Source organism: Protopterus annectens, chromosome 5.part0 (genome assembly GCF_019279795.1).
Source record: "Protopterus annectens isolate FY-2018-M chromosome 5.part0, PAN1.0, whole genome shotgun sequence".
Taxonomy (NCBI): Eukaryota; Metazoa; Chordata; order Ceratodontiformes; family Protopteridae; genus Protopterus; species Protopterus annectens.
In genome coordinates this window covers 1,369,062,540-1,369,134,628 of record NC_056735.1, presented here as the reverse complement: position 1 = coordinate 1,369,134,628, position 72,089 = coordinate 1,369,062,540, and positions in this window count along the sequence as shown.

Genomic DNA, 72,089 nt, shown 5'->3' with positions numbered 1-72,089 from the left:
CTTCTTCAGTGTGTTAAAACAGTTAAGATGAAGCACATAATATGCAAATCCAAAGACACAGCCAACCAATCCTAAACATTCATCAATTAAACTAATAAAAGGTAAAAGAACCTTTAAAGGCATATACACAAAGACTCTCAAAAACCAATGAATAAAAATCACAGCTTCATTTGCTTCACTTTTAAAACGGGTTTTATGCTCACAGCAGCATTCAAACCTGGACTTTTATCTGTGTTTAACTTTGGAATCCATTTATACTCAGCAAGTTCCAGTTTATTATTTTATCTCTTCCCGTTAGTTAAATAAACAACTTCTAATACTCTAAAAGAAAATCTATGCTCAACAGTATTTTCATAACATGTTTGCCAGAGCATTTGTTAACACATTTCTCCTAATCTCAGAAATATGTTCAGTTATTTTCTCATTTAGCCTTCCAGTACATTTCTGAAAAATTAATTTTAGTTATTGTAGGAACTATGGTGCTGCTTACTGTGATGGATTTGAAGTCTTCTAAAGACACTCAGTCTTGCTGGCTAGATTCTGCTGAAATCAAAGTCTGGTTATAGTTGCATTTACAAGTCTTGTTGCACACAGAAGCTTGCAGAATGTACACTGATAAAAGAATATACTTTGCAGCACCCAACTCAGAGCAGTAACAAATAGCTTTTTATAACAAATTACACGTACTAATGTTGCAGCTTTTAGTTATTGTTCTACATTACTTCTCAATCAGCATGGATGTTATAACATTTACCTCGGGACAAATGTGTCCCTACCAATACCCCTAACATAACTGATCTTTATATATAATTTTAGTCATGCACACACATATACATTTCCTCTTGGTATTCTATTTTGGAGAATTGCTCATCCTGTAGAAACAATACTGATTGTTGCAGATGCTGACACAAATGCTGACTTAATGATATTATTTTTAAGCTTCCTTGTTTAACAAGGTCCTGTCACATTTTCACTGAATTTATAAGAGGCCAGCTTTTTGACAGTGTGAACATCCTGTTTTTGTCTTTAGTATTCTATTTGGATCTTTGTATAAGAACATCTGTTCTTGTGCAAATGCTGATAAGTGCAGAAAAGCATGTTTTTTAAGGGTAGAAACATGCCCTGTTGTCCATTCTTTAAAAAAAAACAGATTTTACATTTTTGCTCTCACTGACAATGAAATGCATGCATCCTGTTTTTAAGTTCGTAAGGAAAGATGTCCATTCAGCAGATTCCTTATTTTGCAAGTCACAGTCATTTAGTATGGATGCTAATCACATATTGCTAAACTATATTTCTACATTTAAGCAAGCTTTATCTTATACCTTATTTATGTTGCATATTTGTAGCAAAGTTACTTTCAACTTTAGTATATTGTTGAGCACACTCTACCAATTGCCTCTTTTTTATTTTAAACCAGGGAAATAAATTCAGCATTATTTGATAATACTTTTTCATTATGACAATTAACATCAGTAACTTGACTAGCTTTTGCTAAGCAGACTTTAATACGTGTAAATAATATGTAACAAAGCACTACAATAACAATGAAAGAAAGTAAAATACAGTGATTTTTCCTGTCCATCCTGTAAATAGATTACTAAACCATTCACTCCAATCATCATTCCAGTTTTTTCTAGTATGTTGAGACACTTGTGCAATCACTTCTAAATGTGCTTTTACAGATTCTGTTTTGTCTGGAATAAATGTACAACATTGTTCTATTAAAGCACACGTACCCCCGTGGGTGCTAATATGTAATCTAATGCCATTCGGTTTTGCAAAACCATAGTTCGTATAGCTGTCATTTCAACAGTAATGTCAAGTATTGCATTGAAAGTGGCATTTGCCAATACCTCAACTAGTTTAGATAGTTTTCTCAGCTCCCAGATGGCTTTTGCAGCCCCGTACCAAGAAAAAATACCTGCGCCAGAGATTACATCATCTCCTAAATCCATATCTTTTAATTTAATATATCTAAGGCATCTACTGGATGTTCTGGACTTTCAATCACAGGTAATATATCCCTTTTCTTTTTTGCATTTCTAATTCTTCCTTTTGGTAACTTACATGATGCATTACTGGTACCACTAATCCTATATAACAGGTGCCATCCCAACCCTTTGGTAACCGTTTATAAGCATATTTACCACATGTAATATAACCCATCTGATAGAGCAACACTGCTATTTACCAGACTGCCATTTACTTGCCCCATAGTAGGAGTTTTATCATGTACAACTGTAAAGTTTTTATCATTTTACTTCGCCAACATGTAATATTGGTTTTACACTCATTTTTATCATTTTGTGAAAAATGAAATACTGCTGTGTCACTTAATATTAACTGACCCTTAATTGGTATTAAAATAGGAAAACTATGAGAAAATACTCCACGTACTGGTATGTGGTTGTGAACATTTATCATTTCAATTGCTTGAATACAAATGCTATTACCCACCGGAACAGTTCCATTTTGTTGAAAACATGTGATCCCCTGCACTATAGCAGATAACTGTACTCTTGCTTTACGTAACTGTACATTTATGACTTGATCTCCTGTTTCATTTATTAATACCCTCCAACTACTAAGAGAATTTAGTGGAATAGGTATTAGAGGCATTATCCCTGTTATTTTTGGTATTAAACTACATACCCAACAATTAGAAACATTCATGCTTTTTGCATACAAGCATTGTCTTGCCAAAAAAGTGTTAAAAGATTGTAACCAATCTTGTACATTTTTCCACATTTCTTTACTCTCTCTCTCATGTAACTTTACAGTTTGATTAACAGGTTGTAAGTATAATGTAATACTAAGTAATACAATAATAGTATGATAGCTATTATCAATTTAAAAAAAACATCCTTTCAATAGAAATTCCATTGCTGAATCATTTTGCCTTTGGTCATCCGACACTGGATTTCCAAAAGGATACACTTTAAACCATATCAATTTCATTATGGTTTTCTCTGATGGAAACCTACAAGAGAATACATTTAATCAGATTTACATTACTCACTATTTTTGATCATTCTTAGTTGATCTTTATGTACCAACATTGTTCTGTTTTTCTTTTTTCCTTTGATTTTGTACACTAATGGTCCAATTTATTCCACTACTTCAAAAGGGCCTTGCCAATTGCTAGCCTATGGTCCTTCCATTTGGAATGTTTTTACCAATACGTTGGTTCCACAGGGAAGGTTTTCTTCAGCTGGGAATATTGGCACCTTTTTCCATAGACAGAACGCTTGCTCCCTTGCATTATAGTCACATATACTAGCAAGTTGTTTTAGCCAATCCTGATGTTTGCTGATTTCTAGCATGGGCCTACCATTAGGTAAATGTGGGTCAAATGGTAATTGTATGGGTATTTTGTGGCCTGTCATTATTTCATATGGGGAAATACCTGTTTTGCTGTTTGGTGTTGCTCGAATACCCATTAAAATACCAGGCAAATGATGTACCCATATATTGCCCTTTTCCAAGCATGCCTTTTTTAGACGTTCTTTTAACATCCGATTCATACATTCTACAATGCCATTAGATTGTGGATGGTATGGTACATGAAACCTTTGCTGTATGCCTAACAAATTACACATTTGTTTATAGAGATCACTAATAAACTGTGGGCCATTGTCTGACTCTATGTCCGTGGCCATCCCCAATGACAGAAAATATTTTTCCATAAGGCTTCTGCTGTTGCCTTTGCTGTCATGGTTTTGGTAGGAATTGCTTCTACCCATTTTGAAAAGACATCCACTACTACTAGTAGAAACCTGTAACCTCCCTTTGTTGTTGGTAATGGACCTACATAATCTATTTGAACTGCATACCATGGCCCATCCGCTGGCTGTACTCGATGTAACTGAGGCCTTTTGCTTTTAGCATTCACCTGCAGACAGATTAAGCATTCTTCTACAATCAGCTTGCAGACCTTTTTATAAATTTGGGTTCCGATACTTTTCTTTTACAACTCCCATAACTTAGTTCCTATATAGCCCAGTATTTGGTGATTTAACTTGACCAACTGGCATGCCGACTGAAATGGTACATATGGCAACTGTAACCCTTTGGAAGTGGTGTATGCATAGTACTCCTTTGGTGGTATACCTGCCAATCTGCACTGATCAGTTTCTTCTTTTAAGCCCTGTTGTTTTTGTATATTTACAAGGTCTTTTTCTATTGACTCTTCATCTAACTTTTTTAAGACACTAACTTCTACAATGGCATATTCATATTCTGGAAGTTCTTTTCCATTTTGTGCTGCTTGTTTTGCCAAAGTATCAGCTAACACATTTAACCTTCACTGGTTGACTTTTGATGTGCTTTTACTTTTAAGATGCTATACTGTCCTTGTTGTTTTGACATTGTTATAACGTTATATATGTCTTTTAATACTTCAACATGCCATAATGGTTTACCTACACTATCCACAAATCCTCACCTTACCCAGGATTCCATATGCAGTCTCAAAGAATTTACTACGTAAGCACCATCTGAAAAAATGTTAACAGGATTGTAATACTTTAGCACATACAGTACTGCCTCCAGTTCAGCTCTTTGAGCTGACATATGCCCTGGTAACTTGATTAGTTCAGGAGAACCCAGTTGTGGATTCTCTGGAACTTTGGCAAATCCTGTCCAGTATCTGCCTTGGTCCCAATATCGTGCTCCATCCACAAAGATGGATGGCTTAAAGTGATCAAACTCAGATGCTAAAAATTGCACATCAGATGACATTATCTTTTCTAAACAGTTATGCTGTTTTCCTTCATATCCCATGTGGTTTGACAAATAGTATTTGTCTCCTGTCTGTATAGTAACAGTTTTCATTCCAAAAAGTGCCATCCATTTTGCAAAGACTGCCTGACTAATACCATCTGTAATTTTATTCATTTCAAAACTGTCTATCAGAGCTTTTACTGCTTGATGTGGTGTTTGCACTATAATGCTGGAAAATACAGTCAAATATTCAGTTTAAATGGCTAATAAATGCTGTATACATGGATGGTAGCCCAGTTCCATTGGAGTCTTCTTCCTGCTAAAGAAAATGACTGGGCTTAATGTTTTTTCCATTCTGTTGTCGCTACCATATGGCCATTCCTGTAGTAGTACCACAGACAGTGTTTTCTTCCCTGCTGCTGTTTGTAGCACAAAAGGTAACCTTGGTGAGGGTGCTATTAATTCTGTAGCTTGTGCTAGTTTTACTTTTATTTGTGAAAATGCCTCTTCTTCATGAGATTTCCCACTCTAAAAAGGGGAGCAGCCATGGCTGCATAATCCTCTATAAATTCCCTGTTGTAATTCATGATTACCATGAATTTATGTAAGTCTGCTATAGTCAGTGGCTTTTCCATTTGTAAAATGCCTTGTACATGTATTGGGCAAGGAGTCCTTCCTGTTGGTTTTATAATAGTACCTAGAAACTTGACTTCTTATGACATAACCTTAAACCCTGCTTGCTGTAGAGTATGAAAATCTCTCTTAAGAAGCCGTACATGCTCCTCTACTGTTTCTGACTGAATTAAAATATCATCAATGTAATGTATTACTGAATCATCCTTTTCCAGATGTTGCCTACTGTCTGATGAAAAATAAGTGGACTATTTTGAAACCCTTGTGGTAACCTTGTCATGACATATTGCTGGTTTTTACATGTAAAGGCAAATCTTGGCCAATCTTTTTTCCTGAGTGGTACTGCAAAAAAAGCCATTTGCTCAATCTATTACTCTAAACCACTTACTCTGTGGCTTAATATGTGCAGCCAACTCTGGGACTCCTGGAATCAAATGTGCTCTAGGAGTAGTATATTGATTAACCTTCAGTAAATCAATAACAAGACAATAACTACCATCTTTTTTCTTATCTGGCCAGATTGCTGAATTTGTAGGACTCTTGCCCTTTTGTATAATCCCTTCTTTTTCCCATTCTGCAGTACATTTTTCCATATGTTCTTCTGCTTTCCTAGGAATAGGATATTGTTTTTGAAAATGTGATATATAGTCCTGATCACTTCCTACCCCTACCGGGCTTTCTAGTTTCCCAAATCACTGGGACCCTTGGACCACAGATTTGGGAATTGCTGTTGTAAATGCTTCCATACATCCTCACTGTCTGTATTTACATAGCCTGTAGGATTTTCAGGTTTGGTGGTATACTTTGATACTTCCTCTCTTTGTTGTTTGTCTCCCATCCATAGAATTTCATTAGGTAAATCAGTTACTATGCCCAAAGGCCCTAGAATGTCCATACCAACAATGGTATTTGAGCAAGATGGATGCATTAAAAGTGCACCCTTCCATGTCTGTACCTCTTGACTAAACTTTATGTCCGCATTTTGGCTACTCACTGCATAGCATCCTGTGCCATTAAATGCTGAAATGCAAACCTTTTTATAGGATTTGCTGGTAACTGTCTGTTTGTGACAGATACTGCTGCTCCTGTGTCTATTAAGACATTTTTCCACAGTCACCCCTCTACCCATATATCATTCAGTGGTTATCCATCTCAACCCTTTTTAAAGGTAGTCAGGAAAGATACCAGAGTAGGGGGGGACATCCCTATTGTAAGGAAATCCACTCATCCTCTCCTTTATTATCAAATGCAATATGACACACCTCATGTTTTTTCTTGTCATCTTCCTCTGTGTCTGAATGATCTACATATTTAGGTTTTTCAATCTCTTTTTTTAACTGTTGCCTAGCTATTCCTTCTGCCTGCTCTATCAAATGTTTTGGATTTACAGGCAAAACCGTTTGAAAATCTACAGAGCATACTTCCCCTTTTCCTGTATATTGATGGCTCTTATAACTGTCTTTACCAATATTGTAATGCTTTTGTACATAATCCTGCTTTTCTGACTTTTCTTGTAAATTATTTTGCTCTCTTTTTGGAAACACCCCCATGTTCTTCCTTCTTTTTGTGCCAGGCTTTGTAATGATCATAATTTTGCTTAACATGTCCTTTTTTTTTTACAAAAGAAGCATGTTGGTGCCTTTTGCTCATTACCGGTACTTGATCCTGGTACTACAGACATAGAAGCAGGAGCTGGTGGTGCTGATGCAGCTCTTTCTGCTGGTGGTTGGTCACACCACCTTTGCCTTCCCCTGTTTTTTACCTCACCAATTACTTCAAATGGCTCACTATTATCTTCAAATGCAAAGATATGGTGTGAGTATAATGCCCCATCATCAGCCATAGTCCATCCCCTCATTAGTTTTTGTACCAAATCAGTGAGGGTATCAGAATTTTCTTCACAGATACATTTAGTATCCCCTGGAACCCCTTTGACTTGTTCTAAGAAGCAATGTATTAGCTGTTTTTGTATTTCTCTTTTCCCCATGTCTCTGTCTCTTTTTTGATATATGATTTGAAACACAAGCCTAAAATGTTCACTTTGTTCCATTAATTTATCTGTGATAGTAATTTTAAAATTATCTAATAATTTGGCTGTGATAGGCTGCCCTTGTGTAAATGCCATTAAAACGGCTGTCATACGTCCTACTTTAGTGTTTAACTGATAATCATCTTGTTTTAATTGAATGAAAGTTTTAAAACATTTGGGAATGAAAATCCAGAAACATCTAAGTAATGCATCTGTCCATATATCAGATCCTGCTGTATATGCCACCCATTCTTCAAATGCAAGCATGTTATAAAATATGCCTTTTTTATCATTCCACTGTGGTAGACTCTGTAATAATCTAGACCGTGTATATAAATATGTAGTAGTTCCCTGTCCCTGTTCTATCATTTGGACTGGTTTTGTTTTTTTTAACTCTTCCTTAAGCTGGGATATCAAAATAGTATTTTGGAGGCTATTTCTGTTAATTCATCTAATTCTTCTTCCTTTTCCTTTAGATGCTGTTTAAGGTCTGTCATTTCTACCTGTAATTGTTTAAGGGAGGTATGATACCTGTTATTAGATTCCTCTGTTGACTGCAGGGCTCCTACACACTTTTGACAGAGATCTTGGATGTCATTTCTGAACTTTTTAAACTCACTTTGTTTTTTCTTTTAAAAATGTATTAAATTCTTCTGTCAATGTATCATAAGCTTTGCTTCTGTCCTCATCTGTATGGGTAGCCATGGCATCATTCCATGCTTGTACATAATTTTTAAAGGGAGTTACAAGATCTGCAGGGGACTCTGTCAATAACAGATTTGACTGCTGTTGTAGTTCAGAGATTAATGTAGTGACAGGACATAACTGCTTTACATCTGGATATAATGAAAACTCTTTACCCTTAGTTAATTCTGTATCATGAACAGATCTGTCTTCACAGTCTATTTTTTTAGCAATATCATGCAATACTTTTTTATGGCATAATACACAAAATGCAGTTTCTCTTGAATCACACATTAAACATTTACTATGATATACTTCATTTTTTGTTGCAAATACCAATCAAATGTTACAATCCACTTACATAATGCCTGTATGTCAGCTTGCCCTAATAAGGTTTTACACTTACTAATGTGTTGTGTACACCAACATTGCAATTTACTCCATATTTTATCTGGTTGTTCTGTTACATTAAGAATAAAAGTTGACTTACATTTGCTGGAACTCTGTCTGATAGTATCCATACTAAAAATGTGACACAGTCTTACCAGTGAGCAAGAAAACAGGTGATCAGGCTGTTATTGCAAATCGCTGGAAATTTTTCAGAGTCACTCCTGGCTAGCTCGCCATTGAAAAATTAATTTTAGTTATTGTAGTTACTATGGTGCTGCTTACTGTGATGGATTTGAAGTCTTCTTAAGACACTCAGTCTTGCTGGCTGGATTCTGCTGAAATCAAAGACTGGTTATAGTTGCATTTACAGTCTTCTTGCACACAGAAGCTTGCAGAATGTACAATGATAAAAGAATATACTTTGCAGCACCCAACTCAGAGCAGTAACAAATAGCTTTTTATAACAAACTACACGTACTAATGTTGCAGCTTTTAGTTATTGTTCTACGTTACTTCTCAATCAGCATGGATATTATAACATTTACCTCAGGACAAATGTGTCCCTACCAATACTCCTAACATAACTGGATTAATACAGATCTTTATATACAATTTTAGTCATGCACACACATATACATTTCCTCTTTGGATCTTTGTATAAGAACATCTGTTCTTGTGCAAATGCTGATAAGTGCAGAAAAGCATACTTTTTAAGGAAACACATTGTAACAGTGTCATATGATAGAAACATGCCCTGTTGTCCATTCTTTAAAAAAACAGATTTTACGTTTTTGCTCTCACTGACAATGAAATGCATACATCCTGTTTTAAGTCTGTAAGGAAAGATGTCCATTCAGCAGATTCCTTATTTTCCAAGTCACAGTCATTTAGTATGGATGCTAATCACATATTGCTAAACTCTATTTCTACATTTAAGCAAGCTTTATCTTGTACCTTATTTATGTTGGATATTTGTAGCAAAGTTACTTTCAACCTTAGTATATTGCTGAGCACACTCTAACAATTTCCGTACATAGAAAGCTTAACAAACTAAGCAAATAGCGAGATAAACCACATTCTCAGTGGTACATGTTGCAAAATAGCTGCATATAAATTTCTTACCAGTAGTTGGATGTGCGGAAATGTCTTTAATAATATATTTACAATTTACATAATTTAAACATGGATACATTCCTTTCTTAGAAGCACTAATAAAAGAGCTAGTGTTATTAACTTCCTTATAACATACTTGCTGTTTTAAGTTTCTCCTTTTATTATATTAAAATGTGGAATGCTACCAACAATGCCTTTTATTTCAGGATGACCACTCAAAATACTCCAATTATTTCTAATTATATCTATCACTTTGTTAGTTCTAACATTATATGTTGTAATATAGCTTAAACTTATATGGTTAGATTTTATACTATCTCGCTGAACATTGCTATTAGATGTACTATATTTAAAATAAGGTCTAGCTCTATCTTCTCTTTCCTTCTCCACATTAGCATTTATTTTTCTTAGAAGGCTTTCTTCATAATTCCATTCTCTAACATCTTTATAGATTTCTTCTATCTGTCTATGATAAACTTCTTCACCGGTGTTAAGCCTACTATACCTTAAATATTGGTTTGTAACTATACTTTTAAAAACATGGGTGGATGCATACATGACCTATGTAACACTCTATTAGCTTGAACATCTTTTTCATGAACAGTGGTATGTACTGTATTATTTTCTTTAAATAAACATATGTCAATGAAACGTTTCTTCTCCTTGGAACAACACATTTTAAATTAAAAAAAAAGTGGTAGTAGCATCTAAAAAGTCGCATAAGTAACTAAATCATTATAACTTCCTATCCATATTAAAAACACATCATCCACAAAATGAAAATAAACTCCTACATACTTAGATAGATCATTCGTATTACCAAAAACATCCATTTTTTTCACAATGGTCTAAAGCCAAATTGGCATATGTATTGGCTACCAGGGTGCCCATGACAACCCCGGATACCTGGTGATAAAGTTGTTATTCAAACAAAAAAGCATTATTCTATAAAACTGTCTCAAGCAATAGACAGATAGTTTCAACCTTTCTAACAGTATAATTACAATTTTGACAAAGAAACTGTATAACAGCATCTATACCAAAATTATTCAGTATTACTGTGACTAAGGACACAATGTCTAAAGTCACAAACAAATTTTCATCATTGATATAATTTGTTTTGGACCATTTAGATAATTTATTTAAAAAATGTCCAGTGTCTCTGATATAGCTTCTGATCTTATTTAGACAAAGACGTAGGACATATTCAAGATAAATGGAAATAGATTCAGTGACCCATCCTTCACCTGAAATGATGGGTCGCAAAGGCAGATGCTCTAGATTTTTATGAATTTTGGGGAGGCCATATAAGAATGGAGTAAGTGGATGCATAACTGACAGAAAATTAAACAACTCAATAGTTAAGTCTTCAGATAGTTGTAAGTCGTAAATAATCATGTTAACAGTACGTATAATATCATTCAACTTGCAAACATTAACCTCTTTAAAAATATTCTCATCTTTCAAAAAGTCTTTCATGGTCTCAGTATACATACTTTTATTTAAAATCACAGCAGCCCATCCTTTATCAGCTTGCTTAATTATTATACTTGGTTCACTTTTCAGTTTTAACAAAGCTTCATGCTCCTGTTTAGTTAAATTAAACTTCTTAACTAAATTATCCATAATATATAAATCACAAAGCTGTTTCTCACAAATATCATTAAAAGCAGTGATTATAAGAGAGCTTACTGGCACAAAGGTACTAGACCTTCTAAGCACGTTATTTGAATAACTACTGTCTTTAAAAATTAACTTAAGATTCAAGTTCCGAACAAACAATTTAAGGTCAGTAAGAGCATTTTTCAAACAGTCACTACTACAGGGTTTAAAATGTAAACCTTTGCATAGTAAAGATATATCATGTTCTGACAGAACAAAGTCTGATAAATTTACAACCCTCTCATTTACTGGTTTCATCTGCTGGAATGACCCCTTGTCTGCAGTCCGCTGTAGTTCTTCCGATGATTTCACCTCTTATTCTTGTTCTTCCTTGAGATACTTTTCGTGTCCAATTCTCCATTCTTATTGGTAACTGCAATGAAATCATAGTCTGTATTTAAGTAACAGAGGTGTTGATAAAAATAATAAACTGGAACTTGCTGTGTATAAATGGATTCTAAAGTTAAACACAGAGAAAAGCCCATGTTTGAATGCTGCTGTTAGCATAAAACCTGTTTTAAAAGAAAAGCAAATGAAACTGTGAATTTTATTCATTGGTTTTTAAGAGTCTTTGAGTATATGCCTTAAAGATTCCTTTACCTTTTATTAGTTTAATTGATGAATGTTTAGGATGGGTTGGCTGTGTCTTTGAGTTTGCATATTACGTGTTTCAACTTACCTGTGTTATCACACTTAAGAAGAGTTTGTAACCTGAAAGCTCAGTGGAATTAAAGTTTTCTTCCTGACGTTACTAAGTGGGTTTTTGTTTTGTATGGTGTACTTACTTCTTTTTGTGGTCTATTAGCAGCAGCAGCATAGACTTCAGTCTGTTGCACATACACGTGAATTAAAGCAACAGCAGCCCCTAACATTCTTTCTGTGTAGACTTGTTTCCTTGGCTGCATTCCAGTAGGTTTTGGAATTTGCAGGTAAAACCAGCACTGAGTCTACAAAGTTGCTTTATAGCTTGTTGAATAGCTCCTCCATCTTGGATTGGTTGATTAGCATACAGTTTAGCTGATTATGCTGTAATTAGCATGCCACAGTGTTTACCGTCGCTGAACTGAATACAAAACAGTGTGCTACTGTGTGCGCTTGACGCTGCGATATGCGCACAGTGTTAGCAGACTATCTAGGGCTTATTGAATCTGACATGAAGTGTTTCTGCAAAATAACATACACTGTCGAACTTCTTCAGGATAATAACAGCAATAATCTCCAGCCTCTCTTTAGAAATTACATTGGTCACACCCCACCCCACTTATAACTACCTATGAAAGTTTATTTTTTTGCATATTTAATCATTTGTTAAACTTGGAAAGTGGACTAATACATAGAGAGGGTCTATATTAGAACACTGAACTTTGAAAATGTCGAGTGTTCTAATATCGAAGAAACAGAAAACCAAATGTTTTCCTATGGAAAAAATTTGGTTGTCCATTTCTTTTGCTTCGGTATTTTCAGCGCTGTGGTGGAAAGTTACGAGTTGGGTTCAGGTAAGTGTGCGATTGTGTGGACATGAGGGTTAGGGTGGGTTAGGTGAGTTAGGGTTAGGGCGCAGGTCAGGTAAGTATGCGATTGTGTGGATGTGAGGGTTAGGGCGGGGTAGGTGAGTTAGGGTTAGGGTGCGGCTGAGGTGACTGTGCAATAGTGACAGACCTTAGGGTCAGGGTTTGGGATGAGGTAAGTGGATAGTTAGTGGTGTATGTATAGTTTAGTCTAGGGTTAGGTGTAAGAGTTTAGGTGTATGTGTGTGGATTGCTGTTTGTTTGGTGTGCTTGTGTTTTGTGTATGTGTTTTGGAACAGCAAATTTTTTCCCTAGGAAAAAAATCGCTGTTCTGTATATTCGATGTTTTAAATTTTCAATTAATAGGGTTCGATATTAGAACACTCGAAATTTTGAAAGTTCGGTGTCCTAATATAGACCCACATACAGGTATTTTCCAGCCATATCACATGACAGAATGCCAACAGTAAGGATTACATACAGGGATAATTTAGTGTAATCACTAAGCATTAGGTTTTGACAGGTGGGAAGAAATCAGAATGCCTTAAGAAAACCCACATGGATATAGGGAGAACATGCAAAACCCACACAATTTGTTCAGCTTTCTATAATATATACGTCTTACCAAAACTCCTCCCCAATCAAGTCCAACAATTTTCTACTTTGTTTCTTCTTGCCCCCCCCCACACACTTTCTGTAGCTGAATCTAAAAGTGTGATATCCTTGCAGTACATTTATGTCAAACTGTTTCTGTTTCTATTACTGTTTGCCTGCTTTCAGCCAATAATATTTTTTCTGCCCATCTCTGCCTCCTACCATTCAGCATACATACCACATCTGTCACTTCCCTGGGTTTACTCTGCTCCTTTCTACAGTTATTTCTTGTAACTGTATTCATTAGCAAGCAATCATAAACCCTATGTAAACAAAAGAAAACATAGCACCTCACAATCAGCCTTCAAACTAAGCCTGGTCTTATTATCTTCCAAGACAGTAACTAGAGTGGGACATGAAACAAAATGGTTAATCTTACAATTTGGGGTTGAAACCCTGCTAAGCACTTTACAACAGCAAGTGCCAACTATGTGAGTGTGAGCAGCTAAACTGTGAGCCACAGAAAAGGCATGAAGCTGCAGTTACTAATACTACTGAACTAGTCACTACAGCAATTTGTGACAGGAAATGTCTATTCTACTAACAAGAATTGTAATTTATATGGAAGCAAGACTACCAGTAGGAAAATATCTTGCATTTTTTCTTGCAGTGTTTCTCAGGCAAATGTCTGCCTAAACGAATAAAACCGACAAACTGAAAAATGAAAGAAAACTCTGCCACTGCAAGCTATCAAAGTAAAACCAAGTAGTTTAATGATACACAGGTAGTTTGTTTGTTTGTTTGAAATTTCTGCCTAGTTTGGGATCCCCTGAAGGAGTAATACCCTATTGGGCCAAATAGGTCCAATAGGTCTAAGATTGACACTGCCTGTAGAAAGATAACTCAGTTAATTATGAAGCCAGAGCTTTTACAGAATACCAGGGGGGATATGGACAGCCAGAAAAAGAGCTAGTTGCCATAATGTATTGATATATATATATATATATATATATATATACATATATATATATATATATATATACATACATATATATATATATATATATATATATATATATATATATATATATATAAAATATAATATATATAAAATATATATATAGTTTGATAAGTATGTTTGTCAGAATGCTGCCTTGGTTGAAACAGACCATAAGCCACTGCAGAGCATATTTAAGAAGTCATTCTACAAGGTACCACAAGGATCGCAAAGAAAATGTAGATGTAGTTTGAATCATTTATATCTAATATAGCAGAGGAGGATTTGCTTGGGAATGACTAGATATAAACTGAGTAATTCCAAAGAAGATTAAACGTTTTAGAAGTGCAAACCTGGTAATCAATAACTGAGAATGGTTTGAGATGTAACAGTGAACTGATTGCCAGAAAAAAGAAAGACATACAGTTATCCATCCATTGATGCTGCATTGCAGCTGACTCCTACAGCAGTCTGTGAGCAGCTGTCACATCCACAGAGTTGACTAAACAAACAGGGGATGGAAGTAGATCCCCAGGTCTTTCTCCCATATCACATACACATGGCATGCACACCTATGTACAATTTAGAGTGGCTCTTCACCTATGACATGTCTTTGGAGTCTGGGAGAAACCAGAGTACTCAGAGAAAACCCCTGCAAATACAGGGAGGACACGAAGACTCCATCTGTATTGGAGAACCTTTTATTGTGCAGCAACAGTGTTACTCACCATGCTACTGTGCCACCTACTATGCAACTGTAGTTTATAGTTAAAGAAAAAATAAGCTGCATGTAAGTACTGATGTTTAGAACAAATAAAGTGATAGATATAGGTTCATAGGTTCATAGGTTCATACTAGGCTATCTGCCCTAGGGCATTTATAAGCCTAGCCAGAATGTGTTTGGCTTTTGCCACCCATTTTAAATTTATTTTGCTATGCCCTTTTTCGAGGTTAGTATACTGTGCCTCTGTCTAACAGTGACACAGAAGTGATACCCAGGGTAAACCTACGATCTCCCATCCACTCATCAAGATTCCTCTTGAAGAGAGTCAGTGAGGGACTCTGCCTAACCTGGACTGGGATTTTATTCCAGAGTGAAGGGAGCCTCTGGGTTATGAATCTGTCCCTCCAACATGTCCTATTTATTTCAGTGCTGAGGTTCAAGTCTCTCGAGCACGTAGCTCGATGGGATTTGGATTTTCTGAGGTGCAGCATGTCCATTAATTCCGGGTTGGACATGGCTTTATACGTCAGGCACAGATCGCCTCTGAACAGGCGGTATGCCACTGAGTAGAGCTGGAGTTTCTTTAACCGGGCAGCATATGGCATCTGTTTGAGCCCTTTGATCCTCTTGGTGAGGTACTTTTGGGGTCTTTCCAGTTGCTGCAGGTGTCTGGTAAGGTACATCCCAAAAGGGGCATTGTACTCAATTATGGGCCTGATGAGGGATGAGTAAAGAGGCACGATGACGCCCCTGATCTAGATGTGAATCCCTTCATGATTAGGTGGGCTATATAAAATGTTTTTCTAACCACTTTGGCCACGTGGTTGTCAAATGAGAGATTGCTATCAACTTGGGTCCCCAGGTCCCTAATTACTTCTTCTGTACTTAATGGATTACCACCTATGTGGTAATTTGTGGGCACTTTGTTTTTGCCAAAGGGGATGACTATACACTTTTGGCATTTAGCTTGAGGCCATGGCTCTGGCACCAGTTGTCTGTTTCTATGAGGCCCTTTTGGAGGATGCTTGTGTCGGCTGGAGAGTCGATTATGGCCCAGTTTGCAGTCATCTGCGAACTTGGTCAGCCACAGTCCTTCCGTGTTGGCCTGTACCTCCGAGAAATATATACCGAACAAGAGAGGTCCCAGGACTGAGCCTTGTGGGACACCACTTGTAACTGGTTTGGAGTCTGACATGGCTCCAGCAATTCTAACCATGTGGGTTCTGTCCTTGAGCCAGTTTGCAATCCATCTAGTGACATAGGGGTTTATATTTAAGCTGGTGAGCTTATCTATAATGCCCGAGTGGGGTATTGTATCGAAGGCTTTGCGAGGTCCAGGTAGGCTGTGTGGACCACCTTCCCTCGTCAATGGCCTTGGTGACTGTTTCAAAGAAATCAACCAGGTTTAAGAGGCAGGATCTGCCCTTAACAAAGCCGAACTGGGTAGGATCCAGTGTTTGTAGGTCCCCAATATCTTTATTTATGAGGTCCATGATGATCCTTTCCATAGCTTTGCAGACCAAGCTAGTCAGGCTTATGGGGCGATAGTTTCCAGGATCTGTTGAGGCACCACCTTTATGGAGAGGGACCACTGTTGCTGTACACCACTCTTTGGGCACATATCCTGTAGTAAGGCTGAGATTGAACAGTAGTTTTATGTTTGGGTTTAACTCTTCTTGGAGTTCATGTAGGACAGCCCAGGACACCGTCTGGTCCCATTGATGCTGTGTTTTTGCTGTGGAGAGGGTGGCTCTTACCCGAGCAGCTGAGATGTCAGGGGGGCAGCACTCTGCTGGGATAGATATTTGCCCTTTTGGTGGGGAGGGGAGTTTGGGCTGAACCTGTCAGCTAGGATGTTGGCAATGTCTGTGGGTTTGGTGTATTTTTGTCATTTTGGACTAATTCTGAGCATATCTGGGAATTACCACCCAGGTTCCTAACATAACTAAAGAAAGCCTTGTGATTATCCTTAGTGTCCTGTGCAATTTTTCTCTTGAAGCTGGCCTTAGACAATTTTATGTGTGCCCGTAGTTTTTTGCTAATACTGATCAGTGATGCCTTCCCTTTTGGTATTTTGCTCTATCATTTAGTAGCTTCCTCCTTCTATTGTATAGTTTGTTTATGGCTGGGGTCCACCAGACAGGACGTCTGCCTTTGGAGGATTGGGTCTTGGTTTTATTTGGGATCCCATGATCCATGCATTCCTGAAGGTGTTCATAGAATGCGTTTATAAAGGATTCTGCGGTCTGGGCCATATTTTCCACAGGCCCGGGGGCTTTGAAGGATTCCACCTCAGTTATGAGGAGTGTGAAATTTGCTTTAGAGAAGTTTTTCACTGTGGGTTTCTGGGCATGGGGTGGGGTCAGGATGTGAATATCCAGTGAGATTAGTTTATGGTCTGATCTTACCAGTGAGGGATACACTTCTGGTCTGGAGCATAGAGTCCCCATGTTGGTGATGATCAGGTCCAGTATGTTTTCCCCTCTTGTGGGAGTGGTAACAAGTTGTTCCATAGCATTTGAGTTTATAAATTCTAGGAACCTTTGGGCTAGGGTGTTGGAGCTAGAGTAATGCTCCCAGTCTATGTTTGGGTAGTTGAAGTCGCCCAATATAATGGTGTTTGGAGAGACCTTCATATTTTCCAGTGTTCTCAGGAAGGCTGAGTGGGGTTCCTGGGTTTGGGAGGGTGGTCTGTAGCAGGCTATAAACTGGAAGGCAGTTTTACCCACTGTTAGTTGCACATGGATAGTCTCTGATGCTTCGTGATTTGCCACCAACCTGGAGGTGTGGGTATCTTTGATGAATATCGATACTCCCCCTCCTTTTGTGGTTCGGTTCAAGTTTTGGGGCCGAAAAGCATGGTATGAGGTATAACCTGGTAGTGCTGGGGTGCTCTCGCGAGCCCTGAACCAGGTTTCTGTTACTGCACAGGTATCGATGTTCTCCATGCTAAGGAGAGTTTCGAGTGCGTGCATCTTGAGGTTTAGACTTCTGGCGTTGAGTAGCATTACTCTTAGTTTCTTATCCCTTGTGATACCTATGGAGGTGGGTTTGTCTTTTGAGCCTTGCCTAAAAAGGCACTATGGGGGTAGCAAGAGCCTTTGCCAATATCCAAAGCCCAGGGTGACAGGTGCAAGCCGTCCCTAGCGAAGCATCGTGGCTTGTCGAGCATATCATCCCAAGCTGACAGGCATTGGATCCCCATCGAATGACACCAGTACTTAAGCCAATTGTTGAAATTGATCATCTTGTCTTCATATTGTGGCATCATTCTTGGTGAGGGTAAGATGCTACTCAAGGTCAGGGTCATACCGGCCTGGGCTACATGCTCAGAGAGCTCCTTTATGTCTCTTTTCATGTAGTCCAGGGAGGTACATCTCAGGTCATTCACACCAGCATGGACAATGACTGAGTCATATTTGTACTTGCCTTGGAGTGACCTGAGTGCTTGTGTTATGTGGCGGATCCTAGCCCGACAGGCTGCTCACCGTGACCCTCTCCTTGTTCAGCCTGGTGAGCGGGACGTCAGTGTGCCTGATGATAGAGTCACCTATTACAAGTGTATCAGGTGTGTTGTTTAGTCTTAAGGGCTGTGACTGTTCGGCACACTGGCTTTGTGAGATATGTGTTGCACGTGTTTTGTTTTGGGGTAGCGGCTGCTTGGGTGTCTGCTTTGGAGGTCTCTGCTGCTTCAGCAGATCTTTATTTAGAGCCTCCAGTATGTTTTGTGTGATTATGTGTTTGGTTTGCTGTCGTGGTAGGTCTATGTGAGACTGGAATTGTAGTGAGTGTGGTTTCCTTCTCCTCCTGACTGGTTATGCCAGTACTGAGTTGAGAGAGCTTAGCCTCCAGTTTGGCTATATGGTTGCATCTCTCACATGTGTTGGAATTTGTTGGGAGAAGGAGAGGGTTGTCTGTGTACATGAGGCAGTTGTAACATTGCCTCAAGATTCCCAGATTCACCAGCTGGACCGAGAGGAGATTGACAACTGACCTTTGGACATGCTAGAATAATATTGGGAATTCCTTAATAATTGAAAACCAGGGCCAGTGGGGAGTGAGGGTGTAGTGCTTTTAATTTTTAGTGCTGACTTATATAATTGCTTTAGTGAGCAAGTGCCAGGTAACTTAAGTGCAATGTGTTACAGGTAACTTAAATGCAAAAACGACAAACAGTAACTTTCTTTCAAGTGAAACAAGGAAATAAGTACAGTAAGCAATGCAGATATCACTAGTGATCCACAGAAGTGCTGAGAAGCCGTATTAGGTGGAATTAGCGTTCCAGGGAAATAACAAGCAAACAAACAACAAGCATATAAACAAAGCTAGATTCAGCAGGCCTGGATCTAGTCTATGCTACAGCAAACAAGGTGTACCAATTTCAGTAAGATACAGTTCAAATATTCAGGCACTATAAACCTTTAACCAGAAATTCCCAGCTCAGAAGGGCAGAGTCCAGCCTCTTCTCCCACAAGAGTGCAGACCACAAACCTTCTTAATGTAAAATAACTGGCCTGAAGCCCAAGTGCTTAAACCAGAACTAATACACTTTAAGAATAACAGACACTGGGCTCTCAATCAGCAGTTCCCAACTTAGAAGGATGAAAGCTACCTGTCCTGCCACCACAGTGCATGCCACAAACCTTCCTAATGTAAAACAACTGGTCTGAAGCCCAAGTGCTTAATCCAAAAGACTTAGAATGATAGCTACACTTTAATCAAGTTACTACCAAGCAGTAATAAATACAATTGAATACTTTAGAGAATGCCTGGATTAGTGCTCAAGTTACACAAACAAAGCTAGATCCAGCAGGCCCGAATCCAGTCTATGCCACAGCAAACAAGGCGCACCAACTTCAGTAAGAAGCAGTTCAGATATGCATGCACTATAAGCCTTAAACCAGAAATTCCCAGCTCAGAAGGGCAGAGTCCAGCCTCTCCTCCCACAAGAGTGCAGACCATGAACCCTCTTAATGTAAAATAACTGGCCTGAAAGCCCAAGTGCTTAAACCAGAATTAATACACTTTTAGAATAACAGACACTGAGCCCTCAATCAGCAGTTCCCAACCTAGAAGGATGTAAGCTACCTGTTCTGCCACTACAGTGCAGACCACAAACCCTCTCAGTGCAAAACAACTGGTCCGAAGCCCAAGTGTTTAAACCAAAAGGCTTAGAATGAGTTACACCAAGCAGTAATAAATACAACTGAGTACTTTTAAGATGAAGCAAAAGTAAAAAAGTAGGTAGAAACACAAGTACAGTAAAAGCAGATGAAATTTTTTTTTTTTCTGAACAAGTGCTGAGATCAAAGAAACAGATTTGAGTGCTGAAACTAGAAAACTGGCTAGTTATAAGAAAAAAAAACTAAGCTAGAAGGCTTCCCTCCAACACAGAAGGGCTTGGGTCTGAGAAGCCTACAAATAGTCTATACCACTTAACAGGAAAGGCAGGAAACAAGCTTAAATTTTTTTTTTGTTTCCCAGATGCTCTCTTTGTACACAGTAGGAGTGCCTGAAATCAGAATATGATCTCACTGCACTCAGTTGAGTGAGCAAATGAGATGGGCCCAGAAGGAGTATCCAAACACAAATTTACAAGAGGGGCGGGCGGTTGCAAGGCTACTAAGATTAACACCAAAACAAAAACAGGGAGGGTGGGTGGGACTAACTGAAGAGCAGAGTGAAAACTTCCAGTTCAGTTAATATTCCTTCCACACAGTTAAAATCAATTTAAATACTGTATTTTTTGAAAAAAAGAGCAGATAAAGGTACTTAAATTCTCTTATACGTCCAGTTGAATACAACAAGTTCTTAGCCGGCCAAAGCTGAGGTTTAAGCAGAAAATATTTCACACTGTACCACTTAAATAGGCAAGGACAGGAAATCAAAGAATGTGCCACACCTGTAATTACTAGCAAATAACAAAATTCAGCAAACACTGACTAACTTCCAGTTCAGTTAATATTCCTTCCACACAGTTAAAATCAATTTAAATACTGTATTTTTTGAAAAAAAAGAGCAGATAAAGGTACTTAAATTCTCTTATACGTCCAGTTGAATACAGCAAGTTCTTAGCCGGCCAAAGCTGAGGTTTTTAAGCAGAAAATATTTCACACTGTACCACTTAAATAGGCAAGGACAGGAAATCAAAGAAGGTGACTACCCCCCACACCTGTAATTACTAGCAAATAACAAAATTCAGCAAACACTGACTAACTTCCAGTTCAGTTAATATTCCTTCCACACAGTTAAAATCAATTTAAATACTGTATTTTTTTGGAAAAAAAGAACAGATAAAGGTACTTAAATTCTCTTATATGTCCAGTTGAATACAGCAAGTTCTTAGCCGGCCAAAGCTGAGGTTTTTAAGCAGAAAATATTTCACACTGTACCACTTAAATAGGCAAGGACAGGAAATCAAAGAATGTGACTACCCCCACACCTGTAATTACTAGCAAATAACAAAATTCAGCAAACACTGAGTAACTTCCAGTTCAGTTAATATTCCTTCCACACAGTTAAAATCAATTTAAATACTGTATTTTTTGAAAAAAAAGAGCAGATAAAGGTACTTAAATTCTCTTATATGTCCAGTTGAATACAGCAAGTTCTTAGCCGGCCAAAGCTGAGGTTTTTAAGCAGAAAATATTTCACACTGTACCACTTAAATAGGCAAGGACAGGAAATCAAAGAATGTGACTACCCCCACACCTGTAATTACTAGCAAATAACAAAATTCAGCAAACACTGACTAACTTCCAGTTCAGTTAATATTCCTTCCACACAGTTAAAATCAATTTAAATACTGTATTTTTTGAAAAAAAAGAGCAGATAAAGGTACTTAAATTCTCTTATACGTCCAGTTGAATACAGCAAGTTCTTAGCCGGCCAAAGCTGAGGTTTTTAAGCAGAAAATATTTCACACTGTACCACTTAAATAGGCAAGGACAGGAAATCAAAGAATGTGACTACCCCCACACCTGTAATTACTAGCAAATAACAAAATTCAGCAAACACTGACTAACTTCCAGTTCAGTTAATATTCCTTCCACACAGTTAAAATCAATTTAAATACTGTATTTTTTGAAAAAAAAGAGCAGATAAAGGTACTTAAATTCTCTTATATGTCCAGTTGAATACAGCAAGTTCTTAGCCGGCCAAAGCTGAGGTTTTTAAGCAGAAAATATTTCACACTGTACCACTTAAATAGGCAAGGACAGGAAATCAAAGAATGTGACTACCCCCACACCTGTAATTACTAGCAAATAACAAAATTCAGCAAACACTGACTAACTTCCAGTTCAGTTAATATTCCTTCCACACAGTTAAAATCAATTTAAATACTGTATTTTTTGAAAAAAAAGAGCAGATAAAGGTACTTAAATTCTCTTATATGTCCAGTTGAATACAGCAAGTTCTTAGCCGGCCAAAGCTGAGGTTTTAAGCAGAAAATATTTCACACTGTACCACTTAAATAGGCAAGGACAGGAAATCAAAGAATGTGACTACCCCCACACCTGTAATTACTAGCAAATAACAAAATTCAGCAAACACTGACTAACTTCCAGTTCAGTTAATATTCCTTCCACACAGTTAAAATCAATTTAAATACTGTATTTTTTGAAAAAAAAGAGCAGATAAAGGTACTTAAATTCTCTTATATGTCCAGTTGAATACAGCAAGTTCTTAGCCGGCCAAAGCTGAGGATTTTAAGCAGAAAATATTTCACACTGTACCACTTAAATAGGCAAGGACAGGAAATCAAAGAATGTGACTACCCCCACACCTGTAATTACTAGCAAATAACAAAATTCAGCAAACACTGACTAACTTCCAGTTCAGTTAATATTCCTTCCACACAGTTAAAATCAATTTAAATACTGTATTTTTTGAAAAAAAGAGCAGATAAAGGTACTTAAATTCTCTTATATGTCCAGTTGAATACAGCAAGTTCTTAGTCAGCCAAAGCTGAGGTTTTTAAGCAGAAAATATTTCACACTGTACCACTTAAATAGGCAAGGACAGGAAATCAAAGAATGTGACTACCCCCACACCTGTAATTACTAGCAAATAACAAAATTCAGCAAACACTGACTAACTTCCAGTTCAGTTAATATTCCTTCCACACAGTTAAAATCAATTTAAATACTGTATTTTTTGAAAAAAAAGAGCAGATAAAGGTACTTAAATTCTCTTATATGTCCAGTTGAATACAGCAAGTTCTTAGCCGGCCAAAGCTGAGGTTTTTAAGCAGAAAATATTTCACACTGTACCACTTAAATAGGCAAGGACAGGAAATCAAAGAATGTGACTACCCCCACACCTGTAATTACTAGCAAATAACAAAATTCAGCAAACACTGACTAACTTCCAGTTCAGTTAATATTCCTTCCACACAGTTAAAATCAATTTAAATACTGTATTTTTTTGAAAAAAAGAGCAGATAAAGGTACTTAAATTCTCTTATACGTCCAGTTGAATACAGCAAGTTCTTAGCCGGCCAAAGCTGAGGTTTTTAAGCAGAAAATATTTCACACTGTACCACTTAAATAGGCAAGGACAGGAAATCAAAGAATGTGACTACCCCACACCTGTAATTACTAGCAAATAACAAAATTCAGCAAACACTGACTAACTTCCAGTTCAGTTAATATTCCTTCCACACAGTTAAAATCAATTTAAATACTGTATTTTTTGAAAAAAAGAGCAGATAAAGGTACTTAAATTCTCTTATATGTCCAGTTGAATACAGCAAGTTCTTAGCCGGCCAAAGCTGAGGTTTTAAGCAGAAAATATTTCACACTGTACCACTTAAATAGGCAAGGACAGGAAATCAAAGAATGTGACTACCCCCACACCTGTAATTACTAGCAAATAACAAAATTCAGCAAACACTGACTAACTTCCAGTTCAGTTAATATTCCTTCCACACAGTTAAAATCAATTTAAATACTGTATTTTTTGAAAAAAAAGAGCAGATAAAGGTACTTAAATTCTCTTATATGTCCAGTTGAATACAGCAAGTTCTTAGCCGGCCAAAGCTGAGGTTTTAAGCAGAAAATATTTCACACTGTACCACTTAAATAGGCAAGGACAGGAAATCAAAGAATGTGACTACCCCCACACCTGTAATTACTAGCAAATAACAAAATTCAGCAAACACTGACTAACTTCCAGTTCAGTTAATATTCCTTCCACACAGTTAAAATCAATTTAAATACTGTATTTTTTTGAAAAAAGAGCAGATAAAGGTACTTAAATTCTCTTATATGTCCAGTTGAATACAGCAAGTTCTTAGCCGGCCAAAGCTGAGGTTTTTAAGCAGAAAATATTTCACACTGTACCACTTAAATAGGCAAGGACAGGAAATCAAAGAATGTGACTACCCCCACACCTGTAATTACTAGCAAATAACAAAATTCAGCAAACACTGACTAACTTCCAGTTCAGTTAATATTCCTTCCACACAGTTAAAATCAATTTAAATACTGTATTTTTTGAAAAAAAGAGCAGATAAAGGTACTTAAATTCTCTTATACGTCCAGTTGAATACAGCAAGTTCTTAGCCGGCCAAAGCTGAGGTTTTTAAGCAGAAAATATTTCACACTGTACCACTTAAATAGGCAAGGACAGGAAATCAAAGAATGTGACTACCCCCACACCTGTAATTACTAGCAAATAACAAAATTCAGCAAACACTGACTAACTTCCAGTTCAGTTAATATTCCTTCCACACAGTTAAAATCAATTTAAATACTGTATTTTTTGAAAAAAAAGAGCAGATAAAGGTACTTAAATTCTCTTATACGTCCAGTTGAATACAGCAAGTTCTTAGTCGGCCAAAGCTGAGGTTTTTAAGCAGAAAATATTTCACACTGTACCACTTAAATAGGCAAGGACAGGAAATCAAAGAATGTGACTACCCCCACACCTGTAATTACTAGCAAATAACAAAATTCAGCAAACACTGACTAACTTCCAGTTCAGTTAATATTCCTTCCACACAGTTAAAATCAATTTAAATACTGTATTTTTTTGAAAAAAAAGAGCAGATAAAAGGTACTTAAATTCTCTTATACGTCCAGTTGAATACAGCAAGTTCTTAGCCGGCCAAAGCTGAGGTTTTTAAGCAGAAAATATTTCACACTGTACCACTTAAATAGGCAAGGACAGGAAATCAAAGAATGTGCCACACCTGTAATTACTAGCAAATAACAAAATTCAGCAAACACTGACTAACTTCCAGTTCAGTTAATATTCCTTCCACACAGTTAAAATCAATTTAAATACTGTATTTTTTTGAAAAAAAGAGCAGATAAAGGTACTTAAATTCTCTTATACGTCCAGTTGAATACAGCAAGTTCTTAGCCGGCCAAAGCTGAGGTTTTTAAGCAGAAAATATTTCACACTGTACCACTTAAATAGGCAAGGACAGGAAATCAAAGAATGTGACTACCCCCACACCTGTAATTACTAGCAAATAACAAAATTCAGCAAACACTGACTAACTTCCAGTTCAGTTAATATTCCTTCCACACAGTTAAAATCAATTTAAATACTGTATTTTTTGAAAAAAAAGAGCAGATAAAGGTACTTAAATTCTCTTATACGTCCAGTTGAATACAGCAAGTTCTTAGCGCCAAAGCTGAGGTTTTAAGCAGAAAATATTTCACACTGTACCACTTAAATAGGCAAGGACAGGAAATCAAAGAATGTGACTACCCCCACACCTGTAATTACTAGCAAATAACAAAATTCAGCAAACACTGACTAACTTCCAGTTCAGTTAATATTCCTTCCACACAGTTAAAATCAATTTAAATACTGTATTTTTTGAAAAAAAAGAGCAGATAAAGGTACTTAAATTCTCTTATACGTCCAGTTGAATACAGCAAGTTCTTAGCCGGCCAAAGCTGAGGTTTTTAAGCAGAAAATATTTCACACTGTACCACTTAAATAGGCAAGGACAGGAAATCAAAGAATGTGCCACACCTGTAATTACTAGCAAATAACAAAATTCAGCAAACACTGACTAACTTCCAGTTCAGTTAATATTCCTTCCACAAAGTTAAAATCAATTTAAATACTGCATTTTTTTGAAAAAAAAAGAGCAGATAAAGGTATTTAAATTTTCTTATACGTCCAGTTGAATACAGCAAGTTCTTAGCCGGCCAAAGCTCAGGTTTTTAAGCAGAAAATATTTCACACTGTACCACTTAAATAGGCAAGGACAGGAAATCAAAGAATGTGACTACCCCCACACCTGTAATTACTAGCGAATAACAAAATTCAGCAAACACTGACTAACTTCCAGTTCGGTTAATATTCCTTCCACACAGTTAAAATCAATTTAAATACTGTATTTTTGAAAAAAAAAGAGCAGATAAAGGTACTTAAATTCTCTTATACGTCCAGTTGAATACAGCAAGTTCTTAGCCGGCCAAAGCTGAGGTTTTTAAGCAGAAAATATTTCACACTGTACCACTTAAATAGGCAAGGACAGGAAATCAAAGAATGTGCCACACCTGTAATTACTAGCAAATAACAAAATTCAGCAAACACTGACTAACTTCCAGTTCAGTTAATATTCCTTCCACAAAGTTAAAATCAATTTAAATACTGCATTTATTTGAAAAAAAAAAGAGCAGATAAAGGTACTTAAATTCTCTTATACGTCCAGTTGAATACAGCAAGTTCTTAGCCGGCCAAAGCTGAGGTCTTTAAGCAGAAAATATTTCACACTGTACCACTTAAATAGGCAAGGAGAGGAAATCAAAGAATGTGACTTCCCCCACACCTGTAAATACTAGCAAATAACAAAATTCAGCAAACACTGACTAACTTCCAGTTCAGTTAATATTCCTTCCACACAGTTAAAAATCAATTTAAATACTGTATTTTTTGAAAAAAAAGAGCAGATAAAGGTACTTAAATTCTCTTATACGTCCAGTTGAATACAGCAAGTTCTTAGCCGGCCAAAGCTGAGGTTTTTAAGCAGAAAATATTTCACACTGTACCACTTAAATAGGCAAGGACAGGAAATCAAAGAATGTGACTAACCCCACACCTGTAATTGCTAGCAAATAACAAAATTCAGCAAACACTGACTAACTTCCAGTTCGGTTAATATTCCTTCCACACAGTTAAAATCAATTTAAATACTGTATTTTTGAAAAAAAAGAGCAGATAAAGGTACTTAAATTCTCTTATACGTCCAGTTGAATACAACAAGTTCTTAGCCGGCCAAAGCTGAGGTTTTTAAGCAGAAAATATTTCACACTGTACCACTTAAATAGGCAAGGACAGGAAATCAAAGAATGTGACTACCCCCACACCTGTAATTACTAGCAAATAACAAAATTCAGCAAACACTGACTAACTTCCAGTTCAGTTAATATTCCTTCCACACAGTTAAAATCAATTTAAATACTGTATTTTTTGAAAAAAGAGCAGATAAAGGTACTTAAATTCTCTTATACGTCCAGTTGAATACAGCAAGTTCTTAGCCGGCCAAAGCTGAGGTTTTTAAGCAGAAAATATTTCACACTGTACCACTTAAATAGGCAAGGACAGGAAATCAAAGAATGTGACTACCCCCACACCTGTAATTACTAGCAAATAACAAAATTCAGCAAACACTGACTAACTTCCAGTTCAGTTAATATTCCTTCCACACAGTTAAAATCAATTTAAATACTGTATTTTTTGAAAAAAAAAAGAGCAGATAAAGGTACTTAAATTCTCTTATACGTCCAGTTGAATACAACAAGTTCTTAGCCAGCCAAAGCTGAGGTTTTTAAGCAGAAAATATTTCACACTGTACCACTTAAATAGGCAAGGACAGGAAATCAAAGAATGTGACTACCCCCACACCTGTAATTACTAGCAAATAACAAAATTCAGCAAACACTGACTAACTTCCAGTTCAGTTAATATTCCTTCCACACAGTTAAAATCAATTTAAATACTGTATTTTTTGAAAAAAAAGAGCAGATAAAGGTACTTAAATTCTCTTATACGTCCAGTTGAATACAGCAAGTTCTTAGCCGGCCAAAGCTGAGGTTTTTAAGCAGAAAATATTTCACACTGTACCACTTAAATAGGCAAGGACAGGAAATCAAAGAATGTGACTACCCCCACACCTGTAATTACTAGCAAATAACAAAATTCAGCAAACACTGACTAACTTCCAGTTCAGTTAATATTCCTTCCACACAGTTAAAATCAATTTAAATACTGTATTTTTTGAAAAAAAAAGAGCAGATAAAGGTACTTAAATTCTCTTATACGTCCAGTTGAATACAGCAAGTTCTTAGCCGGCCAAAGCTGAGGTTTTTAAGCAGAAAATATTTCACACTGTACCACTTAAATAGGCAAGGACAGGAAATCAAAGAATGTGACTACCCCACACCTGTAATTACTAGCAAATAACAAAATTCAGCAAACACTGACTAACTTCCAGTTCAGTTAATATTCCTTCCACACAGTTAAAATCAATTTAAATACTGTATTTTTGAAAAAAAGAGCAGATAAAGGTACTTAAATTCTCTTATACGTCCAGTTGAATACAACAAGTTCTTAGCCGGCCAAAGCTGAGGTTTTTAAGCAGAAAATATTTCACACTGTACCACTTAAATAGGCAAGGACAGGAAATCAAAGAATGTGACTACCCCCACACCTGTAATTACTAGCAAATAACAAAATTCAGCAAACACTGACTAACTTCCAGTTCAGTTAATATTCCTTCCACACAGTTAAAATCAATTTAAATACTGTATTTTTTTGAAAAAAAGAGAAGATAAAGGTACTTAAATTCTCTTATACGTCCAGTTGAATACAGCAAGTTCTTAGCCGGCCAAAGCTGAGGTTTTTAAGCAGAAAATATTTCACACTGTACTACTTAAATAGGCAAGGACAGGAAATCAAAGAATGTGACTACCCCCACACCTGTAATTACTAGCAAATAACAAAATTCAGCAAACACTGACTAACTTCCAGTTCAGTTAATATTCCTTCCACACAGTTAAAATCAATTTAAATACTGTATTTTTTTGAAAAAAAAAAGAGCAGATAAAGGTACTTAAATTCTCTTATACGTCCAGTTGAATACAGCAAGTTCTTAGCCGGCCAAAGCTGAGGTTGAGGGACTAAGGAAATAAAATAGAAGTTAAGTATTTACTATAACGTTCCATCTGTGTTGTCCATTTTTATTCTTCTTCAACTGATGGGTTCAGATCCGCTACCTTGGGTCCAATTCAGCTGTTTCTAAAGCATGTGGCAAACAAAAACTCTTGAGCTTTTCACTTACCCATAATGCACCAACCTCAAGTACCTCAGATCTTGTTTTCTGACTTTAGTAGAAAGGAAATATTTGCAGTCAAATAGGAAGAAGACTATATCTAGAGCTCAATATAAAGGACAGTCATGTCCTTTAACTACTCGTTCCTCCAGAAGTTTACAAAGGATGGGGGTTGGTGAGTGGGGAGTTGAGGAAGAATGAAAATGGACACCACAGATGGAATATTATGGTGAGTACATAACTTCTTTATCTGATGTTGTCAATTTTCATTCTATCCTCAGCTGATAGGACAGAGTCTCCAGCTACCTAAATTCCAGGGTGGACTCAAGGAAGAATATTCCTGAGCACCATTGAACCAAATGATGTCCTGCCTCTGGAGATCAGATCCAGTTTGTAATGAGTAATACAAATATGGGGAGTAGCGTAAGTTGCTGCTGCGCATATATTATCCATGAACATTCTGGACTGAAATACTGAAGAGGTGGCCATGGATCTAGTTGAATGGGCCTGTAAAGGTTTTAGTAGAGTAATGCCCAGTTTTTATAATCAAATGAAATACAATCAGTTAGCCATTTAGACAATGTAACTTTGGCAACTGGATTTCCAAATTTTACTTCTGTGAATGAAACAAACACTTGGTCAGTTTTTCTGATGTCTTTTGTTCTATATTGGTAAATACGTAATTGTCTGTTGTCTGTGGACTCCCAGTAGATGCAACATGTATTCTGCTTTGTTAGTAAATTTAGGAAAGAATACTAGTAAATTAATGGACTGAATGACATTAGATTCTGACACCACCTTAGGAAGAAAGGATGCATTAGTTTGTAATGTCACCCTATTCTTGTGAAAAATATGAAGTATGGTGGTATAAAGGACAAGGGTTGAATCTCAGAAATTCATCGGGCAGAGGTAATATCTACCAGAAAAATTGTCTTCTAAGAAAGGTATTTGAGGTCAAATGTAACTGCTGCTTCTAAGGGCGACTGAGTAAGGGCCTGCAGTACCAGATTCAGATCCCATGGGGGAGCAGGATCTTTAAAAGGAGGTCTCAGAAGAAGAGTGCCTTTCAAGAAGTCTTTGCTCAATTTATGAGATGTGACAGAAGAACCATCAACACCAATGTGAAAATTTGATATCTCTGCTAACTGAACTTTAACGGTAGATGCGCTAGCTCCTTCTTTAAAAAGATGTGTCAAAAACTCAAGGATGCTATGTATTGGGGCTGAAAAAGGTTCAATATTTTTGATAAGCCCAGTAAACAAACCTCTTCCATTTGTTGGAATAGAGTTTTCTGTTAGAAGGTTTATGGGAAGATAAAAGTATCTGATGGAAAGATGATGAGAGCATACATTGTCTGGCTATTAATGGAAGTGGAGAAGCCAGGCAGTCAGCCTGAGATTACTTATATCTGGATGAATTATGCCTGTTGGGTGAGACAGGAGGTCTGGAGTCAGATCCAGAATCCAAATTTGTTGAAGGAAGTGAGGCCAAAGGTAGGGGAGCTGAATCTGTCAAGGTCAGAAGGGTGCAATGAGGATGACTTTGCTATTCAACATGGCAGCTTTCTGTAGGAATTTTGGAATTAGCAGAATGGGTGGATAAGTGTAGAGTATACCAGGGAACCAGTTGTGAAGTAGAGCATCCCTCGGGCATTCCCCCTGTGGAGGAAGTAGGGCAATGTAGCTGCTGCATTTGTTGTTTAGGGGAAGCAAATATATTGTAGTAAGGCTGTTCCTAGTGACAGAAAATCAGTTCTGTGACATTCTTGTTGAGGGACCATTTGTGAGGTAGAAAACGGTACCTGCTCAGATTTTCTGCTATTACACTGGATTTCCCCAGAATGTGCATTGCTATGAGAAAGTGGTTGAATGAGATTGCCCATTACCACACTCTAAGAGCTACTCGACACAAGGGGTAGTATCTGTTCCCTCCTTGTTTGTTGATGTATCAAGCTTCTGACATATTGTCCATTTGAATTGTAATTGTCCCCAAGGGGAGAACATCCTGGAAGGCCTGCAACACTAAAAGCACTGCTCTCATCTCTAGGACATTGATATGCAAGTTGGCCTCTTCAGGGGACCAAGTGCCTTTGGCTGCTTTCCCCAGAAAATACCCCCACCCCCACCCCAGCTGGGAAGTGTCTATGGTTACTATGGCCTTGGGCTGACGGGGAATAAACAGATGGCCTTGTAGAAACTGATCTGATCGAATTCGCCACCTGAGATCTCTCTTGCATGTCTTGCATGAGTGATTCATATCTGATAAGACATGGGTTGGTAATGTATTGACCATGGTGTGGCTAGCATCCACTGAAGTATTCTCATGTAAAATCTGGCTAAAGGTACTAATGTTATTTCTACTGTCATTGATCTCAGAGCTTGAAGGAACAGGCAAGTTGAAATCTTGGTACTGCAGATTATCTTTCTGACCTGTAATCTTATGGTCTGAACTCTTGAGGGTGGTCGTGAAGCTATGGTTGACTTTCTGATGATATTTGTTTCTATAAATTCTAGAGTCTGAGTTGGTTCTACTTGGACTTTTTGTATTATTATCCCCAGAAGAGACCAAGTCTGGAGAACCTGGTCTCTTGCCCTTATCAGTTGATGCATGGTCGGAGTGGAAATGAGCCAATCATCTAGATATGGAAACATCCAGAATCCTTGCAGTCTCAAGTGAGCTGTTACTACTGCCATGCACTTGGTAAACACCCCTGGGGGATGTGGTGAGCCCAAAGGGCAGAATTCTGAATTGGTAGTGACTGATTCCCAGTCAGAGGCATAAATATCTTCTGGATCATCTGCTCATCATTATATGATAGTATGCATCCTGAAGGTCTATTGAACACATCCAGTCATCCTTACTCAGAAAAGGGAGAATGGACCAAACAGTGACCATCTGAACCTTGGTTTATCAAACTGACTTGTTTAAGATGCTGAGATCCAAAACTGGTCTCCAGTCCCTTGTTTTCCTTGGCACTAAAAAGAGCCTTGAGTAAGTTTCGGGTTCTATCTGGTCTGGTAGGACCTCTTGGATGAACTCGTTTTTCTAGCAGCTTTTGAATTTGAATTGCTGCTTCTTCTATCTGACTAGGTGGAGCATTGGAGATTTTTCTTGAGTTTGGAGGAGGAAGAGAAAAGGGAATTATATAACCTCTGGAAATAATCCTCGGCACCCAAGTATCTTTTGTTAAATCTAGGCAGGCTATCTGATGCAGGGATAAATGTCCCATGGCTGCCTCCAGAGGTGGAAAATTGGGCCTCTTTTCAGGAGTGCTGGTAATGTCTGTCAAAGAATGATTCTCTGGACCCCTGTTTTTGTGGGCCACTTCTGCCGCATGAGCATTGTCATCCCTTAAAGTTCTCAACTCTGCCTCTGTGAGAACCTATATCACATGTGTCCTGGAATGAATCCCAAGACTTCTTGAGCCTCATCTTTCAACCACCTTATTGTTTCCTGGAAAAAGATCTTTGAGGGGTCAAACAACATACACCCACAGCAGACAGGGTCTTTCCATCCTTTTCACACCTGGATTGTGTGTCTTTACCTTGGGGCCAAACAAAGACATGCAGTCAAAGGGAGCACTGATGAATAAAGACTTGAAGGGCTCCGCAAAATCATATAAGTTCAACCAGGTATGTCTCCTAATGGAAATGCCTGAACCCATTGCTCTTGAGGTCCCTTTGGCTACATGAGAAACCAATCTCATGGAAGAATTGAATAAGGATTACAGGGTAGCCAACTTGAGAAGCCACAGATGATTGAACTTCATCAGAAATGGCTTCTAAGAGGGTATTTGACAACTCCTTAATCAAATCCCTCTGAAGTCTTGTAAAATGTGCCAAATAATTCATTGACCTTAAAGAGAAGATTGCTGAAGCATAGACACACTTCCCAAATCTGTCCATTGCCTGAGACTCCTTGTTGGGGGGATGGAGAGTGGAACTTTCCTCAGCAAGTTCCATTTTGATGGCTATCACTATGACCATGGCATTAACGGGCACCCCTTTCCCCCAAAACTGCTTATCTACAGGTGGTGCCATAACCTTATCTCATCTCTGAGGTATAGACTCAATGGTGTCAGGTTCCTTCCATGCCCACCAAGAGATCAACTCAATGAGCTCATCAGTGAGTGGAGTCACCCAGGAGGTAGATGGGCCAGTAACGAAGGCCTCCAGGAATATGGACTCCATGGACGAAGGGTCACTGGGTATCCAGCCATCTCTCTGATTAAGGATTTCTAGGATGTCTCCAAATGAGACATCTTCAGGAGGTGACTGCTGGGGACCCTTCACCTTCATTGAAATTCATATCTTCTGTGATAGACTCCTTTGGTGAGCCCAGGTGCTTTCTCTTGCGCATCTTCTTCTTAGGAACTTCCTCCATGGGATGCTCTGGAGAGGTATCAGAAGCAGAAATCAATATTCCCTGTGGGGAAGCCTGGGGTCTTGGTACTGGCTGTCCCTGTGGAAAGGCTTGGTGAGACTCTGAATGCTGAGATGTCAGAGTTGAAGATTTACGATCCAAGAAGGTTGGATCTGTCCATTCTGTCAAGGCAAGGAAAACTCTCTTCACAGCCTCAAAGGTACATCGCACTACAGAAAGGAAAGACCTCAGATTTGAAAAGGCAAGCTTTTGGACTGTAGCTCTCCCCCTGCTCTGAAGCAAAATCCCTGAGGTGGAAGATGGAGCTGAGCTATCCAATGCCAAGGCTTTGAGGCAGAGAGATGGTTCTGAAAGAATCAGAGTGGACTGCAACATCTTGGATCTGACAGGGAAGCTTCAGCTACAAGAGCTCTCCTGATCTGATGAGATTGGAAGACTCAGAGTAAGCTTCAGAGCTGAGGATAAGATAATGATGGATGCGGACAGCTAGGATCTAGGGATTCTGAGACCACTGAAGTAATCAGAGGAGGAACTTGTAGTGGGGGGTGTAGCAGTGAAATGGACCTCCTGACCCAGAGTGATAGGAGCTGAAGGGACACCCATCTGACCCTGTGCCGAGTGAATTTTTCTCACCACTCTTTGCACATCTTCTTCTGTAAGACTCCTCGAAGAATAAGCAGACATGACTGAAGGGGACCTGGGTCTATCCAAAAATGGGGAAGGTACCCTAGAGGGTACTGGATCCACCAAAGGAGATTTTTCTCCAGATATAGCTTCCCCAAATGAAGAGGGTAAGAGTCCTTTCAGAATCAATTTATTTTTCTGCTCGACCAGAGCTCTGGGGTTGAACCCATGGCATATCAAGCAGTCCTCCTGCAAATGAAGAGGCCCTAAACAATAAACACATAACATGTAGGCATCTGATAATGGAAGTTTATGCCCACACTTTATATACTTTTTAAAGCCACAGGCCCTTTTTCAGCCATATTTCAAAAATAATGGATTGAAAGGAAGAAAAAAATTCTATTATTAGATTTAAAGTTTTTTTTTTTATTGTATGACAGAAGAGGTAAGGAGAAAACAGAAGAAAAAGAAGAAGTACTACCAACAATGGTAGCTAAAAGCTACCATTAAAATAGGAAGAGACAGGTAACAGGCCAGAGGAGAAATACTAATGATAGTATATAAGAAATATGTAAAGTAATGTAAAGGCAAGGGAAAAGGTAATTGCTAATAAAACTGAAGAAAAATAAAAAACAGATAATATAAATGTTTAACTTTTCTTGAAAATGCTCGAGAGTAACTGGCAGACCACATCTTTCACTGAAAGCAGAAAATAAGATCTGAGGTACTTGGGGTTGGTGCATTATTGGTAAGGGAGAAGCTTGAGAGTGTTTGTTTGCCGCAAGCTTTAGCAATGGCTGAGTTGGATCTGAGCGTTTGGATTCAAACTCATTAGTTGAGGACAGAATGAAAATTGACAACATCAGATCTATAGGTAAGAGTCCATGAGTCACATCTGGTAACTGAAAGGGGTAAAGGAAGACCATGTGATGTCTTATACTGGTCAGGCAAGCTGATGCAACCTATGAAGGAAGTCTGAGGTTATTCTGTGCATAATGCTACCATAACAATAACTAAAGAGAAGAAATTACCTATTACATAGTACTGAAAAGTGAGAGACTAAAGTTCGAGCAGATGTTTTTTTTTTCAGTTTAGAAATTGTGTGTATCTAAAAATGTGCTGATTACGTATTATTTGATATTTCCAGAGTTCACAAAGTTCCAGGAAACAACAGATGTCAACATTATTAATGCACTTAAAACTCTACTTCAAGAAATGCAATCCCTAATGTAATAGTCTTTAATATTAGCTCACATTATGGAAATATGGAATTCAAGAAATTCTCAAAGCAGTGGGAATTTCAGCAAGTGATCCATTCATCCAGCCACAAACCCTTCTTCCCATAGGTTCATAGGTTGGTACTAGGTAATTGGCCCTAGGGCCTATACAAGCCTAGCGATAACAATTCCCTGGTTATTTCTTTCCGCAATATTTACTTCCCTGGACCCCTGTCTAGCAGGGCGACTGACGTGATCCCTGGGGTGAATTTCCTATCTCCCATCCAATCTTCAAGGTTCCTTTTAAAGAGTGCCAAGGAGGTGCTCTGCTTGACATGTATGGGCAGTCTCTTCCAGAGTATGGGGAGTCTGTGAGTCAGGAACCTCCAGCATGTTTTGTTCATTGTGATGACAAGGTTTAGATCCCTGGAGCATGTGGCTCTGAGGGATTGGTATTTCTTTAAGTGGAACATGTCCAACAGCTCAGGGCTTGACATGGCCTTGTGTGTTAAGCAGAGATCGCCTCTGAGTAGACGATATACCACAGAGTATAGCTAGAGTTTTCTTAGACGGTCAGTATAGGGCATCTGCTTTAGGCCTGTGATTCTTTTAGTGAGATATTTCTGCGGCCTTTCCAGCTGTTGCAGATGTCTTGTGAGGTACATACCAAATGGGGTATTGTACTCTATAATGGGTCTAATGAGGGATGAGTACAGTGGGACAATGACCTCCTTTTTTCTGTATGAAAAACCTTTAGTGATGAGGTGTGCCACACAGAAGGATTTCCTGACTGTTGTGGTGATGTGGTTATCGAAGGTGAGGCCACTGTCCACCTGTCTCCCTAAGTCTCTCATCACACTTTCAGTGTTTAGTGTATTTCCACCTATGTGGTAATTCATGGGTACATGGTTTTTCCCAAAAAGGGATAACTATACATTTATTGGCATTAAGCTTGAGCCCATGGCTCTGGCACCAAGCATCTGTTTCTGTAAGGCCCTTTTGTAGAATATCCACATCATTTGGGGATTCAGTAATGGCTCCCAGTTTGCAGTTATCTGCAAACTTTGTTAGCCAGAGTCCCTTAGTGTTGGCCTGTACTTCAGAGAAGTAGATGCCAAACAAGAGTGGTCCCAGGACTGAACCCTGAGGTACTCCACTTGTCACTTGTCTGGAGCTGGATTTGGAGTCAGCTACTTTTACAGTCTGGGTTCTGTCAGTAAGCCAGTTGGCAACTCATCGAGTGACGTAGCATTAAGGGACTGAGATGCTGATGTACTTCAGACTTTGTTGTGATACTCATACCTCTCAGATCTACATCATTTTGAGGAATGTTACTCATTTTTGAGTCTTAAAAAAACTGATGCTTCACATTGTTCTACGTCAAAAGTGTTTGACACCCATTTTTTGTTAGGATATTTTGAAACAAATATCCACGGTAAGCAATGCTTAATAATACTGAATCATATTAATTAACTCTTTTTAAGTATGAAGAAACAGTTAATGATTGTACTGTAAGCTCCCCTGTTGAAGTTGTTAACGAGTATTCAACATTTTGCCCATTTGCTCCTGACTATGAGAGGTAGTGCTTCACATTTTAGAGACAGAATATTGAGACCTATGGTGACACTGTAGTACTCCCTTATATGATACACATCTACCATCTTCTCCACTACTGATGGTCATAGAATAAAAAATAGATTACTATACCTGTCAAAAACACTTCACATTTGGTACAGCATTCCATTTTGGCATTAGTTTTGATTTGTGTTCCACAGCTCAATTTGTCCTTTGACAGCCCATTTTTATTCTTCCATTGGCTCAGTTGCAGAAACAATAAGCAAGGAGCTTGTCAAAGTAAAAATTATGTCAAAAATGGAGCCAACATGCTCACCATAGGCTTCAAGCTACACTGCACTATCAGTCCATTGAACAGAGCGATAGCATAGTACAGCTAGAAAAGAGGCAGATAGAACAGCGGGCTTGTAGCTGCCTGTGCTACCGGTCTATGTTTCTACCTGCCCTGTGTTGTGGGACCATACAGTGGACCAATAGCACAGTGCAGCTCGAAAGATATATTAAAAGCACAGTGGCCTCATAGCTGCCTGTGCTATTGGTTCACTTTTTCAAGTTGCACAGTGCTATTGGTATTTTCAGAGGACCAATAAAACAGTACAGCTAGAAAAATGGACCACTAGAAGAGTGGATTGGGCGTTTTTTTTTTTTTTTTATATGCACTGTAATATTGGTCTGATCAACAGACCAGTAGCATAGTGCAGCCATAAAGCTGGACCAATATCCCAGTACAGTGGCTAGAAATCCACACTTCCACTTTTAAAGGTGCTGGTACTGCAAGCTCTCATCTTTGGTCATTTAAAGTCAATTAAGCAATTTTGGTTGATATTGTGATGACTTAACTAAATGTGTTTAGTAGGTTTCTGTTAGTAAGGACTGTAGCCAGAGCTTATATAAGGCGATTTGCTGCAGTTCTGCAGTCAGTTTTTTTTATTTTTTTCCTCTTTAAGTTCAAAATCTTTTTTTTTTTTTTTTGTCCTGACATTACCTTGAGTAGGGTTCTCCACCTTTGGACCATCTATTACAATTTTTAAAGGCATGCACTTTGATTTTTTTAATGTTCAGAGGTTGAGAAGTATGTAGATTGCTTATGTCTACTTTATTGCTGTAGTCTGATGGCATGAGTTCAGTAGAAGAAAATCTGAAAGCAAACCAGTCAAGAGAAAAGTTTTACAATGGCAAAAATAGCAAAATGTCTTCTTTAGCAAGGGATAAGCTCAGAGTGCAACAAAGCTGCACAAAAGATCATATAAAAGGAGTGTCTGATAACAGGTCTGAATAGCTACGATCTTTCATTGTTTCAAGTGAGGATGCAAAGTTGCTGGGAGGAAACTGTACAAATTTGTTTAGAAAGAATATGCCCAAAAGTCTGTAATTTGTGACAAAATGAACTCTCCACTTAAGAGATGAGTGAAGTCATATTGCAGGATCTGTTACCATACAAACTGTTTATACTCAAATTCTGTTGACAAGATTAGTTATTCTATTATTCGATCGTTTAATCCCACTTACAGAGCTTTCTATTTGTTCCAACTGCTGCTGATTTCCTGGCTCTTTGACTCTTAACATTGTTGCAACCCCCACCCACCCATTACATTAAATACAGCTCTCCCTGGTGCTATCTCCTGGTTGCTACTGTAACCAAAATTTCCTCTGCCCCATCTATAAAAGTTAAACTCCTGAATTTCTAGCATGTCTGCTAGCACAGAATCACTTTGATGAGAGAACTGTACATTGTTATGGATTCTGAGTCTCAGAGCCCCATTGGCTGGAATTATTGGCTTTTTTTAGAATGGTTTCCTCTCTTGCTTGTCTACTGTAACCTGTACTGAGTTGAGCTTGCCCATGCTGCTTTACTCAAGACTCTGAGAAACTTTGAAAGACTTGAGCTGTGAGACTTTTTGAAAAAGGAAAGGAAAAAAACTATTTCAAATTTTCTTGCATATTTCAATTGCACTTCAAGTTGTCTGTGACTTAGTAGTATTCTTTTGTACCTTGAAGATATTTTGCTTGTTTTTGACCTAAAAAGTTAATTGTTTGTAGTTTCTGCTTGGTCTGGAGCCACAGACTTGTAGTTCTATTCACAATAGAGGGAGAATTATGATATACTTCTGGATCTGTGCCTCCTTTATGCAATGATAAATTTTCACAGCATTTTTGCTGTAACGATATTTAATTGTAATTTCTGCCTTGTTGGGTGCCTTAGTCTTGTAGTTTTGTTTTACAACACTGGTGGTATTGTCAGTTTTACTGTAGGATCTGTGCCCATACAAATTGTTTTTACACAAATTCTGTTGAAAGATTTGATTCTGGGTGCGATGATATAGGCAAGTGCCAGCATTGCCAGCTGGAGTTTTGTAAAGAATGATATATCCTTTGAATATCAAACTGATTTATATGAGATGCTTGTGTTAGAAATGTATTAAAACTGTATGTCATTTGTATATCAAACTGGTTTTCTACAGATGCTTGTGCCAAAATGCATTTGTGAGCTTACTTGTGTTGAAATGCATCAACAGTGCACCCTGCTGAAATGAAGAGAAATGTACATGTATTATTGTTGCTGAATTAAATGTATATGTTTTAATAGATGATACTGGAGCAGCAGAGGTTAACTTTAAGAAAAATAAGGGAAATGTAAATGGGCTGTTAAATCATTAAAAGGCATCCCACAGTGCTGAATAGCAGCAGAAACGTTAGGTCTGGGGAAGAGCCTTTGTCTATTAGCTCAGTGAAAAGAGGGGATGCCCCAGGCACTGCCATAAACATTTGGATGTATATTGTGCCTGTCTGTGCTAACTTCCTGTCTCAGCTTCAAAGGGGAATACTGTGAGAACCTACAGTCAGGTGACCGTATGAGTTCATTCTGCCAGGGTCTATATTATATTACCGAAAATCCTTTTAAGCGAATGCAAAAACACCAACACGTATTGCGCGAACCGCGAATATGCCGAATGCACTAAATCGCAAAATTCAAAAAGTTGAATCCCCATAGTCGGCCAACTCCACCTCCCACTACATACTGCCTACCCAAACAAAATAAATAAACCACATACATACACTAACCAAAACCCTACTTCTAACCCTAAAGTAAAACACCAAAACCCTACTTCTAACCCTACACTAAACCTTACATACATTACTATCTATGCATTTACCTTAACCCGCACCCTAACCCTAAAGTCTGTAACTATCGCACACTTACCTTACGGAGCTATACCGCAGACAGGCCAACCATGACACTTCGACATTTCGAATTTTGCGGTTTTGGACATTCGGCGTTTCCGTGGTTCGAGCAATACATGTCGCTCTTTTCGTATTCACATAATAGGACTTTCAAGCATCTAAATGGAACCCATTCTGCCAGCCCTCTTGGAAATTACATTTTAGATATTACAAAGAGAAATCTCAGAGTATTGAGTATTCTATTTTGGATGCCTAACTAGAAAGACCCTCACCTGCAGCATCTTGCCTTGTGGTATCTTAACTAGAGAACAGTACAATTCTCTTAGATTCAGTCAGGAATATAGTGAGCTTAATTTAGATATTGTTTTTCTTTTTTTTGAATGAGTCTGTCCATCAATATTCTTTTCAATATTTCCTGTGATCTGAACTCTGTGGTTTACTGTGAATATATATTCAGTATATTCATATACTTTTATTATTAAATGTATTTAAAACTTTTATTGTGGCTAATCCTTGTAGAAAGTATCTAACCTTGGATAGTGCTTATTCACTCCAGAAGACCTAGCCATCTTGGTGAACTGCTACCATTTGTATTAGTATTAATATTACACCGTATAATTGGATACCCTTTTAAGAGACTTATAGTAACTGACAGATGGCAGTGATAGCTACCTTATAGTCTGGACAAAGTTGGTGGAGCCGGTAATCTGTGCCAGCCTTTCCCAGGTCTGTATGTATGAAAATTAAATAATAAAGAGCGTGTGTGTATCAGCTACATGGGGCAGGGACATGAAGCACTGGGTTTACAGAGATGGTGCTGGAGGACTTGGCTTGGACACTCGGCTGAGGACCTTATCCTACAGCTGCACTAGTGGGGAGTCTTATTAGGAACCTGGAGGGAGACAGATATAGAGACATCCAGACCCCAGGCTGAGTGATTTCCCTGTGTGCTCTTAAGGGAATTGTACTTGATGCAGAGAGGTCTGCATCTGGAAATACTGAGTGTATCCATTTGTATTCCAAGTGCATGTCCCGCTCCTGTGTTAGTAGTGAGGATTCAGGCTCCTTGATTACTGGTCTAGCATGAGGATGACACATATTAGTGGCCACCATGCACTGGCAGCAGTGGTGGGCATCGCACTGTGTTTATTGTTTGCCTGTTTAAGCTGTACTTACTGAGTTTTCTGCTTGTTACAAATGCTGCTGATTTCCCTGCTCTTTTATGGTTACATTGTTACAGCACTTTATCCCCATCACTGTTATATTAAGTACTGCTCTCCCTGCTGCTATCACATGGTTCCTATGTAACCACAGGTTCCCCGGCCCCTCCTCCCACATAAAAGTTAACGTCCTGGATTTCTAGTCTACCTGGGACATGACAGAGTCATAGTTGTGAGAAGACTGTGATTTGTCACAAGTTCTGAGTCATAGAGCTCCATTGGCTGGATTTATTAGCCTTTTTGGTTTGGTTTCCTCTCTAGTTTGCCTCCTATAACCTGCACTGAGCTAAGCTCACAAAGGTTCTTTTACTCAAGACTCTGAGAAGTGTAGAAAACATTTTCATGAACAAGGAATGAAAAGATAGCTGCACTGATCTGTGCTCAGAGCACCACCACTGTTGGACTCAGTCTATAGTGGGTTGGTTGGATAAAAGCCTTTTTCTCTATAGGAAGCCTTCCTAATTTATAAAGCATAAGAAGTCTAAACTTGGGGCTTCAGTAACCTGTACCAAGTGAAATAAATCTCATCCTGAACTGCAGTAAAGCCTGGCTAGGATATCTATACATCCAGGCCTAAGAAATTAGGCATCCCCCTCACTGCTTATTAATTAGTCTACTTAAAACTAACCCCTGGATCCCAACACTAGCCCAACTCAATGCAGTTATAATCCCCTAGTCTCCTAAGTCATTTCTGTCTTTACTATGAACCAAAATTTCTCCACAACGTCCGTGTCCAGCCTGACTGAGATGGATATCCTGAGTCAGTATTAAGATTTGTCTTACACTTTCTGATGATCATCCATTACTGAAACAGCAGAACACTGCATGTGTGTGAGTGATGTACATATATAATGTAATTGGAGGTGAAAATCTCAAACATCGAGAACTCAGACACTAGGATCATCATCTGTATGGCACACCACACCCCTCATAAAACACCTAATCTATCATATGATGAGGTTCTAAAGATTAGCATGCCGAAATTTCAAAGATTTCCAACCCACACAAAAGAAGCACAAAGGAACCTCAGGAACAGTCTCTGCCTGTTAAGCCTATCACCTTACATAGTGCAAGGAGTTCCAGAATCTTGGATGCTAAGCTTGTAAGGCAGGCATCCAATAAACAAGGCATTCTAGTTATAGGTGATTCCATTGTTAGATATACTGATGTACCTCTTACCTGGCTGGGCAGGAAAAAAGTGATGGTTCATTGTCTGTTTGGTGGCAGGATGTATCAGGTCACACATTTACTCAAGTGCTTGAACAACAAGTACCAGTATGACTATTAGAGAATATGTGGATATTAATGACTTGGGATGTACCTGCTTGCACTATATGAAGACAAACATGCTGGAGCTCTCAGACTATGTGTCCCAGGCAAGTACAGTATGAACCTAGCACTGAGCAGCATTTTAACTTCTCCAAGGATGGTGATGCAATATAAGCCAAAATTAATTGACTTTAATATTTGGCTTAGTTTCAGGTGGCATTTGAAGGGAGTCCAATATTTGTCAGCCTGGGAGGACATGATCAAAACAACATGTTTTTGCCAGGAATGGCCTGCACCAGTCCCCTGTAGGCTTTTGAATATTGGCAAAGGCAATACACCCCATAGCTCCTTTAGTCACGATGCCAGCTGGATATAACTACCAATATAATGAAACAAGCAAAGGAAAATATGAAGGTGTTACTGATCAGTGCTAAGAACCTAATCAAGAAACTCCACTCTTTACAAGCCCTCATTATGCTGGATAAAGTAGACATCTGTAGACTGACTGAGACATGGTTTAAAATGGTGGAGAGCACTGTGGCTCGGCAGGGCTATAATAACTTCCACACTTTTAGATCAGCCACTGTGCACAGGAAAAAAGGTGGTGGTGGTGAGACTTACATCAAGGCTGGTTAAGCAACATGATTCACGAGAGCTTCCACATGTACAAATCACCATCAGAAAGGTCTCTTACCAAATATTGGCTAGAGTGACTCAGTATTAAACCCAATACCATTTCCATGGGTAATCTAAACTATCCAGGTATAGGTTGGTAAACCTATATCACCACTAATGCAAAACCACAGACATTCTCAGACTTTGTCAATACAAATGCCCTGGAACAAATGGTCAGAATACCCATTAGGGAAATAATACCTTAGACACTATTCTTACCAATATGGGTATATCTTGCACTATGCCTTGTGTATCTTCATCACTTGTTAGGTCTGATCATAAAGCTATCTCCTTCAAAAATAAATTGAATCCAGGGCCCACTTCTATCAATGGCACCTTTAAAAATTTCTCAAAGACAAATTACCTACTCCTAAGTAATAAATTAGCAAGCTTCAAATCCACCAAACCCAGTTAACTCTACTCAGTAGTTGGAAATATACACCACTAAACTCTGCCAGCATCTAAACAGCTACATAGATTGTTGGCTAACAATAAGAAGAGCATACACAGAAAGATAGAGCCCTCATCATTAAATTAAATAAGCAATTCAGGCGCTTAAATAAATCTACCAAAGTCAAGTTCAAGGAGAAAATAGCCACAGAATCAAAGGGCAACCATAAAATCTTGTAATCTCAGGTGCACAATACAATCATGCACTGAGCTGATTATAAACATTGTTACCTACACTGAAGCTGAAGATATAGAGAACTTACTAGCCAGTAAATTCAGCTCAGACTTTATCCCAATATGCATCCAACCACCTCAGATGAAATATCTGAAACCAACTCACCACCAGCAATCACACAAGACCAAGTCTTGAAGGTTCTATTAAAACCAAAAATACTACATAAATAGGTCCAGATATTATCCCAGAATGTATCTTGAATGGTATGAAGCATGATTTAGCCACACTCTTAGCAATAATGTTAATCATGTTAGCCTCTATAGGGTTTGTTCCAAGGGAATGGGGAACAGGAACAATAATTTCCCTACATAAGGGGGACCTTCCATGGACTCCAAGCAATCATGGACCGATAAGTCTGACAAGTCTCACATGCAAAACAGTGGAAAGAAGTATCAAGGAAGTGATCACTAAGGATATAAGGAACCTCTCAACACTGAACCCATCTCAGTTTGGCTTTATCAAAAGCAGGTCATGCTTACTCAACCTGGTAGACTTTTTTTGAAAATGTCATCAAAACAAAGGACAAATCTAAAATGGTGTACACTGCCTTCCTCAACCTGGCCAAAGCTTTTGGCATAATTCCCCACTCAGACATAGCAGAAAAGCTTAATAAACTATGAATAAACACCTTTGTCACCAGCTGGATTGTCAAATGGCTCAGAGATAGGTCACAGGAGATCAAAATAGGAGAAGTCACCACTAGAGTCCCCACGGTTTGATGCTAGGACATCTTCTGTTTGGCAAAAAGCTAATACCAAAGAGCTTAAGCTAAATAAGTTTGCAGATGATTGCAATCTGGAAGCAGTGATCAAATCCTCAAAAGACTCAGCCATCCTACAGTCAGGATTGTCCAAAACAAATGACTGGTGTCAGAGTTATGGACTAAAATTAAATGCCAAAAATGTAATTATTGTTTCCTTTGGAAAGTTGATTTTCCAGGAGAACTATTACATTGACAACACACTTCTAAGTGTTGACCCAGTAGTTCAGGATATGGGACATTATGTGGACAGTGATCTGTCTTTTGGGAAGCATGTGTCCACTGTGATAAGTCCTTCTATATTGCACAGCTCATAAACAAGATGATTCCTTCTAGATCCAGGGATGTCATTGTCCCCCTTTACTCAGCATAATTAGATCAGTCACTGACTGTACTACACCTTTTTGGCATGTATCTGCAAAGGCATATACAATAATTGGAATGCCCACAAAGATAATTTACAAAAAGGATTTAAGGCCTAAACAGTATGTTCTACATGGACCACCTCAAAACTCTTATCTCTACACTTAGTCTCTTACAGACTGCTAAGAGGTGATCTGTGTCTAGCGAACAAATGCAAATCAAATGACATCAGAAATACCCAATCCAAGAATATAAACCTGTTCTACAGCAGTAACAGAATGGTTTGGAAGGACAAGAATATCTCACAGAGGATACCACTGCTCTGGAAAGGAATCTCCATCCTCATAAAACAAGACTTCTTGCCGACCTTGTTCAAGCATAACTTGGATGAATGGAAAGAAAACAGGAATCCCTTGTGCTACTCATAGACATGGGCAGCTCATAAATGCTTTATACCCAATGCATGGGCCTCCTTCAAATATTTATGTTTTGATCTGGTAATTATCACTAGAGTAATATATAAAAATACATCTTGGAAAGGGTCAGGTGAATCTAAACTCCGATGGACTATGTTAATTTTAAGCATCAAATGGGATAATTGGCTAGGCTTAAAATGGCTATTAATGGCAGTTAACGTAGTACTTACCTATGAACTTATGAACAGATAGCCTAAGTGTCAACACAGGCATTTGCAGATGCAGTAGAGAACCCGTAGGGTTTATATCATTACCTTGAACGAACAAAATCCCGAATCGCATTCCATCGAACACAGAACATTGAAAGCAAAAAAAAAAAAAATGAAAGTGCTGAAGTCTGAAAACGGAAACCCCAAGTCAGAAAACAGAAACCCCAGATGTACATGGTTGGCCATCACAGAGCTACACATCCTGAGGTCAGTGAGAAATGTGCAATAATTTGACTAATGCCTCCTATGGATAACTGAGTCTTCCATGGCTATGGTGCGATCTTGGAGTTGGCATATATAAGTAGAGGGGGTGTGGGGGGCAAAGCCCCACACATAAGGAATAATTTGTAGTGTTTGTGCATTTTGGGTTGTGTATTGGAAGAATGGTTATGTGTTGCTTTACTGGCTGGTGTTGGAATGACTGAAGAGGTGTGGTTTTGTTTGCTACTGTGAAGTGTCAGGTTGCGCGGGTACATAGATGGCCAAGTGTTGCTGTTTGTAAACTCCGTTTTCGGAATTATGGGCTTTCGGCATTTTTTTCTTCGATGTTCTGTGTTCAATGTAATGCGATTCGGGATTTTGTTCATTCGATCTTCAGATATAAACCCGAACCCATAACATCTTGATTAACTGTCCGAGTATTTCATTCTTGACATTTTTCGAGGATATCAGAAATGGAAATATAGACCATGTACTTTCCCAGAAATTCAATATGGTAAATTACTGAAGAAGCCAGTGAGCTACTTAAACACTACTAGGACTGAAAATTAACAATAAAATAACATACTGATAAAATGTTTTGGGTATGCATATAAAGCATAAAATGAAGGTACAAGAAAGAAAGAATAAGAAAATGGAGAAACTGTCCTTGCACACTGAATTAAATAACATTTGCACCGAAGCACTGAAAGGCACAGAGCTCATGATACTGCAATAATATGAAGTATAGTTAAATATAATGCATATATCATGAAATGTATGCCTTTATCTGAAAAGCTACCTCATACAGTTAGTGAGAACGTTTTTAAAACAGGCAGATGCTGTATACGGCATATATCTTTAAAAAAATAATGATTTAGCCAGATATTATTACATAGTGTGATGCTCAAATAGTCTGGTTTCCTTCTTGAGAGGTGTAGTATGAAATTCATGCTGATGAAGTTGGCAGCACACATCATGTCTATGTCTTTTTCTATCAAATGTTGCAGGTTTAAAACAAAGCACAGTTGTGTGAAATAATATAACTTTAAGATGAATGTTGTTACACAATGAATGTTTATGGTGAGAACTGAATGTACTGTCCTCATAAAAAAGGACATTGGTGTACTACAAAATATTTCCTCTGGTGTCTTACAGCTAGCCAGATGTATATTCTACCAAGATCTTTTGTAACATTTATTTAAACATTTATAAAATGCTTTGGAAAGTCTTCTAGTAGCCTTCGTCAGTGACAGCCTCTGAATGAAGAACCATTGACCAAACATTGTTTTATGTCTGCAATCATTGGAGGAATTCACTGCAGCTCTTGGAGTTGTTCATCTCGTATAAAATCACTGGATGCTTCTGAATGGTGTGAAGTGCAAGTGAAAGACTGTAAGATACCTTTGGCTATGGTAAGAATGAGGACATAAGAACCAGGAAGTGCAGGAAATGATTTATGCAGAAGTTGAATTATGTGGTTTCACACTCTGGAAAATTACTTGCTCTATATTCCAGACAGCTTAACTTGTTCTGCATTCTACACAGGAATCCCGAACTGTTTTGTAAAATAAGATTTTACATTTTCAGTTAATGATTTTTTTTTAAAATTATAAAATGAAAACCTATTATTACTCAAAATAAACACACAGACTGGATATAGCACTCAGCATGCACATTGTAAATACAACATTACTAACTTAAATAAGCCCCAGTGCCTACAGCTATTAAAAATATGTTTTTGGCTCCACAATGTGAAGAAAAGAAATTCAGCTATTAGAAGGGTGGAAGACAAAGGCAAACATAACAAAAGAATTAACAAACAAACTCCCAAAACATTAAAAAACACGTTTATCTTACCACACTAGGAAGTCGACAAGTGTCTTCATGCAAACAGTAGGAAGCATATATACTGCTGAAGCACAAAGTGAATTTAAGTTGCTGTACTGTCAAATGTTAGCACATGCATATGTATGCATGCAGACCACAGTAGAAAACCATCCCAAGCCATGGAAGACAAGAAGTTCACACATGCAATATTCTTATTTAAAAAAGTAAACATTTTTTTTTAAAGAAAGGCATTAGATAATGCAACAATCCACTCCTATGTGTAGGTAATGCTGGTCTACCCATGACTGGCTTATTAATTTTATCAGTGCAGATTCCCCTATTCGACTGAATCACACCAGCCACAAGAAATTCAGCATTAGCTACACAGAGTCATGGATTATTGTTAAATGATGCTTAAACGATGCTCTGAAGACTGAATTTGTATTGCTCTGTATTAAAGTAGATTATGTTTGCCTGAATTTGTCCTGGCCTATGTATATATTTAATAAATAATGACGCCGTGGTGGAATGGCGGTAGCGTTGTTACCTCACAGCAAGAGGTTCTCCCATTCGATTCTTGGCTGGGCTTGGGAGTGCCTTCTGTGTGGAGTCTGCATGTCCTCCCCGTGATTGGGTAGCGTTCGAAAGACATGCGTGCGTAAATGGGCATGCCTTCGTTGAAGGTTGAGCATTGAGCTGGCACCTCGGTGTTTCATAAAAATCTACTGCCAATCATTAGCAGACGGGAGTTCCGCTGTGGCGTCTCCTTACCGGGAAAAGCCGAAAGACAAACAACAACAACTTACAGAAGTCAGGTTCATCTAAATGATAGCCCAGTGACTGTACCCATCTGCATTCAGTATTATACACTGTTAAATTAATTATGAGGTCATGCAGCCTTGGACATGAAGTGCAAAGTGTCATGTTCGGAGATCTGGAATTTTCCAGGTTAGCATCTCTGACTTGTCCATCACAGAAAGTATTGCAAGTGGTCAGTCTGGAACCTTTATTCAAATTTTGGAATTACTAAGCAAATTCTTAGGCAGGGATTTGAAAAATCTTGAGGGGTTATTACTCTTCCCACAGGTTTACAATCTTGGGGTGTTATTACTCTTACCACAGGTTTAAAATCTTGGGGGGTTATTACACTTACCACAGGTTTTATTGAATCAGCAGTAAATGAGTAATAATGCAAGGGTTTCAGGGGCAGCAGAATGGTTGTTTCAGCTCTATTCAAAGTTTTGGTTTGATTTCATTGTTGCACAATTCTGAGTTTTAAAATACTGTACCACATCCACACACACATTCTCAAATGCTTGTGTTACACAAGGATGGTTTAATTTTTTTTAACTGCTACAGTTCTCAAAACTTCCCTGTGAAGCACTGTAGTAGTGATATAATCTGTCCCCCATTACCCCTAAGAAAAGCATATGCCTGGGACAGTAACCCTCCTCCAAAGGGTGGGGCCATTTTATGCCCAGACGACTGCGTGAATGTGGGCAACTAGTGGCAAAGACAGTTGACCTACCCCCTGTGCCAATGTTTTGGTATTGAAGTGGTTTATAATTATACTGGGAATATATTTTTATACTGATCAAGGTTTGATAAAAGATTCAGAGCAAGTCTAGCAATATCTACATATCAATGGCAAACTGCACTTGGTTCAATATTAACATGTCCAAAATATGGGAATAACCCCGTAAGGTACCACAGGCAAAGTAAGTTGCTTTATAGGTTACTTAGCTTGGGCAGATGGAAGTGGGTGCTGGATGAATAGGGTTAAGAGTAGTGGGTAGTGTTATGCTGCATCTTTGCAGGAATGCTGAATATTTGCCTTATGAATTTTTTATTTTTTTTTTAAAAGCATTACTTATTTTTTTTTTTATTTTTAAGAAGCAGTTCTGCATATCACAAGGTAGGGTGCTTCAGTTTGCAAACATCGAGACCAAGAAACACTTGCATAACAAACAATTTGACCAGATACCTGAAGACAGACACCACTTTGTCTACACAGGACTGCAGGAGCAGTAGTCAGGTCAAAATGGGTAGAGAGGATGGATGTAAGGTAGAATATAGGTAAATGCAAGGCAGGAAAGGATAGTGTGGCATAAACTGGTTTGGGGTATATCCCATTTCTAAGCCCAGGTAAAAAATAGCTTAAGTCCACTCATTTGGTGGGAGGACCCTTAGATCACTGAGGAAGAGCACAATAGAAGGAGAGGCAAATAGATAAAATGTAATGGTAAAAACAACAGTGGAGAATGAACACATTCTGCAATATAGAAGATTATGATTCTGTCAAGATTATGCACTGAAATTGGGAAAAACAAGAACTTTTTAAGCACCTTAATGACATAGTAAAAGTGCTTAAAAAACTGTAGTGAATGGAGCACTGTGATATTTATTATTTATTTTACATTTGTTAACCGGAAAGTCCGACTGGACACTTGTCCTTTTCAGTGGAGGCCCAGGGAGAAAAGCTCCATGTACGTACACAGTAAAATATTACATTAGACAGTTGATATACAGTTAGATTACATGCAATCATATATAGTATCCATATACTTTTTCTATTAATAACGCTGTTGAAAAATAATACCTTAAAAAGGGGTTTAGACATCAAATATTTCAGAGTATTTGGGATATATATATATATATATATATATATATATATATATATATATATACACACATTATAAAATAGCTGGTAGGATGAAATATGTATAAATGACAGATTGGATAGGAAGGGTTCTTTAGGAGAGAGGATAGGTATAGATAGGGAAATAATGAGTTGAAAGTGGAGGGGTGATAGAGACTAGTAGGTAGTAAGGTCTAAAGGTAGGGTAATCAGGAAGGTTGCAGACATATAGAGGAAGAGGAATAATTCAAAGGGTGTAAATAATAATAATATTGGTAGGTGTGCTGTACATAAAGTCAGTTGGATATAGAAAAGGAAGATGACACTTACAGGGAGAAGCAGAGAAATGTAACAGGAGAAATGATACTGGGTAGTAGAGCAAGGATGGACAAGTAGTGGGATGGGAAATAGAGAGAGAGATGTACTGGTAGGCTGAAAGTACTAGTAGGGGATTAGTCTGGGTTGTTGCAGTTACATAACCAAAGATTCTGAAGATGAGATTTTATGGCTTTTTTGAAGGGGGTGAGGGTAGCTATAGTTGTGATATTGTGGGGGAGGCTGTTCCACTGCTTAGCAACAGAGTTGCTGTAGATGGACGTGCCTGCGGAATTATTGGATTTTGTTACCTCTAGTAGGAGTGTCTGATTTGATCGTAGAATTCTAGCTTTGGTGCTTGGGTGAAGTAGGTTTTGTAGAGCAGGGATTTTGTCAGGGCAGTGAAGATGTTTGTGGGTTATTATAAGTTTGTTATAAAGAATGAGGTTGGCAAGTTCCAGCCAATCAAGAGCTTTTAGAGGAGTGCAGTGATGTGTTCGATGAGGCATATTTGTTGCAGATTTGGCAATTTTATTACAGCAAGTTTGAAGAATGACAAGGTCTGATTTTCTAAGATTGGTGAATATTGGCGATGCATATAAGAGTGTGGAAATAAGGTGGATATGTGCAATGGTGGCTCGGGTGAAGTCGGTTAGGAACTGTTTGTTCCTGTATAGCATGGCAAGTTTTTTATGCACTATTTTGTGGTGGTAGATATATGTATGTCAAACTTAAATTGGCCATCTACAACCCCAAGTAGTTTTGTGTGTGAGTGACTGGTGATATGATAGTGTTGTTACTAGAGATAATGTTAAAGTTAATAGTATGGGAGGAGTGATGTGTGTGTGTGTGTGTGTGTGTGTGTGTGTGTGTGTGTGTGTGTGTGTGTGTGTGTGTGTCTGTGTGTGTGTGTGTGTGTGTAGGAAAATAATAAGCTGAGTCTTATTGGGGATTAGTATTAGATGTGAATCTGAGAGCCACTGCTCAACAGCAAGAAAAGAGGATTGTATTTGTTGGTAGAGGGTCTCAGGGGAGGGAGAGGCGCAGATGAGAGTGGAATCATCTGCATATTGTATGATGGAGGCATGGAGTGTGGCTGTGTGTAGTTTGTTGGTAAAGATACAAAACAGTAGTGGCCCAAGGATTGAACCTTGTGGGACCCCCTAGTGAGACTGGTAGAAGTGAGAAGAGTTCCTGTTGCCATCTTACTGCCTGTTGTCTGCCTGTTAGATAATTTTTGAACCATGAAGTGGTAGAATATGCTCTGCTATTTGTAAAATGACAAATCAGTTAAGTGCTATAGCGGTGCTAGACCCAACCTTAACAAATATTAAGCACCCCTTGCTTAAGTTGTTAAGGTTGGGTCTTGGGCTAGACAGTAAAATCTGTCAGTACTGAACAGCACATGACAGTAGCATAATAAAAGATCTGTTTCTGCCTGTTGTCATTCTGATGTGTCCATGACTTCCTTTTATAAACTTAAGAAAATTAGTAGAATAACAGGATGTGTGCTCACCTGCATTTTCTGAAAGATATGAAATCAGAAACTTAAATGTATGTCTTTATTTTATTAATTCAAACCTAAATAATTTATCTGAAAACCAAGGACTTTATGAGAAACAGGCCAAACATATGAGACAAAATTTCCGACATTCTGAGAAAATCTGGACAGTTGAGAGGCATGGAAGGTAAGTGTAAACAAAAGGGACTGTGTTACACTGTCTTTCTGACAGTGCTCATTAAGTGCTTTATGGCTTTGAAAGCCAGTAAAACACTTATTGTTTTTTTTCTGTAAATAGTAGCACTTGGAGCATAAAAACCTTCACATCCTACAAAGAATTATAATCAGGTTGCTGATCCTAACCTATTATGTGTTCTCGACATAGATGGCAAGATTCACCACAAGAGTGAATTTCTTGGCATCCATGTCTTGGAACACATAATAATTTGGTTAGGATCGCCAACCCACTCATAATCGTCTAGGTTAAGCACCTTTTGATGCTATTATTCTCAAGTCTCGCATTACGGCATTAATACCAACCAGTGCTAGCTATCACAGAATATCAGTAAGAAGTGCAAACATCTTCAAAGTTTGTAAAACATTCCACTGTCAAACAAATTGAAAACTGTAGCAGAGTAAAGTGTCTTACAGCTTTTAAAGCCATTCATTCATCAAAGGGACACTTAAGCATCTCGCTGCTGTCTGTGTGGCAGCATTCTGTTTCATGACTTTTAAAATTGCTTCTCTACTGCTCTTCCTGTAGCTAGTATTACACTGAGGCACCTAAAACTATATGTATTACAAAGAAATATGATTTTGTCAGTTCAATTGTAGCTCACTATTTATATGTTCTTGACATGGATGGCAAAATTCACCTCTCAAGCTTAAATTATTCCGCTCTCAAGGTGAATTTCTTAAAAGCCATATTTCAAACAAATAACAAGGTGGTTACGATCAGAGACCCTGTCATAATCCTGCATGTTATATACTTCAAAAATAGATTTAACAAGTGAATTATGATCAGAGAGACTTGGTCATAATTATTTGTTGTGCATGTAGCATCAGCTGGACGTTTGTGCAATTAGTTACACCACTTTGCACTCCCTAAACCTTTTTTGTAACTAACTGCACATCAGCTGGACTGATGAGCAAATAGTTACAAAAAAGTATAAGGTATGTGAAGTGTTTTGCACCTTTGAAAATTGTAAAACATTTAATTCTACAACACAGACATTGGTCTGAAGCAACATGTCCCTCTCAAGAAGGAACACCTTTACAAACTGTTAGACGCTTCTTTCCTCTGCCATACATTTTATAATAAAGACAGCAAAAGGATAGAGAAAGGAAATGTGCATGAGAGAAAGGGATAAAGAGTATAACAGAAAAGTGGGAGGAAAGAATATGAGATGGAGGAGTGCAGGGCTTAGGAATTATAAGGAGTTGGATAAGGCTCCCTATTAAAATGTTGGGACTCACAATGCTGAGCCCTGAAATGTTTTAAAAAGCAGACTGAAAACATAGGAGAATACTGAATAATGAACATCGCTTTTCTCCTTTAAACTTGTTTTGTGCAAGGGGTAAGCCCCCTGCATCCTCCCCCATAGTGCCTATATGTATACCAACTCTAAGATTACCATTCCTTGGAGAAAACTAAAACAAAGAGTAAAAAGGTCACACAGATACAAAGAAATATTCTAAGATGACAATTTTAGACTTAGTTTTTAAGTCCAGATTTTCAGTTATCTAGTCTCCACATTCCAGGACTCAGCATAGTGAGTCCCAATATGTCATGCAGTTACCATTTGATAATCTTTAACAAGCAGACAGGTCATTAAAGCTCATACAATTTCACAATTAATTTTCCATACATTTATGAAACTAGTCAAATTATAACATACTTGACAGAAATGTCAAAAACATTCAATATACATAACTCTTTACTTAGAGAAAAATGTAATTAATAGATTCATTTGTACTGTGTGTGGTGTTGCCTGGCTAAAACGGAAACATATGAGGTCCTAGAATCTAATGAACTTGCTGGAAAGCATACAGGAACATTCCTGTCCAATGAAAAGAAAAGGCATCTATTTTTCAGGCCATTTTACATGGAGTTCTGGAACAGAATCTTGCCTATTGATTGTTCAGAGAGAAGGCAAAGAGGTTTGCATAAGGAGCTCTTCACAGATAGATCAAATCTTGAAAGTCGCCCTGATCTAGTTTCCATTCCTGATGGTCTGTTCTGGTCCTGCTCAGCTTGCCTGACATATAGTTTATCTCTGAAGGAATGTAGGATGACTGTAGAGTGAGACTGTGATGTGAAGCGATATACCAAGCTAACCTGGCAAGTCCGCAAAGAGGATAAGACCTTGCTCTCCCTTGCTTGTTCAGTTAGCCATATTTGTATGCAAATGTTGTGGATATGATAGCAATGGTGAGTTGTTATGAGAATGTGGGTTGGTGGGTTTTGCTAATGTAGATCTTATGGGTAATTCTTCTAAATGTATACTAAACAGAAAAAGTACTGGTGGGGCTACATGGTTAAGATGGAGTGTCATAAACTAATCCCCTCAGCAGGTTTTGTGCCATAACATTTATTTATATTTGGAATCCAGTAAATCAGTAAGTACAGTGAACACTGTGGCTCATTTTCAGGCACGTTAGGTAAAATGTGAAAAGTATCAAAACATGGTTGAATTGAATGAAATAGAAGTCATATAATATTATCCAAATGCATGAGCAAAAGATACAAATAAGGTAAAGCACTAGAGAATTCTAGACTTTATTTAATGTTTGTTAACCGAGGAAGTTAACTGGTTTGATGACCCTTTTCAGCTATGATCCAGAACATAAAGCAAAGATTGAAACAATATAAAAGAAGACTGATTTTACTAGAAACATATACAATTAAATTGCATATATGGTAGCGTTGTCGCCTCACAGTAAGACATTGTCCTGTTCGATTCTCAGCTAGACCGTCTTCTGTGTGGAGCCATGCGTGAATGGGCGTACCTTCGTTGAACGTTGTGCGTCAGGGCCAGCAACTTGACATGTAAAAATCTACTGCCAATCATTAGCGGACTGGAGTTCTGCTGTGGCGACTCCTAACTGGGAAAAGCCGAAAGACACAACAACATCACAAGAGAATAATAAAAAAAACTATTGCTTAACACACAGCTTTTGTAAAATGTACATCAAGGCAAACACATAATGTTGGCTATGTTTTTTTTTTATTTATTTTGATAGAGATATACACAGACAAAGCAGTTTAGCAGTATTAATTCAGAGCTAGTGGATTCATACCTTTCTGAATGAATGCATCAGAGATTTTACTATGACAGATAAAGTTAAACAAGAACAAGCACATTGTTTGAAAAATATAATTAATAAAGACTTGCACAGATATGGCAAGCTAACAAGGACTACAAAGAATGTAGGTAATTAAGGGCCATGTTCTATATAGGAAGAGACAGTATCATGAGTAGTTGTTTTGAATAAGTTATTGGTTAGCTTATGTAAAGATGTTGTTTCACTAAGTGGCGGAAGGTTCTGTCGAATACTAAGAGAGCTAAGAATAGGGGAAGTTATCTGTTTATAATATATACATTAGATAAATATTTATATACAACATTTCAAGCATTAACATTAAATACTGCCTTTTGATATAGAAGTTATTTAAAGGGACAAAATACAAGATGTGGAACACTGTTTGTGGTAGATAAAGAGCAGCTGCACTTAATTTACAATCCACAACTACTTGTTACTTCTTGCAGCTGGTCTGATATCCAGTGGCGGCTGATGACTTCAAATCAAAGGGGGGCTGCAGGAGACAGCTGAATGGGTGGGGTCAACTGGATGGGGTGTGGCCAACTAGAAAGGGGAGGAGCTATGCTCAAAACCACAAAAACTAACTAAATACACTGCCTTGGGTGCCAAACTGTCATTATGAGAGTCCAATCAAGACAAAATGAAGTGTAGAGGAATAAAAATATTTCAATGAATTCGCTGCATGACAGCTTACTTAATATCTAAATGGAAACAAAAAGGTTGTGAGGCATGAAAAAATAAATTACTTGTTAAATATATTAATGGAATGCCAGTCAAAATCAAGTATAAGAAAAACAAGCAGTACTCAACTCAAACCACTTCTTGTATTGCAGTTCTAATTATAATTTATATTCAGCTTTATTAAAGTACCAAGTAACATGCTGAAAGTAGAAATCTCTGATGCCCCCACTTGTAAAAATGTTTCTTATCCAAAAAAAGACCTGCTGCCTGACAACTATCTACTTGTTTCATGAGGAAAACATGATCAAAGTAAAAAATGAAAAGCAAACAAGAGATAAGCTAAAGATACATAGCTTAAAAGGATTACTGTACAGGTCATGGACCACATGATTGGCATTCTGTTTAGTTTATGGGTAAAGCCTGCAGAGATGACTGGAAGTCTCCAAGTGTAATGAGCTTCTTAAAATAATGTAATCCTGTCCTTTATTACAAATACTGTCATATGTATTTCAATATCCAAGGCTTATACATTATCTAGTTAAGTATTCTCTACATGGCAACAACAGAAAGGCTTTCAATGTTTAGCAATTATTTCACAGTATGCTTATTAAAGCTTACTTGCATCTTACAATCTCAGCCAAGCTTACCTGATGGTCATTAAAGTGTTGCTACTTAAACACAGAGCAACAGGCACTTTGAGTAATAAGCATATATCAACAGTACAAAAATATGACAGAAACCAGACCATTCTGCAAAAATCAAGGACAGATGAAAAGCCACTCTAGTACTTGTGTCTACCTTGGATGGGGGGGGGGTAATCTGCACATTTACACTGCATAACTACTCCTTGCCTTGCTTCGACACATCCAGAGTCACTACATGGGGGAGTGGGGGTGCAACAGGTATGTCACAATTTGAAATGTCTCTGGCTGACTGTGATGGCCCTGACACATTTGTCATACCTCTCAACCTCAGAGCAAGAAATCTGAACAAAGCCATACAAAGAAGTGGGACAAAGGCCCAAAAATAAGGACAATTTTTAAAATATTGCTCTTATAAACTTAGAAAGATAATAGAATAGGTCTTGCATTAGTATGAATTTTCTGAATGGTATGAAATCTGAAACTCAAATGTCTGTCATTATTTTCTAACTTCAGTCTTTAATGATTTGTCACTAATTTGCCAAAAAAAACACAATTTTATGAAAAGTGGACCAAAATGCGATGTAAAAATATAAAATAGCCACACAATACAGCTGGGAACCTGTCAAAGAAGGGACACTTTAATATTAGTACTGCTAACTTGAGCAGCTGACAAAATAAAAGAATCTACATGCATTTCTGAAATAAAAAGTAATCTATAACTCTGATTATTACAGTTATTTCTTAATTGTAAACGCTCCATGTTTTCTTCCAAAATTGCTATTTTGTGGAGGGATTATTATGGGGAAGAGCAACATTTTGAGCCAAAATCAGGGACAGTTGAGAGGTTTGGCTATGCCTAATTCTATAAAGCAATGTATTTGCATGTACCTCTCAACCTATTAATACAATAAATCTGGACAAGGCCAAATATATTGAGGGAACATATAAACAGTACTAAAAATCGTTCTTGTATAAACTGAGACAGTTGATAGAACAGGTCTTACTTTAGCATGCATTTTTCTGAAGGTTATGAAGTCTGAAACTCAGTGTGTCATTATTTAGTGACTTAATTCCTAAATGATTTGCCAGAATACCACAAATTTTATGAGGAACAAACCAAAAATAAGAAGCAAAAATCTATTCATTCTTTGAAAATCTGGACAGTTAGGAGGTATAGTTCAGCTGGGGCTGTCTTTAAGTTTGCCGCCCTTCCCCCTCACAAAATCATGGTCGAATGGAGCCTCCCCCTGCAGCCATTCCAATGATCCATTACTTGGCTATTTCACTCCATTTACCATAAACACTAATGTGCATACTGATTTACTTCTATGATGATTTGGACTTCATTTGAAAGTTTTATTTTGCATTTTACAGCACAAACACTAAGGCATCTGCTAAACACACTTAGCATTAAAACTTCTCTGCCCTTGAAACTCACATTCATTGAAACAGCATTGAAACCCACATTCAAAGAAAATACATTTTACCAGTGGCAGATAAAGATTAATTCAGGGCTGTTTTCAAATCATAGGCCCCTTGCATATGAAACATACATGTGCTCTTTGATACACCTTCCTATTGTTTTGAACATTTTTCCAGTAAACAATGAAACAAAACACATGCACCCATAATGACAAAACTGCCCAGTTCAGAACATTTCCATCATAAAAGTCTACAAACTTCTACAGTCCACCATTATTAGTAAATATGCACAATTCTACAGTCCACCATTATCAGCAAATATGCATAATTCTACAGTCCACCATTATCAGTAAATATGCACAATCTCTGAAGAAGTGAAAAAGTCATCTAAATAATTCCACATTAAATAAATCTGTAACTAATGAAGAGGTTGCTGATAGCAAACACCTTTATATTTCATGGTTTCATCAAAAAATAAAGTGTCTGATGCCCCTGAGGAATAAATTGCCCATATTACATTAAAATGATAAGCTAGTAATATCGCAATAGGAAATGGATGGCAAACTGATAACAGGCTCATAGTTAGTATCTTAACTTTTTCAGTACGGCAGCATTCAACCCTTGTGGGAGTAAAACCAACAACCTTCTGCATCCAAAAGCAAGTACACAACCTGTTGTGCTATTAACAATGCAAGCTGTCTTAGCATAAGCAGCACTAAACTTCTCTTCCCCTGCAGCTCTCAGCTCCTTGTAAAATCTACTCAATACTCAACTGCATATCAACTTTGCAGCACAAGAAATCTGGAAAAAGCCAAATTTATTGGGGGGGGGGGGTCAAAAGGCCAAAAACCAGGGACACATTAAACATTGCTTGTATAATCTTGGAAAGTTGCTAGAATAAAATGCTGTGTTACCACCATACATTTTACTGCCAAGGTCCCTGTGCAAAAGAGTCAGAGCAACATACCACTATGCCAAATCACCTGCTTTGTGAAAGGAAAATGCTGTGTTACCACCATACATTTTACTGCCAAGGTCCCTGTTCAAAACAGTCAGAGCAATATACCACTACGCCAAATCAGCTGCTTTGTGAAAGAGAGGAAGACTGAAACTTAAATGGCTATCATTTAATGAATTCAGTTCTCACCATAGCTGTCAACCTCTTAGCACAAAACACCTGGACAAACCCATTAATGAGGGAATACAGCCCTCAAACATATTCAGTGAATTCAGTTCTTGCCATAGCTGTCAACCTTAGCACAAAAAACCTGGACAAAGCCAATAATGCGGTAATACAGTCCCAAAAATAAGGACAAATTTCAAATATTCATCTTACAAACTTAGAAAATTGCTAGAATAAAAGGTTGTGTTACTACGTATTTTCTGAAGAATATGAACCCACGGTAATGGTGCTGCGGTAGAGTTGTCGCCTCACAGCAAGACATTGTCCCGTTCGATTCTCAGCTAGAGGGTCTTCTGTGTGGAGGCATGCATGAATGAGCGTGCTTTCATTGAAGGTTGTGCATCAGGGCTGGTAACTCGGCACGTAAAAATCCACTACCAAACATTTGCGGACCGGAGTTCCGCTGTGGCGACCCCTAACCAGGATAAGCCGAAAGACACAAAAACAACATGAAGTCTGGTATTCAAATGCCTGTCAATTTTACTTCTGATGGAACAAAAACAATTTTCAGCAGAGGCCCAGGGAGAAATACTGCAGACACATGTCTTTGTAAAAATGGCAGGACACCAGAGCAAATCCACACCAACACAGGAATGAGATGCAGACTCCACACAGAAGGCGCCCCAGCCAAGAATCAAGCCAGAAGACCTACAGCTGTGAGGCAACAATGCTACCACTGCACCATCAAATACATAAGGAATTAAACATTCAGAAACCTGAAGTCTGAAATTCAAATGCCTGTCAATTTTATTTAACATTTGTTAATCAGGACAATCTGACTTGGAACAAAAAAAACAATTTTCAGCAAAGGCCCAGGAAGAAATAATGCAGACATGTCTTTGTAACATGGGAGGACACAAAAGCAAACTCACACAAATACAGGAATGAGATGCAGACCCCACACAGAAGGCACCCCAGCCAAGAATCAAACCTGAGAACCTGCAGCTGTGAGGCAACAATGCTACCACTGCACCATCAAATATCAAGCATTGCAGCATTTAGAAACCGCAGATATTATGAGGAACAGATCAGATCAAATATGAGGCAAAAATCTGCAATTTTTTTTTACACATGGTGGTGGGTAAGGAATTGTTTTTTTTTGTACAGATTTTTTTTTTTTTTTGGGTGGGGGGCTTGCAGTCCGCAGTCCGATAGGACGAACCGACCACTCAGGTCTTTAACACCTGCATAGAAGGTACAGGGTTCAATTTTATTAGCAGATGTAGATTATTACATTTGTTTTAGTCTTTTGGAGTACAGTATTCCAGGAAGCTGATGTTATTTTGAGAAATATTTCTTACCTGCAGAAAATCTAAATGATGTCCTACAAAGTCAAACACCTTCACCACTTCTCAAGGAGTATGTAGTATTTCTTGATTGTGGATTTGTTTAGATAGATGAACAGGCAATAATCTTCATTTAGTAATTTGTAGGTCAAATTGGTTTCATGGAGTGTTAAATAGCTGATGCTCCCTAAAACGGTCTAAATGGATACATTTTATGATTTTGTTTTCAGTTGTCTGCAGCAAGAATACCTTGTATGGTGATTGGAGGGCTATAACAGGCAGAATGTATTCCATCCCAGGTAATAGGATATTTACAGTGATAGTTTCTCTAGCTTCTACAGTTAAAAAGGGTGTATGTTACTTGGTAGGAAACTTTAATTGTGTTAGGACCTTATTTACTTATAACTGGGTGTAAATATGGAAGTGCAAGTTCTGATCTACAGTTAGTCCTACATATTTCTGTTATGTTGGGGGTCTTTGATTGACAGACTTTAAGTAGTGGCTAGTCATAGGGGGTACCAAAAGATGTCAGTGTAGATTTTGGGGCATAAGGAAACGCAAGACCTATAGTGATTACTATGTCATCTACATAACTGATACATTTATGAAAGGTGGATATCAAAATAAGTAATTTATAAATAAAGAAAACAGCAGGCAGGAAAGAAAATATCCTTAGAGGACACCTTTGGCAAACAAGCCTGGATATGTGTGTGTGTGTGTGTGTGTGTGTGTGTGTGTGTGTGTGTGTGTGTGTGTGTGTGTGTGTGTATGTGTGTGCTTTGTCAAACGACCATATTGTGACTTTTTTGAAGAATTCCCTGTTGTCTGAGTTTTGAATCAGTATGTCATAGTCCATTGTCACAAGTAATTTTTTTTCATAGGTCTAAGACTATTTCCCCAGTAAGGCCTTTTTCCATATTAGCATGGTTCCAGTTCGGACAAAAGAGCGTGTTTGTTATCATGAAAGCATGATATAATGATAGCCGCGAGTAACTGAAATGCAATAGTTGGGAACAAAGAAAAGCAAGAGGTTGAAAAATATGGGCTCAGTAAGAAATAAAGTGGGAAAATATCTGTAAGAATTTTTGTAATACTTGTTCAAGCATCTTCTTTTAGCAACATAAGTTAGTGAGTATACATATATACTTGACCTAATGGGCTGTACATAAATTGGATTCTCTGTGTCTGCAAATGCAAGCAATGAAAAAGCTCAATAACACCAATAAAAGCTACTTCTGAAGCTGAATGTGGCACAGATTACAACTACTAGTATGCAAATCAAACTAAAGAAGAGTAAGCCAGCCAGATACTAAGTGAAGTATGGTCCTGAAATATACCCCTGGTGTTCAAAGACTCTGCTAAATTAATTCACTACATTTGATACAATTGATGAAGTATAAGAACAGTAATGGGAAAACATTAAGAAAGTTGTAGTTGAAGAAAGTGAAAAATCCCTGCAAAATGTGAAAAACGAAAATGGCCAAAATGGCTGATTGATGAGACCTTCGCTATTGCTCAGAAACACAGACAAGCTAAAGCCAGAAGAAAAGGAAAACAATTTTGGAATTTAGCTAAATTTCCAGAAAATTTCCAATGTTCCATTGGAATGATAAAAATGGTCAAAGATCTATGCTGAATGATACTGGAAATATTAAGAAAAGGTAGAAAAATATATCCAGTCATTATCCAGTCAAAATAAAAGAGATCAACAGTTGTATCAACCTGGACCTTATGATCACAAAACAATGGAGATGAAAAAAGTAGAAGCAGTATTGAAAGCTTTACTAATGAACAAGATACTACCCACTGATGTCATTCCCACTGAATGCTAAAGCTCTCAGATGCAGCTTTTATAATATGACTCTGCCAGGAAAATTTGGAAAATAGCATGATGGCCAAGAGACTAGAAAAGATCTATGGTCATAACAGTTTTGAAGAAGGGACATCCAACCACACAATCACTGTAATCTCGCATGTTAGCAATATTCTTCTCAAGCTTATTCAGCTGAGATTACAACCATGCTTGGGTGGGAGTTGACAGAAGTGCAAACAGGATTCAGGAGCAGTAAGGAATGACAGACATTACAGCAGATGTGAGATGGATCCTTGAAAAGAACATCAAAGGGATATCCGCATGTGCTTCACTGACTATAAAAGCAATTTTGGGCCAGTGAGAAGCAGAGACATACCACACCACTGGCTGAAAATGAAGATAATTTGAAATATGTGCTTATCAGGATTAAACAACATATTAAATTGATTTGAACTTGAAAGTGAAGAAAAGATCTTGACACCTGGCAAAATTAGCACACTTATTCTGTTAATGTATATCTTATTAATAACAGCATGACAAGCAGTCAAGAATTTGCTGACAAATCACTCTTGGCTGAATGGCTCTGATGACTCTGGATAAGATCTTCAAGTGCAGAGATGCATCTTTTCCTACAGATATTTCACTTGTCAAAATGACGATATTTTCAATAACATTGTACTGATATAAAAGCTGGATAATGAAGAAAAAAGGCAAAAAGAAAACTGGTACCTTTGAATTACAGTATTAGCAAAGAACACTGAATATATCATATACTGCTTGAAAAACAAATCAATTGGTATTTGAGAAGATAAAACCTAAGTATCCCCTGGAAGCTCAGATGACAAGACTTTAGCATTTACACTGTAGTCATACAATGTGAAAAGAAAGATCATTCGAAAAAGATGTCATGCTTGGCAAGGACAAAGGTCCCGATTAAAGAGGATGACTCTCAATGCAATAGATGCAATAACTACAGCGATAAGTTACTGTGATTTGAGAACACTAGATGGCATGCAGCAATAAAAATGCTGTACAACTGAACTGAAAACCCAAAAGAATTATACTACTATTCTATTACTATTCCTGGCAGCATCTGTATCAGAGGAATGGCATGCAGTGGAATTTCTACAAGGAAGTATGGGTTTAGCACTTGCTGACAATTCACTGTAATGCAGTAACTGCTGCAGAGAAATATGGCTGTTGTAAATTCCCTGGGGGCAAAGAGAAGCATGCACTGCCATGCCCACAGCTTTAATAACCTAAGTGCATGGGGAGGGGGCAGAAGACATAATGAGTGCTGTGCTCAGCTTATGTAACTACAGTATGTAAAGGTGTGCTACAGTACGGAGGAAATCTTGCATGCTACTGTAGTCACACTTATGCTACCATATGCATTTTAGATAATGTTCTCTGTGAAGGGGGTAGTGGTCCATACACACCATTATAAAAGCACTGCCCATTGTGCACTTCATTTTATTGCCACTGACATGCCCACTGGCCAGCCTGCTGCTGATGCCTGCCATACTCCCTGCTGTCTCATGTTGCCTTGGGGGCTATGAACATTTTTTCTCCCTGTGCATTTGGTTATTGGAGTTATGGGCATGGCACCAGATTCTTCTTTTTGCCCACAGGGAATTCACAACAGCCATATTTCTCTGCAGCTGAATGTCATTTCAGCCATGTGGACCAAGCCAAATGTACCACAGGGAAATGTCTCACTGCCTAGGCATCTGATCCCACTTTTTTGGCAGCTACCAGAATTAAACTCAGCAAAGCTTTACTATATCTAGGCAATTCCAATTCTGTATTACATCTCAAAACAATAATTTCCTTAACTACATCAATTTGCTTGCCCAGAATTTCTGATAGATTGATCTGTGGGGAATTTTTAAAGTCTGCCAACTCATTACACTCCAAAAACTATGTTCCCAGTTACCTCTTTCTTCCCCATCACACATCCAACATTTGCAATCTACCTAAGGAAGCATTCTTTTGAGTCTGCTTGGGGTACAAAATTAGCAATGCAAACACTTCCAGGCAAAGGTCCTAAATCTTCTAGACTTTGCTAAATTTGTTGTATATTTGGGAGCCACACATATATCCTCCCATTGTTTCTTTGTGAATTTTTTTAACAATAGCTTATGTTCTAGATTCTACACAAACCTCTACCAGTGCTGATCTTTTGCTTAAGCTCCCAATGTTTCTTTCTCTTTGTCTATACTCTATGAATCCTTGATAGGGAAGACAATCTGTAGCATGGTGTTCAAATGAATTCTTGGCCTCTTCTCATTCTACCTTCCCTCGCTAGTTATTTGCTCCCAGTACCGTTCTTCCTTTGCCAGTTTTCTCCAGTAAATTCCAGCCCCTTCTTGCCTATTCTCTGTATCCCTAATTGCAGTCATCCCTATCAGCAGAATCTCCTTTCTCCATCCCTGCCTTGCCTTAGTTCTTAGAATACTATCTGATACTTTATGAATATAATATTCTGTATGGTGATTTTTATTCTCCTTAATGATTTGTGTCCAAATCCAGTCTCTCCTTGTTTTTTGAGCTTCCCTCATTTTATCATTGTCCCTTTCCACTTTGAATTATAGCTTTCTGCTTGTGCTATGTATAGGAGCCTTAACTGTGTAGCTCTGAAATACCCCTTCAAATCATGGCACATATTAATTTATTTTAAGCTGTTAAACTATTTTCTTCTGCCATCACAAGTCTTCAGGTTTCAGTCTAGGTTCATAAATTCATAGGGTGGTACTAGGCTATCGGCCCTAAGGCCTATGCAAGCCTAGCCATAACAATTCCCTGGAAATTTTTTCCCACAATATTTACTTCTCTGGGCCCCTGTCTAGCAGGGCGACTGACATGATCCCCGGGGTGAATTTCCTATCTCCCATCCAATCATCAAGGTTTCTTTTGAAGAGGGCCATTGAGGTGCTCTGCTTAACATGTATGGGCAGTCTATTCCAGAATATGGGGAGTCTCTGGGTCAGGAACCTATCCCTCCAGCATGTTTTGTTCATTGTGATGATAAGGTTTAGATCCCTGGAACATGTAGCTCTGAGGGATTGGGATTTCTTTAAGTGGAGCATGTCCAACAGCTCAGGGTTTGACATGGCCTTGTATGTTAAGCAGAGATCGCCTCTGAGTAGACGATATGCCACAGAGTATAGCTGGAGTTTTTTTAGACAGTCAGCATATGGCAACTGCTTTAGGCCTGTGATTCTTTTAGTGAGGTATTTCTGTGGCCTTTCCAGCTGTTTCAGATGTCTTGTGAGGTACATACCAAATGGGGCATTATACTCTATAATGGGTCTAATGAGGGATGAATACAGTGGGACAATGACCTCCTTTTTTCTTGATGAAAAGCCCTTAGTGATGAGGTGTGCCACGTAGAAGGATTTCCTGACTGTTGTGGCGATGTGGTTATCAAAAGTGAGACCAATGTCCACTTGTGTCCCTAAGTCTCTCATCACACTTTCAATGTTTAGTGTCCTGCCACCTATGTGGTAGTTCATGGGTACATGTTTTTTTCCAAAGGGGATGACTATACATTTCTTGGCATTAAGCTTGAGCCCATGGCTCTGGCACCAGGCATCTGTTTTTGTAAGGCCCTTTTGTAGAATATCCACATCATTTGGGGATTCAATAATGGCTCCCAGTTTGCAGTCATCTGCAAACTTTGTTAGCCAGAGTCCCTTAATGTTGGCCTGTACTTCAGAGAAGTAGATGCCAAACAAGAGTGGTCCCAGGACTGAACCCTGAGGTACTCCACTTGTCACTTGTCTGGAGCTGGATTTGGAGTCGGCTACTTTTACAGTCTGGGTTCTGTCAGTAAGCCAGTTGGCAACCCATCGAGTGACGTACGGATTTATGCCCAACTTAGTAAGTTTATCTACAATTTCAGAGTGGGGGGTGGTGTCGAAGGCCTTGGCGAGGTCCAGATAGGCTGTGTGGACCTCCTTACCCTCGTCCACAGCTCTGGAGACCGATTTGAAGAAGTCAATCAGATTCAAGAGACAAGATCGGTCCTTCAAAAACCCAAACTGGGTGGGGTCCAATGTCTGTAGGTTGCCAATGTCTTTGTTTATAAGTTCCATGATGATGCGTTCCATGCCCTTACAGATCAGGCTTGTCAGACTGATGGGACGGTAGTTCCCGGGATCCAAGGTGGATCCTCTCTTGTGGAGCGGAGTAACTGTAGCTGTGCGCCACTCAGTGGGCATGAAGCCTGAGGTGAGGCTATGATTAAATATGACACTTAGGTGGGGTGCCAGTTCATTTTGTAGTTCATGTAGTACACGGCCTGGGATGTCATCTGGTCCCATGGATGCTGTATTCTTAGCTTTGGAGAGTGCTGTTTCTACCTGTGTGGCTGTGATTATCGGAATTTGGCAATCTTTTGGTATTAGATGGGCCCTTTAGGGGGTGAGAGGGGAGTGAAGTTGACACTAAATCGATCTGCCAGGATATTGGCAATATCCTTGGGATCAGTATATTTAATGCCATTCTGTTGTAGTTCACAGCAGATCTGAGCATTGCCATTTAGATTCTTGACATAACTATAGAATGCCTTGTGGTTGTCTTTGGAATCTTTGGCAATTTTATTTTCATAACTAGCTTTTGAGGATTTTATGAGGGATCTCAGCTTCTTACTGAGGCTGGTGAGGGAGTTTTTTGCATCCTGGGATTTTCCTCTTTTCTGCAACAGTTTCTTCCATCTGTTGTATAGTTTGTTTATAGCAGGGGACCACCAGATTGGCTTCCTTTTTTTGGAGAAGAGCATCTTGGTTCTATTTGGGATGGCATGATTCATGCACGAGTGGATGTGTTCGTACAGTGCCTTAGTGTAGGATTCTGCAGTTGAACTTCCAGATCCTGTCTGCATGGGTGTTGTGAAGTTTGTCACTTCTGACTTCAGTAGCATGAAGTTGGCTTTGGAGAAGTTTTTTAAGGAGGTCTCCTTACTGGGGGGTGGGAGTGGGATGTGGATGTCAAGGGTGATTTGCTTATGGTCAGACCTGACCAATGAGGGGGTGACCACTGGTGTGGAGCATCTATCTCCCATGTTGGTAATGACCAGATCTAGGATATTGGAGCCCCTGGTGGGACAATGGATTAGTTGATCCAGGGCATTGGAATTTATGAATTCCAAGAACCGTTGGGAAAAGGGTAGTTGAAATCACTTAGTATTAGGGTGTTTGGTTGTATCTTAATATTTTCCAGTATGTTTAGGAAGGTGTAGTGAGAATCGTGGGGTATGGTGGGGGATCTGTAGCAAGCTACAATTTGGATTGCAGTCTTGCCTAGTGTTAGTTGCACCTGGAGAATTTCAGATGCATTGTGTTGGGCAACTAGCCTGGAGGTGTGAATATCCTTGGTGAATATGGACACTCCTCCACTTTTAGTGTTTCGGTCTTGGTTTTGTGGCTGAAAAATGTGGTAAGAATTGTAGCCTGGTATTGCAGGGGTGCTCTCTGGAGCCTCAAACCAGGTCTCAGTCACTGTACAGATATCGATGTTCTCTATTTTTAGGAGTGCCTCGAGAGAGTGCATTTTGAGGTTTAGACTTCTAGCATTGAGTAGCATTACCTTCAGATTTTGCATGCTTGTATCTGTTACGGTGGTGGTTTTATCCTTTGAACCTTGCCTAAAAAAGGCACTATAGGGGTGGCAAGAGCTTTAGCCAGTAACCTGAATCCCAGGGGTGACAGGTGCAAACCATCTCTGGCAAAGCATCGTGGTTTGTCGATCATGTCTTCCCAGGCAGACAGATACAGGATCCCCTTTGAATGACACCAGAAGCTTAGCCAATTGTTGAAGTCAATCATTTTGTCCTTATACTGTGGTATCATTCTGGGTGAAGGCAGGATGCTACTCAGGGCTAGGGTCATACCTGCCTGGGTCACATGATCCAAGAGCTCTTCCATGTCTCTTTTCATGTAGTCCAGGGAGGTACGTCTCAAGTCATTTACTCCAGCATGGACAATGACAGCGTTGTATTTGTACTTGTTGTGGAGTGACTTGAGTGCATACGTTATGTGGCGGATCCTGGCACCCGACAGGCAGCTGACTGTAATTTTCTATTTGTTCAGCCTGGTGAGTGGGACATCAGTGTGCCTGACTATAGAGTCACCTATGACTAAAGTGTTGGGTACATTGTCTTGCCTTAGGGGCTGTTGTTGGGTGGCACACTGGTGTTGTGAACTATGTGTCACTTTGGTTGTGACTGGTGTTTGTTTGCATTTCAGCTTTGGAGGTCCTTGTTGCTTGGGCAGGTTAATGGTAAGGGCCTCCGCATATGTGCATTTAGTGTTGCTATGTGTGGGAGTTGATGGTGTGGGTTTTGAAGGGCTATGAGTTGCTAGAGGTGTAATGCAGGTGTTAGCCTTCTCCTCTTGACTGTCTAGCACAGTCTTGACCGGAGAGAGCTTTGCTTCCAGTTTGGCTATGTAAGTGCATCTCTCGCAGGTTGTAGTGCTGGGTGGTAGGAGGAGAAGATTGTCTGTGTACATGAGGCAATTGCCACATTGCCCCAGCATGCCCAGATTCACCAGGTGGACAGGAGAAACCACTGGAAGCTGACCCTTTGACATGCCTGTTTAGGTGCTTTTTTGTAAGGTTTAAGAGCTGTTTTCCCTTACCTTTGCAAGGTACTTTGCAATTGTAGGCTGTTTAGTGCCTATGATTAAGTTCTCCGTATTGACAAGGAGAGCTGAGTGCTTGTATCAGGTTCAGGCTTCCTAGTGCTTTACAGCAGGTTCTAGAGCAAGTGCTAGTCACAGGGGTTCAGATTTTAGTGCTACTACTGAGAAACCAGCTAGTTTTAAGGGAAAATTTGAAGAACAGATTTTCTGGCACCTGGAATAGTTTAACTGAAGCCTCGTAGTGCTGCACAATGTGAAAAATGTGCAAACACATGCGTTTTTAAGCCAGAAAGTTGAAAGGGATAGAAATCAGCCCAAAAAAGCTAATAAAATTACATTTTCAGAGCTGGAAACTACTCCTCTAGTGTTAGATAGGCAGTACAATGCTCACTAGTCCCACTGGTAGGCAGTAGGACTTCCCAGTAAGGTCTGGATAGCTCTGAGCACAGAAAATAAAGTCCTGAGACAAGCAAGGCCTGGGATATGGACTGGCTAAAAAAGGTGGGAAACGAGCAAACAAGATGGTATATATATATATATTTTTTTTTTTGTTGAAACAGGCTAAACAATGCAATAATACAGTAAATAAACACAGAAAAGTCTAACACACTTGAGTGTGCAGTCCTAAACAGTAAATGCAATTAAAACTCTACAAAATTAGCAATTTAAAACTTTTTAAATGAAGCAAGGCAAGTGCACAACTGAAAAACTATTTAAGTGGCAGTAATACAGCAGAATAAGTAGCTAGTCTACATATACAGAGAAGTCTATATATACAGAAAAGCAGCTAAAACACACAAACCCTTCAGATGCAGTGCAACCTAGAGTACTTGAGTTGTAGCAATATTAAGGCAATTACAGTTATAATAAATGCTCTAAAATATACTCTATTTCCAAAATGTTTGAGAAGCACAGTCAGAGCATAAGGAAATTCAGGCAAAATTTTTTTTTTTTTTGAAAGGGAAAAAGGAGAAACAGAAGGTGCTGTATGTGATAAGATTTGTACAAAGAGAAGTATGGACTGTGCATTTAACCACTGTTATAGAGAGGAAGATATGGTCTTCTGATATGAACCACTGCCACCAAATATTATGATATGTTACAGCCTATAAATCTGCATTTCTAATCACCAATTCGATATGCTATGGATAAATGACTTTAACAGTCTATGGTACATGTACAACGAAGGCTCAGGTAATAGACAATGCCTATAACACCTAAGTAAGTTTTACACTGATCAGCTGCAGTGTGGCATTATAATCAATGGCTTCTCAGGATCTCACCACCTTGCGTCGAATAGTGTACCCTTTACAGCTGTATTACCATCAATAACTAAAAACTTGTCCAAGATTACCTGTACATACAAGCATACCCTTGCACACACACACACACACACACACACACACACACACACACACACACACACACACACACACACACACACACACACACACACACACACACACACACACACACACTGTTTTTCACTAGGGGTTTATGATATCTTTCCAGTATCATCACACCTTTCTCTGCCTGCAGCAACTAGATCACTCCAGCAAAGCAAAAACACACAGTTGCTGCTTATTTATAAATAAGCCAATCATCAAGTATTTTATGGTCAAAATGGTCTGTAGAGAAAGACTTCAAAAAGCAAAAAGGCAGAGCTGGGCTCTCATCAGTTCATTAAACATATATTTAACCTAATTAATAACCCACCAGGCATAAGTATTTACAATTGAATATTAACATAATTTACATTAAACAAGGACAATGCTTTCTGTAAAATCAAATACGCAAGCAGCAGATATAAATTTGCAGAAATACAAAATAACAGGTAGCATTTATAAGAGCTCTAGTTAACAGCTTATCTGAACATTTCACTGCTAGCAGATAAAAAAATACTCTATTTCTGCCCAACTCTGACTAGTAATTCCAAACAGCAGTTACACAGTTTCCCAGGCAGTGGATCGTCCAACATGAGTTCTGCCAAAAAAGGTAGACCACTCTTCATATCCCAGAAACAAGACACATAACTGACTAACATCTAGTTTCTGCACCTTAAAAAGTCCAATGCAGTATTTTTTGTTTTTCCACTCAGAATATAAGGTTTCTTTTTTCCAAAGTAATATAAACATGTAAGGAGGGATTAGGTCCAAATAAAACAATGCATCTCTTGATATGAGGTAACATTTCAAGGAGCAGTGAGGTTTAAAGATAATAAATGTTGGCCTGCTGAAAGAACTAAAGTAAAAACTTTTTACACTGTCTTTTGTGAAAAGAACAGTCATATTCTACTCATATTGATGCAGTTTTCTATATGTTTACTGAAACATGATTGCAAGCTTCACTCAACTAGTCTTGTTTCTCCTTTGAAAACAATTACATTTACATTCACTTAATGTTTTTCCACAAACATCATATACTAAACAGCAGAGAATGAGCTGAAGTAATATGGCATCATTAGAGAGTTGGCAAAACAATTAAATTTTATTCAGTTACGTTGATTATATATCTAGGTTGTCCTACTGGAGGTTCAAGTCTCAACGAGAGTGAAAAAAAATAAGTATAAGCTCCTAGAGATAACAGAAAATTGTGAAAGTCACTGGTTTACAT